At 42.4% G+C, this 60948-nt stretch overlaps 1 protein-coding gene across 2 annotated transcripts; it reads right to left on the reverse strand.

The window, feature by feature from the left end:
• Positions 1 to 21268: 21268 nt before the first annotated feature.
• On the reverse strand, positions 21269 to 60263 carry arhgef7a (Rho guanine nucleotide exchange factor (GEF) 7a). 2 transcript variants are annotated; one of them, XM_054786892.1, is made up of 22 exons: positions 59721 to 60263; positions 53638 to 53721; positions 41263 to 41347; positions 40972 to 41105; positions 38922 to 39123; positions 38722 to 38810; positions 37557 to 37651; positions 37378 to 37473; positions 37043 to 37165; positions 36791 to 36929; positions 36661 to 36720; positions 36431 to 36577; positions 36105 to 36191; positions 34010 to 34088; positions 33803 to 33942; positions 33506 to 33727; positions 31828 to 31921; positions 31525 to 31614; positions 29504 to 29689; positions 24236 to 24332; positions 23831 to 23885; positions 21269 to 22184 (listed from the first exon to the last, which is right to left on the reverse strand). In XM_054786892.1, the coding sequence occupies exons 1-22, from the start codon at positions 59883 to 59885 to the stop codon at positions 22062 to 22064; spliced, it is 2592 nt and encodes an 863-aa protein (XP_054642867.1). In that variant the 5' UTR covers positions 59886 to 60263; the 3' UTR covers positions 21269 to 22061. The 2 variants fall into 2 exon arrangements, with proteins under 2 accessions (XP_054642867.1, XP_054642866.1); XM_054786891.1 differs by lacking the exon at positions 29504 to 29689 and having other exon boundaries at positions 24236 to 24335; positions 59721 to 59974; positions 60045 to 60256.
• Between the last annotated feature and the right edge of the window lie 685 nt (positions 60264 to 60948).

Raw genomic sequence — 60948 nt, forward strand, 5'->3', positions numbered from 1 at the left:
AACATTTGACTAAGCATGCATGTACCCATACACCCCTTATAACAAGTGTACTTATTACTATATAGCTACCAGAGAGGTGGGGGGAAAATGAGATAAAACAACTAATGGTGCTACTCTTATAGATTAATGCCAAAGTACTAATGCAACACTTTTTCTGGAGGGGGGGCTAACATCGGCACCAGTTTGGCTCGTGCTACTGTAAACCTCCACAGGGGGGAAATAATACAAGAGCGTAAACGAGAGGAAGGAAGGAAGGGATAGAAATGGAGAAAAGACAAGTGTGGAAAACGCGAGAGGAAGATGGAAGTCGATTGGGGCGAGGAACCGGTGGTGGGGTGGGGAGACGTTTGAGAGTGTGTGGCGGGTTCCAGCTGACATTGGCAACCCCCAGTTTATGAGATGTGGTGATTAGTGAAAACGCTGCTAATCAATGACACATTCACACCGGTTCCTGCTCTGTTGCTCCACACTAATTGGTCTATTCTGCCACCAAATGGGGAGATGCTGTTAACCCCCCCACCACACCACAGCACACTTGAGGGCTAGAAAGGGGGCGGTGGCAAGGGCGGGGGAGGTCAAATATGCACGTACTGTACATCTGTTCGGCTCTGAAGCATGTATCAGATTCTGCTACATAAAAAAGGTCAAATTGAGACAGATTGAATTTGAGGAACGGAGGATCCGAATCAACAATGAGGAGAGAATGGAATCCTGCATTTGGGCGGAGGGAGCGGCCCTCGGAGAAGAGGCATAAATTCAATTTATGTTTGTTGAGTATTTAGATAATGTCTCCAAAGGTAATGGTGAAATGTATTAGCGGCCACACCGGCTTGTCTCAATGCAACGGCAGCCCCACCAATGGCTGAGCACTGGTACTGCAATACCACCATAAACAGTCCCCCACTGTTGGACCCATTAGCTGCACCCAGAGATGACACGAGATGGATGTGCCACCGTGGAGGCCAAATGATGGCGAGGGAACACCTTTCTGGTCAAGTAACAATACACATACTTACGTTTGTCATCATTTGATGTCATGTTTATGTTTGATCAAATGTCCTTGCTTGCGTGGCACCACTTTACGAGAGTAAGACTGGGAAAAACAATGATAGAATGACAATCGCCGTTTCAATACATATACATGTTATTTTGTATTATAATTTTTTGGAAATTAATACATATTGTAAATATCAAGATATATATTTGTATACTTTTTTTTAAATTGTATGTTAATTTATTGTTCTATCAATATCTTGATAGAATTTTATATATAAAAAACACACACACACACAAAATTCTATCAAGCTAAAATATCATCAAAATATTTTACTTATTCTATACTATAGCTGAAATAATGACCACATTTGTTTTACAAAAAATAAAAGCGCACATATCAATTATGTACCATCTTGTCATAGAAATTGCATGTATTAAAAAATGATCTATAATAGGTTTGTTCTTGCCACTGCGCAAATTTCGCATGTAAAATTTAACGCCTGACTATTTCTCCAGTGTGTAAAACAAAACAAAAAAATCAGGATATTGTTAGATATAACTGCAAATTGAAGAAATCTTTATGACATAGTTGCATTATTGAGAATAAGGAGGACCACATGTGCAGTAAATACTTGCAGCCTATGGAAGCTGTTCATGGTTGTTTGTATGTTTACATGCTGTATGGTCATGATAGCATTGCTATAACAATCAATCTAATGAACATTTTCACAGTTCTGTATGTTGTCCACTTGCTACACTGCCTTTTCCACACACACACACACACACACACACACACACACACACACACACACGCACACGCACACACACACACACGCATGGTGCACACACACAATTACAAAGAGTCGGGTCATTGTGGGCCGTGTTGCTCTCACAGTGAGTGGTGCTGGTTAACAGTGCTTTGCGTTGAAGAGCGCCACAAGAGGAGGGTTCACTCAAACACATGACTGCTACTACCTAAATATTAGTCTCTCTCAATTCTTTCAGATTGGGGATGGGGGTGGGGGATGCCGCGCCGCCTCAGTCATTTTGGTGCATGTCCGTGTGTGTACGTGGGGGAAATTACGTGCACAAGGAGAGGCTGTTTGGTGGGGTAAATAGAGTTGCAATTATTCTTTTAACCCAGCAGATTGTCACAAGCACCAACACTGGGCAACCGGACACACGTTGGAGTGGTAAACAGTGGCAGACATTTTACTGGGCGCTCGCTCACAAGTGACGACATTAGCAGCAATCTAATATGGTGCAATAGAACAATTCTGACTTTGCAGCTATAATGATGCTCAAACTGCTCAAGTGTGTTGCTTGGGTGAATTTAAACGTAAGTACAAGCATACAGTAGCTCTTCGGGAAGGAAGGAAGGAAGGCAAGCTTCTATTTATATAATGCAGCAGCAAAACAGATCAGTTGAGCGCAAACAGATTAGCATGGCTCGCTAACCCTTCTCACTTCCGCCTTCCTTACCCCGCCGTGGACGCAAATGAGGACACGGCCTGACTCAACAGCGCCTCTGCAGGTTGCACGAGTAGTGCACTCCATTTCAGTTGCTTCAGGACGCAAATCAACCATCAATTGCACAATAAATATAATTACTAAATATATTCTTCAGTTTCTAAAGTTAATCAATTGCATCTATTATGTATAGTAATATTACATTTAATTTATTGAATTTGTCAAATGAATAAAGACCGAGTTTGTCCATGGGCATGCATGCTGTGTATGGTGTATGCACAGTATTGCCGCATTTAAGGGAGACATACTGAAGAAACATGTTTTGCTGTTGTAAGCAGTAAAGTTAACAGAGCGCTAGGCAGACATGTCTTTTATCGGTCAGCAAAAAAATACATTTTTACAGAATATTTCCTCATCGTGTTCTGCCTCCCATTTTTGAGAGCTTGGACTACACATTTACACGAGGGCGTGACGCTCATGTATTCATTTCTATGCTATATACTCACTGCACGGTGACGGGAAAATGCTCATTCAACAGCACACAGTTGCGGGATTTTTTTATTTACCCTTCAACACTTCACACGCCAAATAGCTACAGCCGACGACTGCCTATTGAATCGACACTTTACCCTAACCACACACAAACACACACACGCACGCGCACTCAGCGTTATTTCATGGATGCGCCTGAGTGATTGCTGCCTTTAGCATTAATTATATCACCGTGCAGTAAATAAATAAATAGCGGGCATGAATCATATAGACGGAACACTCTGAAAAGGATAGCCGCTCTTGAATCCACATAAAAAGCGCATACTCATAACACATAAGTTGGACCAGAAATATTACAGCGCTCAGGCTACTGCATACACACACGCGCACGCGCGCACACACACACACACACACACACGCGCGCGCACACACACGCCAAGGCTAATAATGTTATCAGCTCAGATCACCAGCTCAGCAGATCTCGAACTGTATGTCACCCACGCTAACTCACCGCGCGCGCTCGCGAGCACGCACACACACACACACACACACACACACACACACACACACACACACACACACACACACAGGTGTTGTGTGGCTCTTGTCAATAGGACATTGAGGGGTTTGCCACTAATGACCAGTGTAGCGATAAGAGAGGAGAGGTTAATGTGTTGCTGTGGGTGATCAAGATAAAAACGATCCCTTCAAGCTTGCAGACAATGACACAGCCAGGGACGAAGCGAGGGAGAGAGAGAGCGTGGAAAAGCACAGGTGAGAATAAAAAAAAAGAAAAATACACAAAAAACAAGCCTTGCAGAAACACAAGGCGCTATCTATCAAAATGTTCATCACGCAGCATAAAGTGGGAATAATTGCATTCATGCGCGTAGAAAAAGAACTTAACGGTTACAAGTAAATTACGACCCTGCATGCTGCACGAAAGCACTGAGCCCCTTGTTGGGAGTAGACCAGCCACAATATTAGGTACACCCGCACGAGCAAGTTCAATACAACATTGCTGCCTTCACGAAGATATTAATGATTTTAATCAATTCATTTAACAATATGTTTGTTCTTGTGGTTTGTGTAGAATTGCACTGCAGCACACAGAGACATTTTCTAATAACCTGTGGGGACATGCATAACTCATTGTCAGTCAATGACAGGCTGTGTTGATTCATCAAGTCTTGGAGTAATTCAGGCACAATGGCATGCATCACTTCACTGCAACCAGCAGAGGCGCTGTTGATGTCGTTTCAAACAGTGTGCAACCTGAAGAAGATTCACGCGGATTCAACAAATCACTCTGTTCAATCCCTGCAGCTTTCCCCCATATTTGGGCCATTCATCATCATTTTCGCCAATCAAATTTGTCCTTGAGCAGTGCTTAAACACGAACGCCAACTGTCTAACCAATCAGACGTTTCGCTGCGTCGCTCACCCACGTCCTTACTTCGTTGTTTACAGATGTCGACGCGTGACGATCGCTCGTCCTCCCTCATTTACCAAGAAGCATCACTGCTATAGGTGGCTCCCAACAGCTGTACAATGTTCTCAACCAAATGTGTGTTCAAACATAATAAGTTTACAATCAGCACTTTTACAGGATGTGGGGGCATTGTCAGCATTTAGACCAAATAAACCACAATGCTATCTTAAACAAGCTACCTAGTGAATATCCATCCATCTTCTATGCCACTTATCCTCACTAGTGTGGTGGGGGTGTGCTGGAGCCTATCACAGCTGACTTTCGGGTGAGAGTCTGGGTATACCCTGGACTGGTCACCAGCCAATCGCAGCCCTAAATAAATATGTCTTTTCAATAAAATGTGCAGCAAAAGTGTTTTTGCTAACTTATGGGCTTGTCAAATGGGTCAAACGTTAACTACAAAGGCAACATTTGCTAACATGAATGCTAACATATCTTACCAAACTAACATTAAGTTAGCGTGACGTTATATGAAGTAAGATAGAGTTTTTGATATGATGACCAGACTGACAGCAGGGCACTACATCCCAGGTGTTGATTTGATCATAACAGTCATTGCTTCATTAATCATTTTATAACTTGCATTATTTTCTGAATCAAATTCATTAAGGTTATTTTTTTCCTGAACATTTCTAAAAGCCATGAAGTGTGGGCACTGTTAAGGGTCCCCTAATCGCATACACACGCACAATAATAATCATCAGCTTTATCCATCCATCCATCCATTTTCTATACCGCTTCTCCTCTTGAGGGTGGCGGGGGCATGCTGGAGCCTATCCCAGCTGACTTCGGGCGACAGGCGGGGTCCACCCTGGACTGGTGGCCAGCCAATGGCAGGGCACATATAGACAAACAACCATTCACACTCACATTCATACCGTTGGGCAATTTAAAGTCTCCAATGAAGCTAACATGCATGTTTTTGGAATGTGGGAGGAAACCGGAGTACCCGGAGAAAACACACACACGCACGGGGAGAACATGCAAACTCCACACTCCACTGTCATGTGTGATTTTTCCGTTCACATGATCCCTGTCGAACTTCTTTCAATTGCTCTGAAGTGAAATGCATTGGTGGAGAGTTGCTTCATCACCTCTTTTTGCCCCTCAGCAAAAAACTCAAGATAAATACATTGTTGGGATCGGGCGTTCGGCTTTATAAAACGTGTACCGGTAACTACGTCTTTGGTATTGAATGAGTTCATTGTTGAAAAACCACAGTAGAGTGAGGGACTGATGTAGCAAGGCATGACTGTACTATTGCACAGGTACGCTAGCTGGTAAGCATTACACAAAACCCCAGGCAACCGCAACCCTTCCGGTCCGCTAACACGTTCGGTAGCCAGTAAAGTCAGGCCTTGAAAATAAAAGCTCGCCAGTAAAATAACACAGTTGCACCACAGCCACATGTATAAAAATGCAAGCCGATGGAACATGTAACAAGCCCTGGAGACGAGGCCTGCAGATGAATTATGTGTGGTCTTGTGAAAAAACACAGAAACAATCAAATGGACAACAGGTTTTTGTCTGACTAAAACCGAGAACAGAATGCCTGCCTTTCCAACCGACTCACTCAGCGGGGAATGTTCCCTTGTGGTAAACCAAAATAAATGTTCACCGATTAAAATCAGGGCTCTCAAGAGATCAAACATTTTAATCTGATTAATAGGAGTTTTCAAACGAAGTAATCACGATTAGTCACCGTTTGCAACCATGTCTGAAATAGTTAGTTGTTAGCGCCTTATTTGTGACAGCCCTAATTAAAACACGAACATGAATAAATGACATCCCCAAGGTCGATAAAGAACATTATGTTAAATGACCGCCGATTCAAACACTATGGATGGAAATACCGTAGCAATCATTTACTCGAGTACTTGGTTGTTGATTAAGGGCGTCTTGAAGTAACAAGTGGAAATGGAGGGCAGTACTTCACTGCAACCAGCACCCGGAGACTCAACTAACTATCTGCCGTGTAAAGAAGACCAGACTTCACCAAGTAACCACTGAAATAAAGGCTCTACGTTTGTGCCAATGTTTTGCAAAACAGCAATTAACAAGCAATAATTGATCGTTATTTTTCCTCATAGTCAATCAAGGACGTTTTGTAGTTGTATGTGCACTACTTGGCTGCAACCAGTAGAGGCGCTGTTTACTACCAGCTACAAGTAGTTGGCTGTACACGGAGAGAAGCATTTTCTTTTGTTACACATAAACTACTTAGAAGACATTTTTAAAAAATGAATAAAGTTATCTGGATGGAAAAACTTCTGAAATTAAATTAAATTTTAAGTAAAAAAAAAACAAAAAACATGACACCATGCTATTGCTAAAAAGCATTTCATGTTTTTTAGCAATTGGTGTGAAGAAAAAAGATTCAGTGAAAAAAAACACTATTCTTACTATTTATTTTTAATGCTTTAATTTTTAATATTAATTTTAATTCATATTAATTGCCTAAAATTTCTATAAATCTACAAATACATACATAAAACTAATTTTTTTTAAAATATCAGGAAAAAGGAAATATATTTCCACTGTAGCCAACTCCAACCAAAATAATAAACACTGTTAAATTCATACGGAAACATAGCATCAATTGGTAAACCCCCACTCCCCACTACACCTCCCAAATGTGCCCTCCCTTCTCATCCTCCATCTGTGTGGCCGGCCTGGGTCGTCTGACATTTGGACACTTGTCAATCATCTCTTTCAATAGCCCAAACGGCAGGAAAAATGGAGTCGGGGGGTCAGAAACTCGCCGTATCACCATGGCAACAGCTGCATTGAAGTTCATAGCCTGCTGGGACTGTAGTGCTAAGCGTGTGCATGTGTGTGTGTGTGTGAGAGAGAAACTCCATTTTAGTTTGTGGTTCAAGAGAGAGTGCGTGTGCTTCCGTGTGTGTGTATGAGTGTGTGTGTGTGTGTGTGTGTGTGCATGCCTCCTTGTGTGTCCAATTGTTCACCATCAGCCAGAGGCAAATACTCACCTCCCCACCTTGCAACCTCACATGCCGCTTTTAGCCTCTCACATTTTTTTTTTTATTTTTTTATTTCTACCTCGCTCCTCCAAGCGGCAGGTCAGAGATCAAGGCCCCACAGGAAGTACAGCATCCCCCACCAGCACAAAATATGGGCACTTAACCTTTCAACTTTCCCTCTTCCTTTGCCAGTGCGCTTCACCTTGATGGTTGACTGACTCGCCCTTGCAGCAGGAACATGCAGTTTTCATCGCATCGAGTTATTACTTGCAACGACTGCGCCACTGTTGGAGCAACGACTGAAACCGGACTTTTCAAATAGTTTTGAACAGTGGTGAGATAAAAATTCATATTATCTCTTACTGCAATCAATAATCGAACATCAAATACTTTATAGACAGCATATATGGTAATACCCACAAACCCGATAAATATGGAATCATTCCATGAAAACAATAAAGCCAATTAAACAAATAATGAATAAATAAAATCTATTAACCAGAGGTGTGGACTAGAATCACATTTTTGATGACTTCAGACTCAACAATATCATGAAAGACTTTCAACTCGACATCACTGACTCTGGAATTGACTCGGACTTTCGTCTGATGACTTGAAAACACTTGAGATATTCAGTGAGTGTGTTGAGTGAAATGTGTCCCCATTCAAAGTATCAACTAACGTTACTCTTATGTCATGTCTAGCAAGACAACACACTTTCCCACAGAATCTGCCTCACTGAATGTATCTAACTTCCAGTCAGGTTTAAGAACAAACAATGAGGTGTGGATTACATTCCTGTGAGCACCAGGCTGCTGGAGAGTGGCAGTGATTAACACGGGGGTGTGTCGACATGCTACTGAGGATCATTTCGTTTGCATTCACAAATTACAAGGTCTTGAACCGAAAGCAAATTGACTGAAAAAGTCTTTGAACTTTGTTCGGCACCTAATGTTGCACCGTTACACGCCCTGCTTCACACTGCCCCGCACCGGGGCTTGAACACAGGACCTTCGTAATGGGAGACTAGAGCGCTGACCACACGGCCAAAAGCCCGGACTGACGACCGCGTGTTCAGCGCAGCTCTCAAGGCAGAGGGAGTGAGGTTTACCAACGTACACTCGCACAGCCTCACAGGCTGGCATCCATTACACCTGTTGTGAGCTAACGTTTTGAGTAGCCGTAGCTTAGCATCCATTTTATGCAACAGTACATGTTCCCTTGTAAAATAGCTGTGGCTACAAAACACTGAAATTAAGTTAACTGAAGGATAAGCGGAAGAAGATGGCTGGATGACAAATAACGCGGTGGGTTGTCAAAACAGCGCTAATGGTGCGGGGATAGCGGAAAAAAAACGCGGAAATAGCGGCAGGTGGATGCGGCACGAGACTCCTTGGCAGAAAATGCCCAGCAGCCAGATTCACCAAACTTGTGGATTTCCTCGAGCCACGCTTTGCCGTGCTCAATCTCAAGTATTTCTCAGAGGTTTGCTTACGCGAGTTGGACAAATGTTTATAGCCTCATCAAGACGCTGTGCGTGAATGAGGCGCCGACCAACTCCTCTGTGGCTGCAGCCTGCACAGTCTGTCTCGGGAGGGGCGGACGCTGCGTGTGACTGGCCAATCACAGAGCGGGAAGAGTGAATACAAAATGAGAATTTTCTTCCATCACGATTACGGATGATGACGAGATGTACTCACTTCATGCTTTTATTCGGCAAAATTGCATAATCCGTTACGGAGTATCCGGCTCATCCCTTCTGTCCGTCCAGGACAGGAGATATGTGATATCATATAGTTATACATATCTATATCAGTATTGCTTGATATCAGAATCGGAAATTGAGAGTTGGACAATAGACAAATTGGTCATTTTTAGACTTGAAAATGCTTAATTTAGACACAAAATATATAACATACATTACTTAAATATGCATATATTTTGACTAATAGGGCATATTCTACCACAAAACAGCATGATTCATTCATTAATATATTTTTGAAAAACCATAACCGAAACCACAAAATAAAAAATGGCATTTTATTTGATAAACACTAAATAGTGCTTATGACTCGTAAGGACCTGCCATTGGCTGGCGACTAGTGCAGCGTGTACCCCCCCTCGCGCCCTAAGTCAGCTGTGATAGGCTCCAGCATACCCGCAACCCCAATGAGGATAAACGGCATAGAAGATGGATGGGTTTCTTTATGGGACAGTACTCCTGAAGGTGGCACTCCACAAATGAATGATGATAAATGTTAAAGGTAGAAGAACCTTTGTACGGCGGGATTGGAGTGTTTTTACCAGGATGTAAATCACTAACAGCCTATGAACGGAAGGTCTAGTGAAATGATCGCAAAAGAAAGTCATCTGATAAAATGAAATAAATGAGGCTGCCAACATTGCAGGTTTTCAGTATTGCTGCTAATGCTATGTTGCCAGTTTATTGCCAGAGTATTTTCACCAAGAATGCTCAGAACATTGTTGGGGCAGCCCTCCCCTCACTGCAAGACATTTATAAATCTAGAGTCCTACGCAGAACACACAACCTCATCAAGGACAGCACACATCCACAAAACTCATTATTCACACTCCTACCGTCAGGCAGACGCTACAGGAGTTTGAAGTCCAGGACCACAAGGCTGGCAAACAGCTTTTACCCACAGGCCATCAGGCTTCTCAACGAAGCACTCACACACGCCGCACGCAACACACGCACACACTCACAGCACTTTATTTATTTATTTATTTAATTAATTATTTATTGGTATTCATGTCTCTTCTGTTGTTGCTTAATTTATTGGTATATATGTTTATGTTTCTTATGTTCTTATTCTTTCTTGTGTTTTCTTTCTTTTCTTGGGAGAATGAACAGAATAAGATTTTCATTGAATAGTATAACTGCTGTTTTACCATGCACATGACAATAAAACTCTCTTGAATCTTGAATCTGAGGTTGGACTTCTTAAGCAACAGGGATATTTCTTCCTTCCTAGCAGTCTAAAAAAATGGGGCATAGTGGCTACTTCGTGAGGTAGCGCCACTGATGGTAGTGGAGGTGTCCAATAATGTGATTGTGAATACAAAAAAAACACCACAATAACTAACATTTGCAGCTTGTGTGTTTTCAGCGTGCTGCTTTCAGCTAACAAACAAATATTTGAGTTCATGTTGGATGAAGAGAGCCACAACCAAGCCAGCAAACAGCCACTGTTGGTCCGCAATAAATATGGAGGATAATTTGTGTTTCCTGTCAGGAAAATGGCTCCCATTGAGTCTGGAGGGACAATCCAGTGACCTGTTTAGTGAACACTTATCGCAGAGAGGCTCACCACAGCTATTCACGTGGCCCGTGCGAATCGCCCGCTGAACAAACAGGCCCGGACGCTGACAGCATGGGAGAAATCACTTTAATGACGCGCTTGAAAATTGCTAAAAAAAAAAAATGGCATCTGGGTGAAAAATAATGGCACAATATTTACACAGTTTATTTCAGCCTGGAGAATGTTTGACAGCTTGGATTTGTTTTTTTTTAACCAAAATACGGGGTAAAACATGCTAAATGCTGCAACTTTTACAAGTGAAATCAGCTTCTAATAGCAGTTTGATGTGGATTAACATGCTCCATTACCCACAATGCACTAAGGCTTCCAGAATCATTAGACACACACACACACACACACACACACACACACACACACACACACACGTTCTTGCTCCCACAGATGGTCAAGGCCCGACTGGTGTAATTCTAGGGGATAATTCATGGGATAATCTCCAACCAGCAAAGCATTCGGAGCGCTGCCACCCAAGTTTGCCCACAGCCTGATTAGCGGGCGCTGCAGTGCCAGCCACTTGTAGTGACCAGCACAGCCAACAGCCACTTTGCAGCCTTGCAAAATAAACAAACAAACAGAAGGAGAAGGGTGGGCGGCATACACGCGTGCCCCCCACCACCACAACCACCACCTCTCCCCACCAATCACACTGAGGCTTCACTAAAGGTTAAATTCACATCCAACCCAAACACAGTCAAATAAACCTACATTAGATTTTACATGATGTGTCATTGCCATCTTATGGAGGGAATCAGTACCATCCCGAGCCTACAAATAACTTTTATGGCAATGTTGCATGAAAATTTTACATTTTTTCAGTAACCATTATATTAACATTGATATAACTACTGAATTATTAAGAATGTTCAGTTTTATAGCAGGTTTATCCTTGAAAATACTGACATACTGCATGAAAAGAACTGAGTGAAATGCTTGTGTCGTGCGTTGACAAATGCTGACATCTAGTGGTAAAAAGTAAACATGGCATTCATGTCCACGTTTGTCTATCAGAAAGCACCTTCCTCTAAAAACATTCCTCTAACCTTGCAAGATCAAACTACACCAATACATTAAAAAGGATACAAGTTATACAGACAAGTTATTTACGCTTCAATGTTGAAGTATCATAAATATTCTATGTGGCTTTATGCACTGGGTCAAAAAATGGTTTTGATTGTCTATTTTCTGTCATGCATCAAATGTTTTTGTGCCCACTTCCCCCGGATTTGAAATACTATTGATCTATTTATTTAATTGTACTTTACAGACTTAACTCGAAAATGGAAGTAGCGAAATGCAACAAAATGGAGAGTAGTGAAGCAGACAAGCGTATGTAAGTACGACAAATTCAGACATGTTGACAGTTCTGCACTCATAGTGAAAGTGTAAGTCCTCCCTGCCTCTCATGGTCCCCCGGACAGTTCACCGCCCATCCCCACCCTCAGGGAGCCCCGTCCCACTATCTGAGAAGCACTGTTAATAGTCACTAATACATTATAAACTAAATCAACAAAAATAAAACTATCCCGTGACCTCATGTGGAGAAAATATTTTCAAATGCTATCAGAATATTGTCAGTATATATACAAAAGTATATATATAGTAAATAAATATATAACGTAAAATACAAATACCATAAAAAAATGTGAAATTTACTTAGTCATTATAATAAATTATTAGTGTAAAGTATATATATATATATATATATATATATATATATATATATATATATATATATATATATGTGTATATGTATATGTATATATACACATACATACATACACACACGTACACTAACTGATGCATGAATAATAAATTAAACACAATATGAATACATGAAATATCTAAAAAAATATATGTATTCCATGTGACTTAGTGCTAGGTCAAATAAAAAAAATACTCTGTCAATATTTCAATTGAATTCACTTTGATATCTAATAAATTATATACTAAATGTAAATAAAAATGGATAAATGTACTATGAAAATACATAAAACTGTACAGATTTTTTTTAAGCGGTGAAGTTATTTAACAACACTAAAACCCAGAAAATTTAGCCCTTAAGTGAGATTTTAATCACGTGTTGCACACACAAAGTTTCTTAATGAAATGCTAATCGTTACTTGACGTCAAGCTTTCAAACCAAAGTTGTGTGTGAACTTAACACACACACACACACACACACACACAGAAAAGTGTCATTCCTAGATTACTCACCATGAGTTTGGCTTTCACTGAGTTTCAGTTCTTCAACACGTGCCCTGCAAGTGAAACGGTTTCACCAGAGAAGGTAGAAGAACATCATTCCAAGAGCATCCAGGGATGAACCTTCTGCACACTTGGTAAGAATTCCATGGAGTTTGTAGGGAAAGGAAGATGTGTGTGTTGCGTGGAGTGTGAAGCAGAGTGAGCAAACGGTGAGGAATGATGTGGATGGAGCCAAGCATCACCTGTCGCCCCCCTCCCCCACACTCCCACACCCCTACGTCCCTTCATCGCTCACCTCCTCCTCTTGCTACAATTCCCTCCTCACTTGACTCGTTCAGTCCAGATAGGTGCTCATGAGACACATTTGCTTAAGAAAAGAACACCACAAAAAATCCCCCCGGCCCCCCCTCGCCTGCTGTTTTTATCTCCCATCACTCCTCTGGCCTTGCCACTTTCCCTCTAATGAGTCGTGGCCTCGGCCCGACCATTACCAATTTTCTCCGATTCCGTGTCCATCGCCTGCTCCTCCATGCTGCTGCTCTCCATCCTTGGCTTCCTTATATATCCTCAGCCTCTCCTTGCCTGCTCCCCATCTCCGGCAGCATGAATATATTATTATCTACACAATGGGGCCCTGCGTATTGTTTATGAATTACCAGCCTCACGGCCAAACAAAGCCTATTTTCATAAGAAACCTCCATTTCATTTCAGCTCCAATTAGATTGGGGGGGCTGAAGAATAGGAGTCCTCAGGCCTCAGCCCCTAAGGATGGCAGGTCCATTCAGCTGCATTCAATGGGGCCTTATTGCTTCTCCGTACAAAAGAGCACGTGGACGAGCTTTCAGACTGAAACAGCCACCCAAAAAATGACTGGGAGACAGTACTGTACAATAACAAATCTTTAAAGAAAAGGACACTGAGTGCTTATCCTCCCGTCCCATCAATTCATCCCTCGCTCCTGGCTTTATTCTTCTCTTCCGCCGCTAGACTGTGGACATTAATGACAGACAGTTGAAAGAGAGAAAGGCAGAGAGGAAGAAAGAACAGCTCCGCTTTTCCACAATGCACGTCAAGTCTAAATGATCACTGGCTTTCTGAATGGTCTCCTGTATGTACGAGCGTGTGTGCAGTTGATTGATTCCACGCTTTCAAAAGAGAAAGAAAGAGCGAGCAGACTGCCACAAGAAGAAGAAGAAGAAGAAGACCTTGATGCTTTTTCTGAGCACCAACAATGGTGGCAGTTTCACACCGTGACAGGCTGTCACTCCGTCCAACTATACACGGCGTGGGGGGGGTCAGAAGGGTGCCAATACACCACTTTGCTTCTTCACTTCACAGGTTCCTCAAGCAGACACTTGACTCACTGGTAAAGTGAGCTTATGATGCAGCCTGCGGGGCGGGGGTGGGTCATCTAAGCAAGGGGGCGGGTCAGACGTTGTATCATGTCCACGAGGAACTTCTTCCCTTCATGATGTCACGAAAAACCAAAAGAGCAAAAGCGACCATTTCAACGCCTCTTCTCTCAAAAGTTGAGCACGTTTGGTGCTCATAAACCGGCTCGGGGGACACATCACTGTTAGATCAAAGTAATTCTACGAATTCTGCCGAGTAAGAAGTGAGCATGCAGTCATTACAAGGAAAAAGAATACAATTTCATGTCTATTTGGTGGAAAACATGGGTTTGTGGCATTGTACGAGAAACCACCGATTTTCATTTGACAAGAAGGTAAAGATGGGGAGTAGTAAGAAAAAAAAAAAACCCTAAACAAACAAAGGTCACATGACATGGCTTCCTTTTATCCGGCCAGATTAGCCTCACAGGTTGAATGTGAACTGGGCCTTTGGTGGCGGTGAGGCAAGTATTCAGTGAAACAAAAGGCAACAGATGTCATTACCAGAGAGTGGACAAGGTGAGAGTCACAGTCGAAAAGGTCAGCTTCTGCGTTCATTCATTCAGTACATGAACAATAGATTTTAATAAGCCGGTACTTTAAAAAGGGTTGAGAACGAACAAACACACACACACACACAAAGTAACATCCATGCATGCATGCATGTCTAGGTTGAAATACTGTATATTCATCATGCGAGCTAACTCAAATTTACCTGACTTCGTTAATAACATAACTAGTGCTGTTTAGATTAATTAATTGCATGTAATTAATCTATCTAACCTCTTTTTAATCTCAAGAAAAGCCCTTACATTTAGATATTTTCATTTAAATTCATGCGTTATTGTGGCCATTTAATGAAAAAGTGGCTTTAAAAAGTCATTTATAGTTTTAAACAGACTTGAACTGATGCAGTCCTTGGCATTTACATTCCACTGTATTGAGACAGTCCCAACTGCTGCCTGCAACCTTTAGTTTCAACCACCGGAGGGAAATATTGCCGTGTTCTTTTGTCAATCTCCCACTAATAAAATAACCCATCAGGGCCACATAAAGCACTGAAGTTCAAACAGTAAGAACACTTTTCTGAGCTATACAAGTACTGACACACACGCACGCACACACACACAATGGCAGCCAATCATTGTTTTCCATTCATTGGATCTCATTAGACTGTGCAAGTGTATTCAATTAAGTATCTACATAATTTAGTACACTTATAGAAATAAATTATTAGTTGTCAATAAAAAAAAAGTGTCCCAATCCGATATCAGACAAAAAAACCAATATCGGATTATATCGGCCTACATCTTAAATCTCCAAAATTGGCATTCCAATACAAGTAGTCCATTCCGTACTCCGTGCCAGCACTTCAGCATCAGCACATCTATTCAGCATGCAAAACCCACGTGATCACAGCAACAGTGCATGCTAGCATGTTTAGCAAGCAGTAGGAGACTTGTCATGCACAAGTTCGTCGTGGTGGCACAGAACCGGGGAAGTTTAATAAGACCGATCTCACTAAGCATTTGAAGATGGCTTCCTGAAATCCAATGCTGTTTGAAACTTCCACAAGATGGCAAAAAGTCATTGACTGTAGAGAAAAGAGCCAGCTCCTGTCGATGGTGACTAGTGTCGGGTTTAAACAAAGTTTACTGAAGTTTCCTTTAATGGTACTATTTTTTTTATGTGCGATTGACCCTCGGCCCAAACCGTAGTTTGAGGAAATGCAGTGGCGTGGCAGCTGATGTGGAGTCAGAAGCGGGGACAAACATTGAGCAGCACTGGGCAAAGAAAAGTGTATTTTGAATGGTAAGTTTAGCTTCAAAGGCCTGGCAGATGGCTCGCTCGACAAGACCAAAGTTATTCAAAGTTAGTCATCGCTGTGAGTTGAGTTGTCAGAAAGTACGTCGCTGCTCCGTTGCCAGGGAGAAGAGAGAAGTTACTGGTGCAATGCAGTATTTTTTACACAATGGAACCGTGGCACATGAGTGACCCAACTAACAAGTGGGTTTTTTGTTTGTTTGTTTGTTTTTTAGAGCCATCTCTCGGCTGATGTTTTGCTTTGAACTGCTGGCTAAAATTTGGGCTGGGAGCTGCTAGTTACGGGCAGGCAGAGCTGGGGACAGCTATTCGGGGGCTTGTTGTCAATGAGACTGAATCTAAATAGCAATAGCAGCACGCTAGCGAGTCATCAGGAAAGATTTTCAACACATCAGTAAAACATACGTACATTATAGTGTTACAGATAGAATTATATTATAGATATGATGTGCTGTTTTACACATTTGACAATACTGTAAGAATGCTACTTTCATACAACTGGCTTCTTTATTTGATAATGGTCGATCGTCTACATCGACAAATGTAATCGTTGAATCGTATCACATCAAATCCTATCATCTGTACACTATGGAATCGTTCAGATTTTAAAATATCGTTTTTGAATCGTATCTTAACCCAAGTATCTAGATGCGTATCAAATGTTTAGCACAAACAGATTTACAGCCCCACTTATTATTGTTAAAAACTATCTGCGATTGTATTTCATTAGGAGTTAACTATGGACAAAATGTGACTGATCACAACTAAATATTTTAAAATCGATTGACAGCCCTAGTTCAAACGCTTCATTGAGTACGTCAAACCTCGCTACATTGTCTATACTGTACGTACACCTGGTCAATAAAACTATTCCAGATGCATCCAGAAGTAAATGCGTCAGTTTTTCATTCCTACTGGTGCTATTATTGTCATCATTTGATCAAGCCTTTACTAACATTCCACGTTACTAAACAAGTAATAAAAGTACATATGATCTGTGCTGATTTCGGATCAATATCAGCCGATATTCAGGGCTGTGATATCAGAATTGGATATGTAGTAAGTGAAAAATTTGTATCGTGACGCCACTAGTTTTAAATGGTTTTGTAGTGTGTGGAAGTAGCCGTGTAGCCTATGGAGGTGTTCAGGCCCGATGAGGTCTTCTGCAGAGGAAGTCTACCTAAAGCAGAGCAGCAATGACAGTATTATTGTTTTGTTTATTTTATGCAGAAGTGTCATGGTCGGGATGTGGAGGCAAGGCATGATGGACCCAAGTGCAGGGAAGCAAAGAAGGCAACAACAGAACGCTGCTGAAAAAAAAGGTTTAGTGCCAGGTACTGGGCTACTCAGGATGCAAAAATACAAAGATGCAAAGTTCCAGTTTGTGAAGTCCGAGTTATGCAGTAAAAATAGGGCCGATATGAGACTCACCACCAACAATAAATGACGATCCGACAAAGACAGAAAATTGGGAACTAAATACACGAACTAATAACTAGGGATGTAAATTGGCTGGTGACCAGTCAAGGGCGTACCCCGCCTGCGCCCGTAAGTAAGCTGGGATAGGCTCCAGCATGCCCCCGCGATCCTAAAGAGGAGAAGCGGTATACAAAACGGATGGATGGATGGAAAATCTCTTTGTGATAGATGATTCGATTTGAATCTACATATACAGGTTACGATACGATTTTAAAAAATGATATATTTTACAAGCAGGAGAACAATTCTATACAATTCCATACCATTCTATGGCTAATGAAGTCTTAACCTTCAATAACATCAATAATACAAAATAAATAAACAGTGCAACGACCCTTAAATAATGACACATCTCTTTAAAAGTGGCAAAGTGTCCAAGCACAGATTACAAGGAAAATGCTGTTAGCTGTCCTAACAATAGAAAGCGTGCAACATTTCAGACTGAACATAGCGTTTTCAACACTCCAGGTAGGCAACAAAGGTGCAACATTTCAAAGTAAACAGGTTACAAAACAAAAAAGTTAACATACTTGCCTCTGTTGTCTGGCTGGTCAGGTTTTTCACACTTCTTGTAAAATCCCAAAACATGACAAACTTCAGTTTTTTTCCGCCGATGTGTTGAGAATGTTTCACCGTGACTGGCGCCTGCTATATGCTAGGACTGTCACGCATGCTCCAGCTATACTTCCACCAGGAGCCAAGCTCTAGCGTAGTTTAAAAGACACTCCTGCCATCCGATTGCTTCTCTCGCGATACCTGGTGCACGTCTCCACAATCAATTATCGATACAGACGGCTTCTACCGGCGCAGCTGAAGCGTTCGCTTGGCAAACCGGATATTCGGTCACGTCGGTTATTCTATCACAAACCTGCTAATTACACAACAAGACACACCTGCGCTTGGCACAAGAGGGAGGAGAGCTGTTTGGAGAAACCACAGCGGTCAGGGCAAGAAAAAAAAGGACAGTTACAGAACAAACCAGGCAACAACAACCACAGACAGCATAAACCAGAACACAAACAACAGAAAGTGACAAAAGTATTTTTTTTTTGTTGCAAAAGTGTCACGGAGAAGTAGTCAAAGCAAAATTACCTTTAAGATTGTAGTAGAGGGAAGTACACGTAGTTAACTGATCCTTGAGAAGGACAATAGTCTGGAAGAACCTGTTTTTCCCCATGATTGATGTGAAGGAAACATGCAGAAAAGCACAAAAAACTAACGTAGCCTAGACAATTAATCTTATTAAATAAACGACAGAATCCAGCATTCAGACTACATTAAGTGTGAGTCACACACTAGTTCAACCTGAAAGGAAAACTTTTTTGGAATTTCGCCCATCATCCACAATCTCGATGTGGGACAAGAACACAGGTCTTTCCCTTTCCGTGCGTTCTAAATTGGCACTTCACGCTGGCAGTTTTGGACAATGCACATTGGGATTCGCTTTGAAAAACCTCCAATAATGTTTGATATACATGCACATTCATGATAACATGTAATACTTCTGGTATTTTGGTGATTTTACAAAGGACACAGCAACTAATGCTACTCCCATCAACAACAGCATAGAGTGTGTTCTGTGTTTGCTACCTCTAATTATGGTAGACTCTTTAGTACAAATGAGGATCCAGAACCTTATTTTTTTTAGCCTGAATACACGGAGGGTGAACTAAACGTTTTAGAAGCCGAGCAGGCAAGGAGAGACGCATATGAGGGCCCAAAGAGTCAGGACCAGCATGACCTGGTGGTGTAAATGTGGAGCTGCCAAGCCTGCAGACAGAAATTGAGTATTTCTGCTTGTACTGAGTGGCACAGTGTTACCATTGATGGAAAGGCTTTGTGTATCTGGCAAGGAAGACACTGCATCACAATAAACAAAGAATTGTTAGCGCTAACAAACCCTGCAGTGGTAGAAACTTTTTTTCAACCTACCCAAAATCAACTAAAAAAGATGCCCCAGGCCAGCTGGACCAGATGGACAACTGTCTGACTATCTACAACTGTCTATCTATCTATCTATCTATCCATCCATCCTAAATCTTATTTTATCAACAGGCCTAACATATGAATATAAAAATACGTTTGCCCTGTCGGAATAGTATCATCATGGGTTCAAATGGCACCATTTTGGATTTTAAAAATGGCGGTCAGAAGCCAGGCCCATAAATGGCTTGACAAGCCAAAGTATTTCGAAAGAGTATTTATGCAGTAGTTCAAGGTGTGCTCCAAAGGTGTAAAATGGTGACAAATGATTTGTATTGGATTATTGTCTTAAAGGATTATTTGTTTTGAAGTTAGGGATATTTCAGCTACATTTCAGGATGAACCTAAAATGTGCTACACTTTACAGGTGAAATTAATTTGAGCTTCTCTAGTTTTGAATGCTCGTCCAACATGTTCAATACTTAACGCACACCGTGTTGTTCTCTAACATAACAGTTGAGCAGATCCCTAACTTTCCGTGAGCAGTATAGTTTCTATTATAGGCTACTTGAAATGGAATATAATATAATGGATTAGATTTGATATAGTGCATTTCAAGGCACCCAAAGCGCTTCACAGTGAAGTTAACCCATTATTCATTCAATCCTCACACACTGGTGATGTGTAACTACATCTGTTGCTTCCCTGGGGTAGGCTGACGGAAACATGGCTGCAACCACCCAACATGAATTCACATTCACGCACCGTGTGGGCAGCACTGGAGGCAAGGTGGTTACGTGTCTTACCCAGGCACACAACAAATCTTGGCAGTTTCCGGCCAACCTGCTCTACCTCCTGAGCCACTGCCGTCCTAAAAATGTATACCTACTTATTACTTGTTATTGAGTGTGTGAAACAAAAAGTGAAAATAAAGACTTTATTAATGTGTGGAGCTGAAACAAAGCAAATCAAATCCTTGTTTATATCTCCCAAAGTTACTTTTTTGTGCAATATTTACACTATACAAGTTTAATAATGGAGCACTTCCCTCGGGAAGTCCACACATAGCACATCAAACTGCAAAAATAAACATGAACAAAGCTTATGACAGTCAGAGACTTAATTAAATAACAGTTTATGAAAGGCAAGGTAGAGGCTCACGCGTGTACCATTAACATCATGTATTAGCACCAGTGACGTGCAGTCAGGGGATGCAGGTGAGGCTGAGCCTCACTTGTCATGATGCAAATTTGAAAAAAAAAAAAAAAGTATACAAACAATAACATGACATAAATATTAACATCTGTCCATTCAACTGTCATACAAATGTATTTTCTGTATTATTCCAATCATTTTTTACATTTTCTGAAGTTAAGTTTGCACATTTCTCGATAAAATACAGGACGGAAACCGAAGATGAGGCCACCGTGAGCATGGCTTCTGGCTTAGTGCGCAAGCCTCACCTATCGTGCACAGAGTGGCTTCATGGCGCCTGCCAGTTTGTCAGCACGTCGCCAGTAATATGTTGCAGAAACTTTTTTTAATACACCATGACTTTCTACAGCAGGGGTGTCAAACTCGTGCCATGGAGGGCTGAGACACTGCAGGTTTTCTTTCCAGCCAGTCACTAAAGCAGGTGATTTTAATGATCAACACCTTCAGTTTGAGGGAAGGAGCTCATCAATTAAATCACCTGCTGAAGAAACTGGTTGGAGAGAAAACCTGCAGCGTCTCGGCCCTGCAGGACACGAGTTTGACGCGTGTTCTACAGCCTCTTCTCGCTAATTGAACAATAAAACAAAAATGTCATACAGGAGGCACTTGCAGTACCGATGCATCCTGACGGGGTCAAGCGTGCATGAGCTGGAAGGTGCTTGTCAACTGCCGTCCTTGCAAAGAGGAAAAGCCAGAATATTTTTTTTCTTTACTGAAATACACAAACAGCATTGCTGGCTACAGCTAGATTTCTAAACAAGTCAAATGCAAAACAGTTGTATGCTCTGCTGAATGAATGAATGAATGAATTTGACCGCCAAGATGGAGCACTTTTACAACCAAGTATCAGAAGTTTTCCTGGTGAAGGAGGGTGCATGTGCTTCATATACAGATAAAAGGTAAGAACACAAATGCTTGTTAGTTAATAAAAAAATAAATAAATGGGACTAAGAAGTGAAAATATTTTTAGCCAAAGCGAATGTCTATTCTTTTTTGGTTGTCCTCTTAGTGAGCAATCAACATTAAAAAAACCCTCCAAAGGAGTCAGTACCTCACCAGCCATGAACCTCACCACACGTCACTGGTCAGTAGCATTCAAGGAGCATACTGGAGTACATTCAGTGGAATGATTGTAAACAGAAGGAGAGGCGAAGTCTCCATGTGTGTCTTGACTGGAGATGACGAGGTCCTTTGTGGCCCTCATATTTGATTGAGGAATGTTTTCATCTTCTCTCGATTGTCAAAGGGAGCCTCACAGGTTGGTCTCGTCCCACGTGGGGTCGTTCATGCTCTTCAAGACCCTCCTCACCACCTTCTCCAGGTCCTTGCGAGCTTTCTGCTCCTCCTCCAGCAACCTCTTCATCTTCTTGTTGTCCTGCAGACAGGAAAACACATTCTACCATGATGGCCAACAGGAAGAAAGGAATGGCATGGTTTATTTGTTTCAGACATGCTTAACAAGTTACATTAAGGATCATCACGTGGTCATTTGCACAATTCAACATGTCTGAAAAGGAGCACCAAGAAGCGTACGTTATTTAATCCTACCCCTTCCTTTGCTTACATGCTGTTTCAATTTACTTCACTTCTTCCTTCTGTGAAAAGAAGGAAGGTGTTTGTACAGCCTTAAGGAAAAGGAAGAAATAAAAACGTTAAAATAAGAAAAAAAGCTAATACAAGTATATACAAAATATGAATACATTTTGTTGTTTCAATAAACGTAAGAAAATAGGTAAGCTAGAATACGTGAAGACATTAAATAATAAGTAAAACAAGACATTGAAAATAAATATATTAGGTGAGTCTAACCATCAATTATGGTTATAACGCCACAAGTCTTTTGCTTTTTCATTGGCTTTTCTTCTAGGCTGGAGAAACCACCAGCAAAGTGAACTAATGGTGGCAAAGAGGGTCAAATGTGCTGACAGCCGTAGAATATAAGCATCTAAATGATTGTTTTCCTTTTTCTTTGGCTTTTTGTGGAGTTTTTTGGGGCAGGTGGGAAGAGCACCAGAGAAGTGTGCCATGATGATGAAGAGGAAAAATGTGCCGATAACCATAATCATATGCATTTAAAGCAGCGGGTCACCGGTCTTGCCAAAAATTGTGAAATGAGCCGGTGTCCCAATGTACACCTCACGTCTGCTATTTGCTTGCTACGCCACCACGAGGCGCATGCCATGTTTATGGCGGACTTGGCCAAGCTTGAGCAGGGGGTGAAGGACGGTGAAATTAATGTGCCGTCCGTCCAATACACAGATAGCTCGCCTTTATAACTGCTGGAGAAGAGCCACTGTAAGGAGACGAGTGTCTGACCGCTCCAGCTCATGTCGTGTTGCGTAAGGGAAATCCGCCCACAATGAAGACTGGCGGGTATAGTTTCATGCCCAGTTCAATCCATTCATACCCAGTTTGATGTATTAGTTAAACCCAGGCAGAGGGGGGGGGTCTCAAGAACAAATGGACCTCCTACTATTATTAAACTAACCTGCTGAGTTAATCAGAAAAAAGGACAAAAAGTGCTGGTAATCATACAGTAGCATATCATGAGCATTTCAGGGATTAACTCCACAAGTGTTTTGCTTTTTCTTTGCATTTTTCTACAAGGGTTAACCTGATATCCATCCATTTTCTATGCCGCTTATCCTCATCCTCATGGAATGCTGGAGCCTATCCCAGCTGACTTCGGGCGAGAGGCGGGGTACACCCTGGACTGGTGGCCAGCCAATGGCAGGGCACATATAGACAAACAACCATTCACACTCACATTCATACCTATGGACAATTTAGAGTCACCAATGAAGCTAACATGCATGTTTTTGGAATGTGGGAGGAAACCGAAGTACCCGGAGAAAACCCACACACGAGGAGAACATGCAAACTCCACACAGAGATGCCCAACGGAGATTCGAACTCAAGTCTTCCCGATCTCCTGTGTGGCCCACATGCTAATCACTAGACCACCGTGCGGCCCGGGTTAACATGATATGAATGATGAAATATTGAAATCAAAATATTCACCTGTTTTAGCTCCTGAACCTCATCCCTGAGTGCATACACCACATCCACGAGGCTCCTTCAAAATAAAAATAAACACTTATTAAACTCTACCATACAGTCCAAAAAAATCAACAACAATAATAATTCCATTATAAATATTTGGACCGATTTACATATATATGAATAAATTATAATTATGATTACATTATTCATCAAAATCATTTTCCCAAGTATGCATGTCTTCATGCTTTCAGTCTATTTTAAGCATCAGCCTTCTTTGAATTCGAACAAAATTGGAAATGACGACTTTGAAGATTTTGTGCAGGTGTACCTATACCACCCATATGCATATTATGTAATATCCTACTGTTTTTTTTTTTTTTTAAAGAACAGAGAAGAAACGCAGTAAAAAATAAAAACAAATACTTCTCTTCCACTGCACTTTGTCCATTGCGACTGGAATCTTCCAGCAGGACTTTCTCCTCGCCGGGAATGATCACATGCAGCTCTGTGTCCCTCCGTTCTCCTGTTCCCGGACAAAAACATCACTCAAAGACTTCAAACGGAACAAACACAGTCCATATTTTGATAGTCAAGTGTGTTAGTGCAGAATGTCGGGAAAAAGGGGGAAAGCATAGAGGAAATGTTCCTTCCAAAGTAAAAGCCAGGACCCCAAAACATATAGCAAATGAGATATTTATTCCAAACTCATATTACAGCCATTTACGGGACTGAGAACCAATCCCACAGTGGACCCTTGGAAGGCGTCGTTAGTTTTGTTCGTGAGTTAGAGAGAGACATGAGTCACGTGTGAACAGAGCGCACGTCAAAAAGTACAATGACAGCTGTCAACCCTGCATGACCCGAAATGTTGACTCCATGGAACAATACAACTGTCACAAAGTAGAGCACGATACAGGACAGTCATAGTCTTTACAACAGCAGGAACCTACAAAGTCCAACGGGTCGGGGTTCAACCCAACTTTTGCTCGCAAATTGTGCCTAAAATTTGCTATTTATTTGGCTTTTTGTGGTGCCACCACCATTGCTGGCAAAGAAGAAGTGTGATGAAAACCGCAAAAGATCAATTCCATGCACAAATGAACACTTATTCATCCCATGAGGTTCATTATAATATAATCTAAACAATTCTTTTTTCAGACCAGAGTTAATTTTTCATAGCTGACAGTTCAAGACAAGACACGTCACAGCAACATCACGTGACCACTTGAGAAAGACTGTGAGTGAGCAGTTGAAACGGTCAGGTATGAAAAAACAATCGTTTCTTATTAATCCCAAAATCCATAAACAACAATGGGTGACACCTTCCTGTTCCCTCACCATTTCATGTACTTTTACTGTATTTGGGTTTTATTTCATTTCATCATACAGTGGCTAACTTCTCATGTTAAAATGTTACTTAAATCATTGTCTGGACAGTTAGTGCGGTTTCATGAAAAATGGTATTCTCAATAAATAACCAATCATTTGGGTTTAGCTATTCTGTATGTGCGAAACATGCATAACGGTTTTTGTTTTTAAATTTAAAACAAAAGTGTTGAGGGTTCGGCACAGTTGAGCATCAACTTCCAGGCAACTTCGAAGCCTTGAGTAGTTACTTTCTTTGTTTATTTAATTTCAATGAATCATGGTTTCACTGGTTAGTTCGACTTTGGAGGTTCCACTGTAGCAGAAAAACTCACTGAATGAATATTTTCCCTCCCTCCTAAGCTAATTAACGACTAGTATTTACAGAAAGGGAATATGTGCTCTTTCCATTTCAAGCCCACTGGGACCAGCAGTCTGAGATTTAAAGTTCATACATAAATATTTTAAATCTTTTTTTGTGGCCCTTCAATGCTTGCACTTAACACTAAAGGATGAGCATTTCAACCACATGTACTTTACAGGAACATTAAATATTTAAGTCTCCCTTCAGACGGACTATATCATACACTCTCTAGGTAGACCCGAAAAAAGTAACCCAAAAGTACAGCATACATTGACACATTCTTGCTCCACCGCGTCCTGTTACATGTTTGTGCAAAATAATTTAAAAACACTGTCCAGAGAAATAAAAAAAAAAAGAAAACAATTCTTCAAGAGTTTCTTTTGTAAACATTGACATACAAACCAAAATAAATTAAACAGTTTACAAAACAATAAATACAACCAAAACAAACAGACCATTATATACGGCTCTACATATGGTAGATGCCAACCCGGACTTTTTAGTACCAACACTGGAAAAATACTTCTTCATGAAAATAGTGACACAAGCCAGACAACACTGAGGCATGCCAGACTTTTTTTTTAATTAGGTTAAAAACAACAGGCTAGCATGCTAGCTCGCTGTGAACATCCATTTCTTCTTCTTCTCCTTTTTTTTTTTAAAATAATTCAAGCTAACCTAGTCAAACTACCACACTTTAAAAGTTACTGGTATTGTTTGGACATTTTGGGAAATCTACTAGTTCCGTTGCAGAATTTGTATTCACAATTTTGCACTTTCAGCATGCAGTTGGAGGCGGTTATGTTAGCCTAGATTAACCTGACTAAGTTACGTCCTTTTTAAGTACAGCAGTGTCCAAAGTTATTTATACCGTTTTGACTTCAAGTAGTTAGGACTGTTTGACTGACATATTTAGGGAATTCCCATGCCATACAATTTTGAGGGGATGCAATGTTTTCCAGCATTCTAAAAGGATCCTAGTAACTTCCAGCATAATCTAGAAGATTATATTAAAATATAAATTGACAGTATTGAATATGCCTGTATTAAAACAAGTACAAATAATTCTGAATTTTTTTACCCATATATGAAAATAATAAAACATACAATAATAAATAAAAATGTAATAATAAAAAAAGGGCAGCTCTCTGAACACATCTTCATTTTTATTTTGTTTTGTTGTTTGTTTGTTTTTTTTTTACACTTTTTAATGTCATTACTAGCAAAAAAAAAATTGATTTACTATTGAAATTATTTTTTTTATTAGAGATATTATATAATAATTTAATTTGATATATAATAACTACATATTATACATGTGCCCTGCGATTGACTGGTGACCAGTCCAGGGTGTACCCCGCCTCTCGCCCCAAGTCAGCTGGAATAGGCTCCAGCACATCCCCCGCGACCCGAGTAGGATAAGCATCATAGAAAATGGATGGATGGATTATATAATATGTATAATATATATATATTAGGAATGTCCTGATCCGATCATCAGGATCGGGATCCCCTGTCGATCCACTGTATTTAATAATAATAAAAAATAATACCGTCACGAGATCGGGCCGATCCGGTTGCCGTATAACGTTCGTAACTCTGGGCCACACTCCAACATGATAGTGTAGGTGCGGTAATGCGCCTCAAAGCTGGTTGCCACTCGACTCCCGCCATCCGAAAGAAGAAGAAAGCACAACACCACCATGCAGACATGTCCGCGGTGCACCGTGAAGGTAGTTTCAAGTTGGATATTCGGCTCCATAGCTACAGCATAAGTTCCCCCTCACTGTGCCCACTGCTGTGTCATTGTGTGGGGAGCTCGTAGGGAAAGTACTGCTCTAACAGCTGTTTTTTTTTATACTAGGGACCATCAATAAATTACTGTTTGAAGAGAGTTTGTTACAAAAATGTCACAAATCACACCAAAAATCCATCTATAGCCATGCCAAATGATTAGGCCTACCCTAAAAGTGTTTTGCGCGCCCATTTTATTGGACTTTTATTGGATCTTTTATTGGTTGACGGACCTGACTCACAGATGTTTCTTACAAAAGCCAAACAATATTGTTGGTCATGCTGTTTAATAAATTTAATTCAGCAATACTTTCGTTGCATTATTCTTAATGCTTTGAAGAGCTAATTTTACAACCATATTGAATTCCACAAATTAATGTTTGCAACATTTGTAAAGCTTATTATTAAAAAAAAAAAAAAGGATCGGTACCAGACCAGCTCGGCACAGACTATTAAAAAATCGGATCGGCTAGGAAGCCAAAAAATTTAGACCGGGACATTCCTACTATATATATTATAAATTACTAGCTAGCTAGCCTAGTTCTGTTTGGAAAAGCTGAGGAAAAGCATGTGTTAATTTTGCATGTGATATTTGGTTCATTTAATTAATCAAACTACTTTTACACGCACTGATGTTGGATTTTATGACATTCAAAAGGGACTGCTTGCAACTGGCTCAAAACAAAAAAATTTTACAACAAAAAAAATAAGAACACCCCAAATCGGCTAACATACACTACCATTAGTGGTATAAAAGAACTGACAAAAACTGGGAAAAAAAAGTCTCTATTTTTCACAGTTACAAATTAAACACAATAAAAATGGTCATAGCTGTCACTCACGGCTGTGTCGTACGTGTCCGTAGCACATTCAGCACCAACAATTTGCAGTCATTCTGTTGTTAAGATAACTATGCATTCAATGATAGCTAACGTTAGTAGTTAAACTTTGTCAAATCTCTATCATTAGCTGGCAACAAACATAACTAGTGTGTTTGTAGGCCTGTCACAATAATCAATAAATCAATTAACCGCATGATAAATAAAAACAAACGACAATTCTGACACGTTCGAAAGTTACGTAGCACGCTCGGCAGCCGCGAAACTGTTGCAAACAATCCCTTTAACAGAAAGGTAAAGCTAACTTCCTGGTTCTGTCTGGAAAACACAATGTAAAAATCTTTCTTTTCATGTTATATTGCGTTCATTTATTTATCAAACAAGTTTTATATGGACTGATACTAGATTTCATTACATTTAAAGAGGGAAAGGGTAAACTTACTAGCTAAGCTCAGGTTTTATGAAAACAACTGCTATTACAGTGATATTTATCATCTTATTCAATGTTGGAAGCAAGTATGCCTATTTCCCAAAATGTCAAACTATATTTTCGATAAGAGACAAATTCTATCACACAAGGGCATTGAGTTTCTGCTGTCATTTTTATATTCTTTAGTTCTCTGTTTGTATTTTGTCCAAGCAGTCATCGTAACCGGATTAAAGACTGGGATTTTACATTGAAATGGATGACTAACAAACATTTTTTGGAGTGTATAGTAGCTGAATATTCTAAATTAAACCCACTATGTCTATAGAGTTCATCGACACCAATGCTAAGAGTGTAGTGGCATCAAAATGTCATGTTGCTGTATTGTGTGGCAGCAGGGACATACAGTATATGACAGAATTTGATTGGCATCTGTGCTATAATGGAGCATACGAGCTCTCAAACCACCACCTGCCTAGAAACCGTACACCATCATACAGAATACACTCGTTCCTGAATTGCATCTGAATATCAGACAGAAAAAGCTCAGTGGCCACCTCCTCTTATCCCACCGACATCGCTCTTTCTCTCGCATTATGGGCTAAAAGAGAGTTCCCCCATGTTTGTGGCCAAACATGGGGTCACATTCAAGATAAACGAACAGGAATTAGCAAACACTTACTGCATGACAGCTACAGAAAGAGAGAGGAGGCACATAGAAAAGGGAAAGTGGCAAAGGCAACAGGGAGATGCGTTAAACATCCTGTCAAACTAAAATAAATAAAATAAGTTAACAATTGAAAATAAATAAATTGTAAAACATCGACAATAAAAAGAGGTAAGCAAAGCGCGCTAGGTGGCAGCAACCGAGCATTCTTTTTAGTTCTGGTGCGAGATGCAGCTCTTGCGTGGCACCGAACCCATCCGGTAAGAGTGGCTGGTCCAAATGGAGTCGTAGTCAGAGTCCTCCGAAAGGTCGGAGGACAACTCTGGCCGCGACACGCTGCTACGGCGGCCCGGCGAGTCCGTGCAGGGCCGATCGGCGTCGGCCAGCACATGGTTGTGCATCAAGTCGGTGCCCTGCCATGCTAGGATTAGGAGGGGGAGGATGGAGGGACGGGAGAGGAGGTAGGCAGGGATTTCATGCGCAAAGAAATGGCAAAAAAAAATCGTAGGGTGGGGACAATGGATGGAATCGCAACGCAAACCAACAAGAATGGAGAGAAGGAAAAGTATGGAAATAAAAGATCAACCGGAGTCATGAGTGGAGGAGACAGAAAGGAAGAGAAGATACGGTTAGAAGGCTCAGTTCAGGACTTTAGTGTTAATAATAAAAGTTCAGCAAGACAAACGAGGGCACGCTCACATCAACACAAGGATTTTTTTTTTTTGTTCCTCTTTTACGCTGCCTGTCAAAAAGCTAAGATTTTCCACAGTTATATATATGTTGTTGTTATGTATAAATGGTATCAAAAGAAACAAGGGATGAAGGCAACCTTGCACGTTTGCACCTTCTGAGGTCGTATGAGAGCCGTAACTGGGCCTGGGCTATGCTCCTACATCGAGGCGCCAGCGTACACTACACCGGCTCGCACTCAAAAACCGTCCTGCGTAGCTTTACGTGCACCTCCAAAAAAATCTAACCTCATGTAGCAGTGACACAGACAGTAGGCTGTGATTGGTCATCTTTTTTTTTTTTTTTTTTTTTTTTTACATTATTTCCTATATTTACTCGTTCAGGAGGGGTACAGCTCAACTTTGCGAAACGCCTTCTCTCAATTTGGATCGACGAATGCAATAAAAGTGGCTGTTGATTAGTTGACATTGAATTGCTGACATTGTTTAGTTCTATTTCCAAAAGCACTCCCCATCTGTCTGTACTTACCATTGTTTGCTCATGACGAAGGAAGCTAACAAACTAAATAGTCGACAAAACATTGCCCAGAGCATTTTGGCAGAGAACTGTACGTCACGCACGATGGCGAAATGCTATAAAATGTTCAAAACAGCATCAGAGGGGATGGCTTAGTGACTACACAAAAGCATAATCCACGCTCCAGGGTGTTCTATGCCCGTACTGGTGTGTGAAGTTTAACACTTGACACTCACTCCCCCGTCCTGTTGTGTTGAAAGCAATTGTTGCTGTCTGACATTATTTTACACATCACTCTAGACGCTGGTGTCGTCATGCATCTAATTGACTCCAGGATATTTCTGTGTTAAAGTGCACGCTGTTGCTGCAATAACCCACTTCGTTGTGTTTTGTATAGAAGGCACATACCACAAGTAGATCCAGTATCTAATGTTACAACTCTGATGAGCCAATTTTGCAACATCTCTGTGTGAAAGGGGCCTGCGTTGACATTGACAATAAATGGGGGGAGGAAAGTGACACAGCAATTGTGCACCCTTTCAGGTAGTATCATTGTTGTGACAGAGGTGGGACGCCACCTGTGTGTATGGGTGTAATATGAAGTTTAACACCTGTCACGCACTCACTTCTCCTGCACTATTGTTTGAAGGCAATTGTCACTGTACATCAAATATTGTATACGTCACACCAGAAGCACCTGAATCTGCCGAGTCACTGCGTGAAAGAGCACAGTTAGGGAAATATCCCACTTCACTGGGTTCTGTGTAATACGGGGGTGCTCAAAGTGCAGCCCATGGCCCATTTGTTTTTTTAGTGGTCCTCGGCATATTCTAAACATAGAATTAATTCAGATATATTATTAAATATACTAATTTACCAAATGTACTCAGACTTGGCAAAATTTGCCAGAAAACACAGTATCATGTGAATAGAGATGTTTTTGACCCCGAAAAGGAAGAAAAGGAATTTTTTTTGTATGTGTACTGTATGTGTGTACTGTATGTGTATATGTGGACTCTGCATAAGACTTTTTTCTTTTTTTTTACTTACTGGAGTTGAGCGTCTGCCTGGTTTTGGCGCTGGTGCAGTAGGCCTCTATGACTTTTAGGATCTGAGCGTCTTCTTCCAGAGCAGCTGTGCCTAAAGAGCACAGGACAAACACGGGTTACTGCCTCGTCATCAAAAAATCTACCAAGATAATAATGTTCAGTTTATGGAGATCGTCAGAGAGGTATTCATTCAACAAGGTTTATTATTGTGCTTGTTGTTTTCTGCACTGCATCACACTATTGTTTAGTTACAGTGTGCAGCATAACAACCTATGGCTACGGAGAGTCAAGGTGTCAAACATACTCTTCCTCAAGGAAAACTCCTCCTCAGACTGTTTCCTCTCAGGCTTGCGTTTGGGAAGAAGTTTCTTCACACTCTTGGGACTTTTACTGAGATCCTGCACATGGAGAAGAGAGAAAACATTTAATTCAAGCCCAGATGAAATCAAAATAGGAAGAATGAGAGCAAAATGTGATACTCAACAAATTTGAACCAACAAATTGTACTGAACTCTATACAGTGTTATTCAAAAAGAATGAACCGATTTCATTACACAACTTCAATTCTACTGTTTGTTCCATTAAACTATATTAATTTCTTCCAAACAGTCAACAGGCTACTTCCGGTAGTGTATTTGCATGTTAGATTTTTCTATGTGTTGCCATACCAATGCAATCTGACCAGGGCCTTCAGAATCAGGAGAGCTGGTCCATGTCACATACACACCGCTCAGGACCAGCAAACCGGCCGACACTGACACTGCGTGCTCTCCAAGTAATTACATAATAAAAATAAAATCCATAGAAAGCGCTCAAGTCAACCAATCAAAAAACAGTAAGAAAACATTTCTGAGCAATACATGTATTGAACACTGAACCAGCTGAGGTCCAATGATCTCCGGTTATAGCAACACAGTAGGGCAAATCCTCCACCAAAATTTTTGTTTTTCTTTTTGTCGTACATCTCGCAGATTTTGGTCGTTACTGTATTCCTGCATTGTGGCTTGTATGATGGGTCATTGGACGCAGTTTTCATCACCTCAGTTAACCTCTCGTCTTCCACTATATTTACTTTATCACTTTATCACCACGCAAGAACATTTGTCAGCCTGTCAGTCGCAGACTTGCTCATACGTGGTGTGTTCGACTTTAGTGTGCCAAAAAGCTTTGTTTTGGCTCGCTAAATTGCTAATGTCTTCTCTGCTAACGCTTGCTGTGGCTGCATTCACGACTGGGTGCTTTGTGTTGATGTGCAAGCTAAACTCCTTCTTACAAAGAAGACATATCACTCTAATTTATCAATGGTTCCGTTGGAGTGTTTCTGAAATGTAAATTTCCCATTCACTGGACTGACAACTTTCACATGCTCCTTCATTTTCGTCTCCATTCCGCTACGCACTGCTCCTCACCTTGCCCTCCCAACTACAATGGGAGCCTATCAGCTGATACTAAACAAGCCCGAGGACAATGACTGCCAATCAATGTCCACTTCCAGGTTTGACTGACCATTGTTTTCCACCCTCGACAACTGAAGCACAAGAAGGCCAATGCATAAAAACTGACTTTAGAAAAGGGCAACTTGCATACTGAAACTGTAAAATTACATTAAAGAAAAATAATGCCTAAATATGACTAATTAATTATTTGCAATTAATGCTTTAATTTGACACCCCAAGTATTCTCTACCATCTAAAGTTGTTCATCAAAATGTAATCTTTGATAGACAAATAAAGAAAAGCATTTTTCAAACCTGTTAAGCTAACCTCCGTTACGTTTAAAAGGTTAAATTAATTGATTTAAGTTCCTATGATGAGTAAATTAGCATGAGCAGAAAACTTTACAAAATGTGCTAGAAAAAAGAAAAAAAAGCAATTTTTGAGGGATGGGGGAGGTTCCAACTATAGCACAGTATATTCTCTGAGGAGAGGTTGATTGTGCCACACCAACCCCTAACCGACATCAACTATAAAAAATAACCTAACCTCCTTGTAGCAAAGGGCGGCAGAGGGTCGCAGTGGGGGTGCGGGCCGCAGGCAGCTCAGGCTCCAAGGTTTGGGGGTGTTGGGGGGTTCCAGCGGGCCCCACATCATCATGCTGTGAGACGTTCCGTGGGAGGAGGGGTGAGGCAGGGTGTGGTAGGTAGGGGCCACGGTCATGGCCCTACCCTCAGCGTGTCGGGAAGGGGTGACGGGGTGGGAGGGAAGCTGTGGAACCAAAGCGTGTATTACAAAGTGCAGAACAAACAAATGTAGACAAGAGTGTGTGTGTGTGATGCTGACAGTGTGGCAGGGCACAGTGAGAGGTTTGTGGCTTGGCGCTGTGGCTGCAGTGTGCTTGATCTGTCGTGTTAGATGCTCCACCCAGTCTTGCAGATCCTGCTGATTAGTGCACGCCACTTGAAGATGTTCGAACATGGGGCCTGCAGAAAAAGCCCATGTTGATAAAAGGCATTTGAAGCATCACAACAAAGCACAGACATGGCTTACCGCTGAGCTCAAAGGCATTTTTGTGGGCTTCACAGTCTTCTAGTTTGGTCACCGACATGCTAGCCAGAGGCAATTTTCCCTGTGGATGGTAAGCGAAGTGAGAACCAAAGGAACCAAAATACAGTGGAACGCGCTTAAGTCAACAACCCATCTACAGTCATGGAAACAATTATTAGACTATTGACCCATTTTAATGTGTGGTACAACTAAAGGTACATTTGTTTGGACAAATATAATGGTGATAACAAGTATAGCTCATAAGAGTTTAATTTAAGACCTGATGTCTAGCAACGTCCATGGTTTATTTGATAATAACCAAAATCACTTAAGTTCTTACATGAACAGCTAGAGCATTGTACTGCCTAAAGCTATTTTTGTTGTCATTGTTATATTTGTCCAAACAAAGGTACCTTTCGTTGTATCAAGTGTTAAAATGAACTAGAAACTGAAGAAACAAGGGTGGTCTAGTCATTTTTTCCATGACTGTATGTCGACCAACTCATGTCCATTTATTATTACTAAAAAGTTCCCAGTTAGTTGATGTCAACATACAGTACGTGGTCAGCCTATTTATGTCGACTTAAAATTTGAGACCCAAAGCGATAATTTCTATGAAGAATGCGTCTCTTTATGTGGACGTGTTATATTGTGAACTTCCTTGTTGTCGCTAAAACCTTAGTCATCCTAGAGGCGTAATGCACCGGAATGCCGTCAAAATAAAAAATCCTGGTTTATTCCTGGATATTCAAAGTGCTTTCTAAAAATTCTGAGTGCATTCCAAATATTTGGGCCCATTCTTGTGGCCAGCACGAATGTTTTGCTCGGGCTAAAAACTTTCAAGGTGAATTCAAGATGGAAAAATATTGAGTGGTATTCAAACTGCTGTCGGGCTGCATTATAAATATTCTTACGGTATTCCAACAGCATTCCAACCATTCTGATGGTATTCAATGAAAAACTGAAACGCCAAGCCACTTCACATTCTGCCAGAATGTGTCCAAAGGTGCCTCAAATTAGCCGGACTGCAGCTCAAATGCATCTCCATTGCTGCAGAAATATATTTCGATATTAAAGGAATTCAGCTGGAATGCACTTCAATTGCCATCATAATCTTTCAATTGCTACTTGAAAACGCCTCAAATGCAGTCAAAATGTCCCAATTGTCTCTTGAATGAGTCCGGATGCAATTTGGAACACCGCATAATCACATAAAAACGGAGCCAGCTGCCGCTAAAACGTCACTCACCATTGAAGCCTCGCCTTATTCACATCACGTTATACCACTAAGGAAAAAGGGGGCCTACAGACTTCTCCAGTGTGGAAAGCATAGAGGTGCTGCAACCCAAGAAGTCCCTGAAGAGCCAGCTCCTATTCCTGATGATGCTGCACCTTCCGACCAGACTTCGGGCAGCAATCGAATGGCACCCATACGGCGTTCAAAGAGCTTTGTAAATATGGTGACTGCATTCTAACTGTATTGTGTTCCGACTACATTCGACTTGAATGTGCAAAAATAATTTGAGACGTGTTTGGAAAGGTAATCTGTGGCGCAGACTTTGAAATGTTTCATTACGACTAGTTCTGCTTGATTCGTGTTGATTCTGAATAAGTACGATGGGGGGTTAAGCAATGTGAAATAACAACGGCGACACAAATACTGTTTAGTTACACAGCATTTAAATGTCTTCCTGTTCAGTGCAAAGTAGGCTTCAAAATAAAAGCACGGTAGTAAGAAAGTGGACTCTCCCACGTCTCTCTTTTTTTTTAGATTGTTAGCCACCGGAAGAAAGATTTGCGCTTTGTGATTTTAGGCGAGACATACAACAAAATTACCACAGCAGCTCTGTTACGAAGTAACATATACGAGTATAAAATATCATATGAAAACAGAAAATAAAAATGTACACAAATGGTGTAAAAATGTCGTCAAATTGCCCTAGGTTAAAAAAATCGCTCATTTTCCTTATGTCAATGGCGAAAGTCACAAGTAAATGTGCAAGCAATGGCTAGTTTCAGTTTCAATTTCAGTTGTGGCGACAGTCTGAGGGGTGTCAACATGAATAATAATCTGGCGAGCACCTTCCTCATCACTAACCTGGAATATGAAGCCGCTCATCCTGGGGCTGGCCGACAACAAGAGAAGGACATGGGGGAAGAGCATGAGGTAACGCTCACTCTTCTCCTGGAGAGATGAAGGGAGTAAAAAGTGTGGAGGGGAAGGGAAATAATAAAAGACAATTGCCAAAATATTTTCTACTATTTAACTCTGTAACAGCAAACTTTTGCAGGCAGCGGCAAGATGCAAAATAACATAACTCAACCTTCTCATGATCGTTTGCTGCAGCCTTGGACTGTACAGTGATAGTGCATTGCATTGTGAGAGTCAAGTACAGGTGAAGAAGAAGCGATTACTGGTGCTACCTCTGCCCCAGGATTGAGCACCAGGACCTGGCTCATGTACAGCACAGAGCCAAGTGTCTTGATGTCGTCACCCTCCCACAGCCGGATGGATTCGGTCAGGATCTGCAGCTCCAGCTCCTTACGCTTCCGCACTTCCTGGCACTGTGCCTGGCACAAGGGAAGTAAGCAATCACTCAAAAGTTGTGCATGTTTACGTAAGCTACAACTGACATGATGCTCTGAGGCCTTACCGACAGATTTTTGAAAGAAGCCATGCACTTCTGGATGTCACCTCTGTCAGGGTGGCTCTCCTAGAAGACAACAAACATGATGCTCCAACATACATCAATAAGACACAACAAGGTGCAGATGTACACGCACCTCCATGTGCCTCTCCAGCTCTTTGAGCAGAGTGGGGTATTTATCCAACCTCATGAAGGATTTACTGAGGCCAGTGGTCAGGGTGAGGATCCCAGGGCTGACGGCACCCCTACCCTCCATGAACTCCCCCAAAACCTCACTGCAAGGACACATTGATCAAGTAATTCATTCACAAATACACTGATAATCTAAGAATAACTGTCGTTCTTGGCTAATAACATGCAACTGAATGCAGCTTGTGCGTTCACAGACCTGTGTTGTGTGAGTACATTCACTGCACAGGGGTGGTTGGAGCAGTAACCCACATAAAGAGCCTTCATTTGGGGCATGAGATTGATGAAGAACCCGCCCACTCTTTGTTGACTCTCTGGCAGCCTTAGAAAAACAAAGTAACAAAATAACAATATGAAATACGGTCCATTGGATATAACAATGTAACATTGTGACCAACGAGTACTGTACTGTAAATACAAATGCCTTAATCTCGTCTTGTAGTATAATAATTCAACACTAGAGGGCTCTCCATTTGTTATGAAACCGTGGGTGCTGGTGCAGTAGGGCCTTGCTAGAGGAGAGGGAGCACTTACTTGGTGCATTCCTCCAGTGATTGGACCAGCATCTGCTGAAAGGTGCTGATCTCCTCCAAGTTGCCCAAGATCAGCGATACATCCGCTCCACTCAACCTTGCAAGTCGGAGAGACATCATATTGTGAGACAGTAAAGGTGTTTTTTCCCCCTCATTATTTGTACTCCACTATGGTCATACTTCTCAAAGCTCTGGAGATGACGCAGGTAATTTGTGAGGAGGCTTTGAAGGTCCTTGGAATATTCTGTCTCTGTTTCTAAAATGTTTTGCAACACCTGCAATACAAAATAGGGTAAATTGAGTCAAAAAGATCATTCCTTTTTTTTTTTTTTTTCAAAAAGATCATTCCATTCCATTCCATTCAATTTCCATTGTCTCCCGCTTATCTGGGTGCGGGTCACAAGGGAAGCAGTCTCAGTAAGGAAGTCCACACTTCCCGGTATCCAGCCACCTCTTCCAGTTCCACCGGGAGGAACCCAAGGTGTTCCCAGACCAGCTGTGAGACATAATCCCTCCAGAGTGTCCTAGGTTTGCCCCGAGGCCTTCTCCCGACTGGGCATGCCAGAAACACCTCACCAGGGAGGCGTCCGGGAGGCATCCGAACTAAATGCCCAAGCCACGTCAACTGCCTCCTTTCGATGTCAAGGAGCAGCGGCTCTACTCTGAGCTCCTCTCGAATGACTGAGCTCCTCAACCTATCTCTTAGGGTGAGGAGTCCAGCCACCCTATGGAGCAAAGTCATTTCAGCCGCTTGTATCCGCGATCTCGTTCTTTTGTTCATGACCTAAAGCTCATGACCATAGGTAAGGGTGGGAACATAGATCGACCGGTAAATTGAGAGCTTTGCCTTCTGGCTCAGCTCTCTCTTCACGATGATGGCCCTGGAAAGCGACCGCATTAATGCAGACGCTGCGCCGATCCGTCTATCATCTACCAACCTCACGCTCCATCCTTCCCTTACTCCTGAACAAGACCCCGAGATTCTTGAACTCCTCCACCTGGGGCAAGACCTCACTCCCAACCCGGAGGGTGCAATCCACCCTTTTCCGACTGAGAACCGTGGTGTGTGACCCCCCTATAGTTGGAGCACACCCTCCGGTCACCCTTCTTAAAAAGGGGGACCACCACCCCGGTCTGCCAACCCAGAGGTAATGTTCCCAACTTCCATGCAATATTGAAGAGACGTGTCAGCCAAGACAGTCCCTCAACATCCAGTGCCTTGAGTAACTCAGGGCGAAACTCGTCCACCCCCGAGCTTTGCCACTGATGAGTTTTTGACTACCCCTGATACCTCAAAAAGATCAATGAAATCACAGGTCCTGAAATTAATATTGAAGCTGCTTACCAAGTTGTAGTATGTCTTGCTAATTGCAGATGTGTCAAAGCCTTTAGGTGGACTTTTAAGTGTACCAGACCTTGGGGACACTTGTTTGTCTATGGACAGGGAAAAAAAATGAACACAAGTGTGAATCTTGTGTGGACGGGAACCCAGATAAAGTCACATGACCACAGTGGTATGGTTATTTGGTCCAAGTTCAAAATTACCAGAGCCTTTGAGTTCACGGACATAGTTGCTAGGAAACCATCCCGTCCTGCCGTTGAGAGTCCCCTCCCACCAGCCCCCATCCTCCTGACGAGTCACGCTAATGATATCACCCTTGCTGAAGGTGAGCTCATCCTCATTGGTTTGCTGAAAGTTAAAGCGCGCCTTCACCAGCAGATGCTGTCCGCTGTTCTCTGACATGTCCTGAAAGAAGGAAAAGAGTGTGTGACCCAGAGAGGAGACACACTGAAGCATCCAGTGGCGCTTTTTAAGGATTAAATGAGAAGTCAAAATTCACAAAAGTGAGTAAACTTGGATATACTTTAGAGTAGTCAGTGTACCCCTGAAAATAACTAAAGTGTCACGATACACTCAGCTCACAAGACAAGACAATAAGAAAATACAAGACAATACATGATACTGGGTTCACGAAAATGAAAAGAGATGATACTTTAACATTACTTAAAAAAAAACTACAATGACAAAATATAGGACTGGACTAACAGACTTTTTTATTTAACTGCTTGAGAAGTTTTTTTCAACAAATTGAAAAAACAAAAAAACAAACAAACAAACAAATTGAAACAACAAAAAATTATAAACCTTAAAATGACGGCAGTTGCAGCGGCTACTACTAATGATTGATGTTGCCGTGTATTTATTAGGGCTGTCAACCGATTAAAATATTTAATCAAGACTAATCGCACTGTCCATAGTTAACTCATAATTAATCGTAATTATTCACAGATAGAAGTATGTTTTTATCTATAATAAGTGTACCTTTGAATGTTTGCTTTATGCAATTTTTGTTTACCAAACAATCAGGTTTTTTTTTTAAACAGCTCAACACAAAATGGACCTCAATGTATAATAAACAATGTACAGCAAGCAGATATTGTCAAGGTTAACTGTCCCATCTATAAACCAAATCTCACAAAATATAATTGTGGCTAACATTACAAATAAACGTTTGAAAAAACACCCACCGACTGCGTGAAAGGAAAACTGGATGTTAAAAATAAATGTTGACAACTTCCAAAAAATAGAGTGCTTAGCCATTAAAACTTAGCCATAAATTAGTTGCACCGCTGTATAAGCTGTATGGTTCAAAGTTTAAGAAAAAAGTAGCGGCGTATACACCGGAATTTACGGTACCTGTATTATATTTCACAGTAGCGATGCCATAGTTCATTCTGATTGGCTTCTAGCTGGCCTGTTCTCGCAACACAGATTTTCTCTAAATGAGAAATATCGTCATGTTTTCATCTTGCGAGATCTTGTGACACCCTTACTCATCATACATCCGTTATTGTCTAAATAGCTGGCACACCTCACAGTGAACTCATTGTGCCCAAAGTGTTACTATTTAGTGTAAGCGACGTTGTTATCAAGCACTGCCTTAAATTCTTGGGCATGGAATTTACCAGACCTGCGCAAGTTGTTATTGGAATCTTCTTCCACGCCTCCATAACAATGTCACTGGTAGAGCAGGTGGATGTTCAACACCTTACGCTCCTTTATCTTCCTTCCACTTGAAGATGTCCCCCATAGGTGCCCTTCAGCAAGGCACTAGTCATCTTGGAGGTGTGTCTGGGCTCCTTGTCATGCTGGAAAACTACAATGCGCTCCAGACACCCATGGGTGCATGTTGGAATTCATGTTTCCCTCAATGAACTACTGCTTCCCAGTGACAGCAGCAGTTATATACCCACAGACCTTGACACTCCCACCACCATACTATACACAATTATCTTGCACTTGTGTTGCCATCTATTTTGACATAATGGCTGTGTTGAGTCAGTTTCAGTGCATAATAGAGCTATACTGAGATACAACCTAGACACTGACTACTCTAAAGTTCTGTACATCCTAGTTTAGTCTCTATAGTACTGACCTTTGAGAAATCATACCAGAGCTCATTTTAAACATCCCACGAAAAACTGATACTCACACTTGCCATTGAATACACGGTTATTACTATGAATTGTTACATATGATAATCCTTTCATGTAAAGTTCAATTGTTCGGTACTGTAAGAGGTGCTGGCCTTACCAGACTGCGAAACTGGCTTTGCAGCAGCTTGGAGGATCGACCCAGTGAAGCCTGAGAGGCCAATGACTCGAACGACTTGATGCGGTGGGCTGAAGTGTGTCGGGCGCACACCGAATCACTACCCACGCCAATATCTAGAGAGGAGAAGGCAAAATAAAAATATATCAAACCTGGTTTGAGCCATCAATGCCCACACATGTTCATTGACTATTTACTCACTGACTGTCTTCCAATATGAGCACCCACACACGTCACAAAACAAACACACACACATTCATACTTTGAACTGACCTGCTGTCACTTTATTCAGAGCAACCAGACTACTCAGCACCTTTGAGAAGTTCTGCCCAAGCAGCAGGTCAGTGGCCTCAAACGGCTGCGGATGAGAGAGAAAGCTTGAGTCAACACAGGATAGGAGAAATCCAAAACACTTGTTGTCATCTTTAGCAGATGTGGTGGTGGTGGTGGTGGAGGGAAAAAAATAAGCTCAGCGGACACAAACATCTGCAGCAGCCACCAGCCCATTCCTCATTACCATGTTCTACATGCACATTGAATTATGTGACGAGAGCTGACCATGGGTTAAAAGCCATCATCTATGCTGTGAGCGAGCACATGAGAAAATCTGATGTCACTCTTCACACTTGTTATTGTCAACAAATCCCAAACTCAACAATGAATGCAACCTTCAAAAATGTCTACTTTATTTACTCAACTGTAGAGAGCACCAGGCACTTTCTCTTTCAACTACAGCGTAAACTTCAGCTTTCTGAAGCACCTATCATGAGTGTGCCAGTTATAATAGTTAACCTATTGACCTGAATATAAGGTAGTATTTTTCCTTTGGAAAAAAGGTGTTGTGAGGTCAAGAGCTTTATGTTAGTTGCAAACCAGTGACGTGCAGTCAGTGGACGCTGAGCCGTTAATCTATGTTCAGGGCTCCAGACTGCAACTAAATGGTCACATTTTGCGACTAAAATTTGAGCCATTGCAAGTACAGTCTTCATCTACTCGCACATGTGCAACCAGTTAATTTGTTTGGCTTTTACAAATGTTGCTAATTAACATACATAAATTATATGATTGGAAACTAGTTCTTTCTGCATGTGTGCTACTGGAGTGGAGCCGGCGTCCTGCGCAAGCGCCAGTCTCCACCGCAGGATGTAACCCGGAATTAGTCGTGGCCAATTGGTGTAATGATTGTGTAGAAATCATTACACAATTGTGTAGAAATCATTACAAACTCACACTTTACCAACAAGAACACAATAAAATAATATGTGCCCATGTTTGGTGGGTGTAATTTTAGCTACAATGTAAATTGTTGCCGGGTAGCTCATGAATGCGGTGAAAAACAAACAAGTGTGTCTACTGTTAGTGGCCATTAAAGACATAAAATACAGTACCTTTGAATGGAGGAAGTCTAACGGTCGTACTTTGTGAGTACTTTGCCGATCTGGCTGTTTTCTGAAGATCGGATAAAAACAGATTTACATTTAGTTATTCTGATAAGACTTTTTGGAACCAAGGTACGAACTGAACTCCCTTCTCGGCACTATATTTCAGACACTGCACTACCTGAGCTGTACAACAAGATCTGTGAGTGTGTTCAAGCTGTTTTATCGCTATTTCATTTACAATCAAAATATGGAGCTCTGATGTTTGTTTGATGTCACTGCTGAGCCTTACTGCCCATTGGATTAATTGTTTAATTTACAATTTTAGAGTTTTTCCATGACTTTCAAAGATGAAACAGAGCAAAACACAGGATTCAAAGGTATATTTTGTTTTTATTTGGTTCTTTATTACTCACAGAGGTTTGTTACAAAGGCCAAACAATATTTTGTCATGTTGTGTAATAAAAAGGTTCAGTAATACTTTGTTTGCATTATTTCTAATGCTTTGAAGAGCTATTTTCATTTTTATAACAAATAGCATTTTATAACAAACAGCATTTGGATCGGAAGCCAAATAATTTTGATTGGGACATCCCTACGTGAGACATCATTATTCCTGCTGATTGGGCGATAAACTGCAGAGAAAGGGTATAAAGTGATGCCGACAGTACTCTGCTGTGCCTTGAGGGAGCGTATATGTAAATATGACTCCTCACCAGCCATTAATCCCACCGCACATCCCTGATCCAAACCAACTAGTGGCACTAACAACTTCTCCTGGAGCAAGTCAAAGCTTTTCCTCTTGTCGCTCGCTCACACACACACACGCACACAAATGACCTGGAGAGATGCAGTTGTGACACAGACACCTGCTGGGAAAAATAAGTGTCTCAAATGTTGTTAGCAATTTAGCAAACAACAAAGGAGGAGTTATGATGCAAATTCAAGATTCAAGATTCAAGAGTTTTATTGTCATATGCACAGTAGAACAGGTAGTTCTGATGTGCAATGAAATTCTTGTTCTGTTCATTCTCCCAGCAGAAAGAAAGAAAGAAAAACACAAGAAAATGAATAAGAACAGAAGAAACATTAATAACAATAAATTAAGCAACAACAACAGAAGAGACATTAGCTTTTTCAAAATGGGGACTTGGAAGAGCCTTCAAAGCACCTTTCAAATTTGAAGTTATGTTGATCAACTGAAACTGGTGATAGTCCCTATACTTAAGCACATTCTGGCTTGATAACATTACCTGCAGCTGCACTCAGAGCAGCATAGTGTCACAAAGTCACAATCAGAACTTGTGTTGGGACGTGTTGGTAATAAGTACACTGATCATTAAACATGTTCAACTCAGCGTGGCTCATGCTTAGGACGGATGGCATTGCTTGTATCTCTGCTGATGAACGCCTCTTTCTGCAGAGCACTGATTATTCACGCTTCAGTACTACTGAAGACGAGCAGTGACTGAGATTTGAGTCTTTATTCGCCTTCCGCTCTGATTGCTGATACGCCTCAAGGTGGCATGTGAATGTGGCTTTGTGTTTTCAGAAGTATGACATTACAAGAGTATATATATGTCTGTGCGTGTGCGTGCTTTGCCGACTGCAAGTGCAAAACCCATAAGAAAGCGCCCCATTGATGTCATGTATGTCAACATCTGTCATTTCAAAAGGGCCTCCATGGAGACTAGGAGGAGACATGTTGGGATAACAATACAAAGCTACAACTGTCATGGTACAACAACAAACTACTCTGTCCACACTACTATGGAGGAAAAACCGTCAAATAATAATGGGAATCATTTTTTATTGAAGAATTTGGCTTGAGTTAAGTCCTCTACCTAATAGTCATGGTTTTATTTGTTTTTGAATCTGCTTAACAGATTCCACTTGCTGCACACAACACAAGACTGCACAATTCAACACGTCCAAAAAGTTGAGATGTCCCTAAAAAAAAAAAAAAAAAAATCAGCCCCATGTTGTTTTTTTTTAATTGATCAAAGATCAGAGGATGAGCCCGCCCAATCTTTACGTGAGCTTCAGTAAAGTGCTTTGTTTTTGCAGCAGGCCAGAAAGTGCGGTGGCCTACCCAGGTCATTGTGAGGTCAAGAAGTAAAGTTCCCTCCTTTAATCAAATAGTACAGCTAGCTAATTCTGCAGAGCAAACACTTTTGATGAAGAAGATGGTGAAAAGAAAGATGAGGAGACTACAAAGCAGTCAGCAAAACCATGCAGCACCAGAAGTTGCATTAATGTTCTGAACTATTTTATTTATTATTGTTTAGCTGCAGTATAATGCTATTAAAAAGACATATTATATTTTACAATTGTTCATCTTGCTTAAAACTGTACGCATTTAGTTGTATTCAGTGTTAAAAAATATTATATGGCTCTCATGGATGTACATTTTTAAATATGTGGCTTTCGTGGCTCTCTTAGCCAAAAAGGTTCCCACCTCCTTTTTTTTTAAAGTCAATGAATGACAATGCTCTCTTGTTATCAGTATAGCAATTACCGTAATTTCCGGTGTATAAATATGCCACTACTTCTTTCTCATGCTTGGACCCCTACAGTGATGTGGCTAATTTATGGCTAAAAAGCTAATACCTGTATAATGTTTTGAAGTCTTATGCAGCGATCTCTGACACATCTCAAGTAAGTTTGATCAAGTGTAGAATTACTACAGCTTCTGTTTGGACTGCTCGGACGGCCAACCGTCCACTATCACCAACAGGTTTCAAAAGGCTGGACCTCAATGTGATGAAGAGCTTTAGCTCAAGCTAAATGGCCATTGGCTCGAGGCAAGAGTGACACAAAGAGCGACAAGGAAAGGGACTTTTGTGTCCCTGGGAAAGACACTTCACCCACATTGCCACCAACGCTGCCCACACTGGTGTGTGAATGTGAATGTGCTCAATAGTCCAGAAATTACGGTATGTCTTGTCTTCAAAACACCAGTTGTGTGTCTAAGTTGTTAACATAAACACGTAGTGCAGCCAGCTTTAAGATAGTGACGCTATAACAGGGGTCTTCAACCGATGTTGAGTAGCTCACCAAAGAACATTTTTGCTTAAACTCTTAATATTTTTCTAACTGTTCAATTCAATGCCTGTATTTAATGACAGCGACACTGTTTGAGTGGAGATTTGCTGTGTAAATAAAGTACAATGTAAATGTTGCCAGTCACATGAAACAGATATAGCTCACCTCTCCATTCTTTTTGTCAAAGTAGCTTTAATAGTGCTGGAAGTTGGATACACCTGCGGCATCATAAACCTGGACACTGAATATATACTGCTTTTATGCTGTCCTGTTTAATCAGGGCAGATTTCTGTAAGAAAAATACTTAACCGTTATTTTCTTCTGTTAATTGTGTTATTTTGTACTAAAAATATGGTATTGAACAATGAATTTCCCATGTATTAGTATTACTGTAAAACAGGCATCAAATTAAGTTCAGGTTTGTGTCAAATAGTACAAAATTTGTTTCACACAATTGAAGGCAAAAAAACATCGGGTTGGTTGGCCTTGCCAACAAGGTGTCCCTTTATTTTTGCGGAAGTTGGCAAACCTACCAGTTAATTTCCAGATTTAATTTCATTATTAATGAATATTTTTTGTTGCTGACAAAAATTGGTCTCGAAGGCGCTAGGACTGGGACGATAATAAATTAATTAATCCATCTCGCAATAAGCAATGCAAGGTAACGTAGTAGAAAGGAAATTAGTAAATTGCAATATATTCTCATTTTTATTTATTTATTTTTTTCATTGTACTTTTCTTAAAGGTAATGTTCAAAGCTTGTCTCGTCTCGTTCTCGTAGACCCAATCCTGTGTATCTTCTCTCGTGACACCCCAAATGGCTGCTACACCAAAGCAACAAACTCTGGACTTCAGGAGGAAAGCCAAATATCCAAAAGAGCAAAAAAGCAAAGCGAATCACTGAAAAGGTAGTGAAATGTATTGCTTTGGACAACTAGCCCATCTCTCGTGGATTGTGGGGATTCGCCATCTTTTAGAATGTATGGATCCACGCTATGTTCTGCCATCACGACACTACACTGCCTTACTGCAGTTGTAAAAAAAAGTACACGACAACATACGTGATTTAATACAAAACACAATCATTGCAAGTTTCACCACAGACATATGGAGCTCTGACGTTTTCCCCATGTCTTACATTTTACATTACTGCACAGAATTGGCGTGTGATTTGACTAAATTTCTAAAATATTCAAGTGAAGCTGACTTTTAATTCCCCGTCAGAGTTGTATTTCATGGAATTTGTGGTCTGAAGAGTGGTTGAGTGATAGGGTGGTTATAATTGGATGTTTTCCCCGTCACAACTACTAGGAGAGCACAGGGAAGGCTGAGGAACACTCGTGTGTCCCCAGGGAATAGATTATATCTCGGTTACACTACTCCAGCCTGCTGGCATTGTGACCTGATTCCCTATAAAAGGCAATAAATTGATGTTTTTAATCGTAAATAGCTCAAACAGCCCGCAAAAGTCTAGACGGATAGATACAAGAATTTTATGGCAGACGTGACACCTTTCTACTGTTAAATATGACTGGGGTTATAGGTCCATAGCACAACAGTGCCTGTTCAGCAACACGGGACAGAAAGTCTCAAACAAGGCAAGTCAAAACTCCTGAAGCTGAGCGTCTCAGTCTGTCACAGTTTCTGGTCTAAGCAGCTCTAGTCAGCTACCTGGGGTCAGAGCCAGCAGCCCCACTGCGCTCTGGAGAAGATCCAGCTTGGCTCTACAGATGTCCCAAACTGCATGTAATCCTGTTCAGTTTACTTAAAAAAAAAAGAAAACCTCAACAATATTGTATTTGAACATGCTGACACTTGCACGTACAAACAAATCACTTGCAGGGTAGATATGATTCTACAAAAGGTCAGGTATATATACACATTTGTGCATGGCTCAGATCAAGGGTACCCTTTGCTGTCTTCAACTTCACTTGAGTAGTATTTGAAATTGTTGTTCTAACAATGTGTACTATCCTTATCACTCTGACGTTTATAGAGTGAGGAAGCTTACCAAACCATAAATTAAGCCTGTTCATGTTTTTAATTTGCGCTAGCACGACTATGTTGTAAAAAAGTGTCTATATTTGGACATTGAAATGTTACATGTAAAGCATGTCTACTTTTGTTGTGAAATAAACAATACTTTTTCTGATAATTTTGTCAGGATTTCTACTTAGAATTAAAGAATGATGTCTGAAATTGGTTTCTAATGTGTTTTATTCAAATATTCTCAGTGTAAAAAAAAATAACTTGTGTAATCATTAGTGAAAAGTACATAACCTTCGTGTCCGCCTGCCGATGAAAATTTTGAAGAACATAATTCCATGGAAAAACAAACCCCATGATGATTACAATGGTATATATTCATGGAATAATTACTTAACTCTGCAACTAAAGTGATTTTATTGTGTATAAAAGAGTAAAATAAGATTATTTGAACAAAAGTCTAACACAGAGTTATGTACTTTACATTTAAGAAAGAGTGAACTTCGGAGGGTTGCTATGGGAAATGGAAGATGTCTCGAGCTCTGGTATGTTTGGTGTGTGTTTTGCAATGTTTGAAGTTTGTGTTGATAACATTACCAAGGTCTATCCACGAGTTTAAAATTTTATTTTATATATATATTTTTTTTTTTTTTTTTTTTTACCCCTGTCCTGTCCAGCCTTTAAAGCAGATAGAATTGTATACCTAAATGCCGTCAAGTGCTCAACAGATTTACTCTGCCAGAGAAAAGTGTGATATACACTTCCCCTGTCATACAAAATTTATTCGACCTTGATGCTTGTTATAAAGCAAATTTGGAGCGCCCGGACCGGAGCAGGAGGGGACAGAGAAGAAGAGAAAAGGAAACGGGGGGGGGGACAAAAACAAAAAAAAGAGAGACAAGAGACAAGGACAACAGCAGCAACAACAACAATTGTGACAGAACAACAGAAACATACAGAACGACATCAGCAAATAAATGTCCGTGACAACTATAAAGACGAACAAGGATAAAGGACAAATCAATATCAACAACCACAATGACAAAGCTGTCAATGACAATCAGACATAATAGCAGTCATGAAATGATGAACTATGACAGTGATCACAATGACAATACTGCATTGAAACAGTCGCACACAATAGCAGTCATGAAATGATGAATTATGATAGTGATCACCATGATAATACCGCATTGAAACAGTCACACATAACTGTAGTAATGAAATGATTATCCATGATAGTGAATAGAATCAAAGTTACTGTAATGCACATCATTGTAAAAAAAAAAAATATACATATACACACATATATACATACATACACATACATACATATATATATACATATATATATATATATATATATATATATATGTACATACACATATATACCGCACATACACACATATATATATATATAGTCATACTGCTGAAATCACCGTCGCTGTAATAAAACCAACAACATAATAACACCCTGGATAACTCAGTGAGTAATGTGGGGAAGTACGTATGTACTGTGAGTGTGCATATGTACAGGTATCTCTGTATGTAAGGAAGACTTCATATATATATAAAGGTGCAGGAATGTGTGGGCGTGTGATTGTCACTGAGAGTGCATGAAAGGAAAGGGGCCGCCTTCCACCTCCCAGAGAGCCCCGCCACAAATAGCAAGGCCGGGCCCCGGCCGCCAGAAGGCCACCAGGCCCATAGGGGCAGGCAGCACAAAGATCAGTGCCCCAAGAGTCAGCCCAGAGAGCCCCCCCCCCCCCCGGGAAGACCAGTAAGGGGCCGAAGAGAGGTAATCCCAGCCAAGGACAGGGCGCCAGCGGGCCGGAGGACTGCCAACCCCTGAGACCAGCGAGAGATCACACCCCACAAAGGCAGACGGGTACCGGGGGCCACAAACCGGCAGGCCCAGAGACGCCTCCACAGCCGGAAAGAAGCCCGCCCGCGCCGGAAGCGCCAATTCCCCCCCACCGCCACCCCCACCCCCAGGGAGCGGAGCCCGGCCCGCCCCGGGCCAACCCCCGCCCGACCCCCGACACAGGGCCGCCCCGCCAAGGGATGCAGTAGGCACACCCTCCACCCACCCGGCGGAGGCACGGGCGGCAGAGATGTATCGCCCAGCACCTGACCCCACGGAGCAAACCCCTGTATGCCCCCCCCCCCCCCCCCCCAAAATAAATAACTAAAATAAATAAATAAATAAAAATACACACACGCACGCACATACACACTCCTACGCACCCACACACACGCACATAAACACTCCTACGCACAAACACACCCCTATGCGCACGCTCATACACACTCTTACTTACTCAAGCGCGCACACACACACACACACACACACACACACACACACACACACACACACACACACACACAGTGGTCGACTGCCCGACACCCGGAAGCCCCACCCTATCCCCCGTTGGTAACCCAAGGAGCAGCGGAGCCGGGGACCCCGGGGTCCCAGACATACGATTCAGAACCCAGGGGCGGAGAGCGCAGACCGCCGGGGAGCAGGAAGACACCCGGCCACACCCCCCCAGCGGTAGGACGCCGCCAGCGAGGCAGACAGGGGAGTCAGCGAGGAGGAGAGCGGGAAACCGAGCAGGCAGGCGGGAAAACGGGCGAGCAGCCAGGCGAACCACCACACAGCGCCAACCGAGACCCGCGGGCCAGCAAACCCCGAAGAGAGAGCGGGAGCACCACACCCCAAGCCGCAGGGAGGCCAAGCACCAGAGCCGAGAAGGCGAGACCAGCAGCCGACCAGCCGACGGCCCCCACAAACCACCAGAAGCCAGACCAGCCACATGCCACCAGAGCCGACAGCGCACCACCCGCGCACCGGAGCCCCACCCCCGACAAGCCCACAGACAGACCGGGGGAGGCGAGGACACAGACAGCGGTCCGGCAGCGCACAAAGCGCAACGGCGACAGACGCCCAAGCGCCCGGCAGAGCACGACCCCCCCCAGCGAGCCCGGCCCCAGGGCACCCGCCCCCCCACCCCCACCCCGCCACCCAGGCCCACAGTACCCGCAAGCATGACCAAGCCCCAACCCACCAGCTGTCCCGGCGCCCCAGCAGCCGCCACAGCGCAGCAACCACCGGCCGCCGCGACAGCACACGGGCCACCCGAAGCACCAGCACCGCCCCCCGGAGACCGCCGAACCCGCCCCAAGAGCGCAGAGGCGCCCGCGGCACGTGTCAGTCCAGGGGGGGCACCGCAAGCCGCCCCCCCCGGCGCAAGCCCCGGCATCAACAGGCCCCAGAGGGCCACCCCAGGGAAGGGCAGGCGAACCAGACAAGGGCACCCCACAGGCCAGGCCGCCCCGGGCGAGCCACCGCGACGGCCAGGCCCCCGGCCACACCGCCGACCCTGGCGGGCAGACGCCGAGGTGCACGAGGCACCCCAATCCAGCCCGCCCCACCCGTGTATGTGATAAGGTGTGATAGTGTCTATGATGCAATTAAAATAAATAAATAAATAAATAAAATAAAATAAAAGAGGATGGTGTATCTGTGTGCATGTATATGGAGTGTATGTGGATGATAGCTAATGATGCAATTAAAATCGGGGGACAGCTGCCGCTCGGAGGGCCCCTCACCTGGCCAGCCCCCCCAAACCCTAAGTGTCTACTCTGCGATTAAAATTGGGGGGCAACAGGTCAGTGGCACAGCAGGAGCAAAGGAGCCCCGCAAGGCAGCTCCCCTCCCCAATCACGCCCGACCGTAGGCCACCCCCCAATGTCCTATATATATGTGAGGTGGTGCAGTGGCACAGGAAGGACGGGGGCCCCACACCCCAACGCCGCCCAAACCGAGCAGGGGGGGGACCAAGGACACATGACCGACCGGCCGCCCACCACAGCCCAGGCTCGGGCGTGCCGCAGGACACACCACAGGCCCTACCCGGCCCGCCAGGATGCCCAGTCCGGCCCACCCAACCCCCCAGAGGCGATACCCCCAGCGCCCCCCAACACCGGAGCCCCACCGGAGGTAGCGTTCACAGCGCCACCCCCAAACCGCCAAACACCACGGACAAGCCACACGCCCCCAAGGCAGATCCGACCGCCACCAGGACAGCGGGAGCCGCGCCCACGCGCCCCCCGCATACCACCACGGCCGGCAAGGGAGCAACACCACGACGACCACAAGAGCACCGGACCCCACATAGAGCGGAGCACGGCCGCACCCACGAAGCACGCAGGCCAGAGGCGCCAGGGAGGGACAGAGAAGCAAGCACCGCACGACCGGGCCCGCGAGAGGAGCGGCCCCCCACCCGGCGCCCAAGCAGATGCCCCCGCCCGCCCCGCCCCCCGCCACGCCACAGACCGGCCACCGCCCCACCCCCCGCCCATCCACCAACACGCCAAGGGGGAAACCCCGGAGGGAGGGAGACAACCGCCGGCCCGGAAGCAAGGACCAGCCTGACACCAGCAGGCAGCAGGGACCGCCCGCCAGCCCCCCGCCAGCCCGACCCCCAAGCCCCCGGCCAAAGCCACCCCCCGACCGCCCCACCCCGGAGCAAGCATCCTCCCGCCGATCCCGGGAAGCACCACGCAGATGGACACCACGGCCCCCACACGCCCCACCCACCGAGCCACAGCGGCCCCGTCCCTGAGGGGAGAAAGCAAGGGATCCCCCCCACCCCAGCACCACGCACCCCCCACCCCGAGCCCAAACCGCACATCCGCGACCCCCACCTCCGCGCCCCCCGTCACCCGGGGGACAGCCACAGGCGCCGGAGGATAACAGGCAGCTCCCACCTATCACACATACACCACACACATAAATCAGTGAAATAAAATAAAATAAAATAAAATAATTTTAAAAAAAAATAAAATAAAAATAAATAAATAGTTTAAAATTTAAAATTTTAAATGTAACACTTGGGTACCCTTGATCTGAGCCATGCACATATATAAAACAACTTCAGTTTTGCATGCATGAGACAGTGGAAAGGAAAACAGCTGTCTTTGACCACATTTCAAAGACAATTCATTTATTAACAAGTATATTCTGCAATACAGCCAGCAGCAACAGAACCAATGTTGTAATAGTGATAAGTAGCAGCTCAACCAGCATGAACACCTTTGATGACTTCATTGTAAACAATACGCAAGTGCAACACACGAGTTTCACACCAGCAACTGAGTAACACCACCGACATTTTGAAGCTAATGCATAGGTTGATAAAGCTGCTGAATGCTGACCACTCATGATGCTTCAACTGCCATCTTGTGGAGTTAAACAACTACATCAGGAGGTTACCTACAGCCACGGGTGTTAACGCCATTGGTTTCTTGACTAATTTGTAATCCCGGCAACTACAGGAGACTCAGCTATTAATTGAATGAGCGTTAATTGGAGCAGTTAGTGTATTTTCAAGAGATCAAACCACAGACCTACTGCCCGCAGTGAGCCTTAGCAGTCTTCCTATTTCCAACACAGTTTCAGCTGCCTGCAATTGCTAAAGGACATGTTTCATTCGTTCAATTTCTCCCGTCCCATCTCTCGTTGGCAGCCGAGAGGAGCAGCACTTGGAACACTGACTTGCATTGTCAAGAGAGGAGGTTGGTTCAATGACCCCTGTGTGCTACCCTACAGTGCACACTGCCCATTAAAGTAGCAACGTGTGGGTGAGTGACAGGAAGAAAAGGTCTGACTTTTGTATTCAGGTCAATAATGTTTTAATCTTGACATGCCTGCAACGTGAAGGACTATAACACTGTGTATCATACCCATAGCAAATATGACTACAATTGACGACATTTGCTCGGTAAGTGCTATGATCTTTTATAGACAAAAGGCCATCATTTATTACAATATTGTTTTTTCAAAATCGGCAGTACTGCCAAGACAACTGCACATGTCCTGTATGTTACGGTGAAGTGGGTAGGTGGCAAGCATGAGCACCAAGATTTTAATTGATTGGGAACACTAACCACTTCTGCATATATAAAACCAAGTGTGGGGGTGTGTAGGCAAGCAAAAAGAGGTGATAAGTCCAACAAGAGCTATCAAATGAAGTTTGTCCAAATGTTGTTAACCTATCACCCGGCGACGGGGGAGTGCTCCCCGGCTGCAGCCTCACTCCTCCTCCCCCTGCCAGTGGGCTCCTCTCCATGAAACCTTTGTTTCACCCTCTTCACTTAAAGCGTTGTAGTTTTGGTCTACAAGTAAAGCTGGAGCATGCAGAATGGGGATGTGATAAATATCATCGACACTTACCTCGACACGGAAAGATGTACAGCCCTTGACAAACTCCTTTATGTTGCTCAGGCACTCGCCGTCGTTCTTCGGCTCCTGGTAGATCTAAAATGATGACGAGGAGGAGAACCAAAGATTAGCGGCGCATTCCCACTTCTCCGTCTTAGGTTTTTCCTTCCGTTGCCTTCCTGTGATCTTAATAACCTCCCGGAAATGATGAATAAACATAAATATCATCCACAACAACGCGGACCGAGTTGGAGTGTGTGACACACCGGAAGGCTACGATCAAATCCCGCTATGGGCTCATGGAAGAGAGGCTGGCGTCTTGGGTTCCACACCGGACGTGACGTTGTCAAGATGGCTACGCCCTGCGCTACAATATTGACGAGCTCTTCGCGTTTTAGGACAAGCGGATAAAAGGATTCAAAGAAGGATTGCTACATACGAGGTGAAGAAAGTACGACACTTCGAAACACCACAGCACCATGAAGCACACCCCCAGAAAATAATGAAGACTCCAAGGCTTAACATTACTCGCTAAAAAGACTTCTCTGCTAGCTTAGCGGTTAATTTATTACTAGAAGAGAAATCTAGCAGCCATTAACATAAAACACCCCGCTGTCAATGAAAGTTTGAAATACATTTGGGGGAAAAACGCATACCTTAAACGCATAAATGTAAACAGTTGTAAGTTACTGTTAATGTTCCACTCCAGCCCTGTTGGGTGGTGCAAACGAGAAATAAAGGGCCAAAATAATGAAGAAGCTGTACCGAACAATACATTCCAAACAGAATTTAATAGTTTGTTCACTGGCTTATTAGACTATCCAAATGTTGTTGGACTTGGAAAAGGTGCCACTAGTTATCTTGGGGTCAATAACTAATAAGCTATATTAGTGTAAATTGTAGATGTAGTTGTACTGTAACCCTATTACTTTAAAGTGGTCGGGAATTAACATCTCTTTGAATAACAGTACTTTTATGATGGTAAAAGTAACCGCAGAGCACGTTTACTTGGGTTTAAGTTTGTTTAAAATGTCTATTGACTTATTATGAATAGTATTTTCGTTATTACTTTTATCATTAATAAGTATAACTGCCAATCCGATCCAGTGCCGATCCTTTTTTTATATATATAATAAGCTTTTGTTACAAACATGAATTTGTGGAATTGAATATGGTTATGAAAATAGCTCTTCAAAGCATTAAAAAAATGTATTGCTGAATTTACTTTTTTATTACACAGCATGGCCAACAATATTGTTAGCTTTTGTAACAAACCTCTGTGAGTCAAGTCCCTTATCCAATGACAGATCCAATGAAAGTTCATCCAATGAAAGATAAAAATGGGTGTGCAAAATACTTTCAGGGTAACACTAATCATTTGACATGGTTATATATCAATTTGTGATCTGGTTTAGAATATGACTTTTTTTAAACAAACTCTTTTAGGGCCTTATGTTTTATTTTTTCCCAAGTTCCATTTTTTTTCCATTTTATTTTTTTAGAAATCAGTATTTGTATCTTTTCCACTTATTTACCAGCATGGAGAGTGTGCTGTTTGGGTTACTAAATAAAATGTCCATGAATGAAATGCAAAAGTCCTTACATTTATTGATGCAATACATCATTGGCCCATTTTGTCCAGTAATTGAGAAATGGATGTAGCTTGGCTAACTTTTCTAATGGGATGTCTGACTCGGCACATATTGTTACAAAATCTTCAACAAACTGTAATACCATGCTTGTGATTAAGGAAGATGTAGCCACTGATGTAATTCCGATTGCGTTATTAATGTAAGGTATTTTTACGACGCCCTTATTTTGTTTACACAATTAGACCAATGTGACAAAGAGCGCTCTTACTTTGAAGGCCGGAAGAGTATTGCGTGTGTTGAGAATTGCAATTGACGGTTGATAATAGCTGGGTGCAAGAATAAACGTGCCTCTCGTCTTTTTTCACTCAGAACCCGCACATCGTCAGTGGGCATTGAAAAATGGTCTTTACGTTATTAAATGGTCCTCACATTACAGCAGTCAAACACAACACGATGAAAATATACTCATCCAGCCTGAGTCACACACAGCTGCACTAGCACGCTCTGCTAAACCCCGCTAGCTTCCATTCACGCTTCGTAAGAGTGGAGTATCCAAGGGTTTTCCCTGCCGTTTCGACATGTTTGCATGTTGCAATTCCGCAATTCCGTTCATAGAGCCCTAGACTCTCTTCAACGCAATAGTAATTTATTGACAGTCCGTAGTATAAACAACCAGTGGTTAGAGCGGCAGCTCCCTGCACCATGACACAGCAATCCAGGCACAGTGAGGGGGAACTACCGCTGTAGCTAAGGAGCCGAATATCCAACGTTCAACGTGAAGCTAACTTTACCATGGTACACCGCGGACACCGCGTTGCATTTTCTTCTTCTTGTGGGGGGCAGGAGTCGAGTGGCAACCAGTTTTGAGGTGCATTACTCCACCTACCGTGTTGGAGTGCGACCCAGAGTTACAAATGTTACACGGTAACCTGATTGCCCCGATCTCGTGGCGGAAGCTGATATTATCCAATCTTTAAAATACAGAGGATCGGCAGCCTATATCCTGAAGATCGGATAGGGACATCCCTAGTCTCAATACAGTATTATCACTGTGGCTGTTGATATTATTATGTTATTACTATCTTGGACTTCATGGGCGTCACATGAGACATTTGCTGATGTAGTCCTGTTGTTGTTGTCTCTCTCTGTGTTGTTCCCCCTCTTCCAGTCCCCCCTCTGTCTCCTTTTCTCTTCTTCTTTATCTCCTTCCAGTTCGACCGCTCCAAATATGTATCACAATAAAACATCAAACAAAGACAAATGCGAACTATGTAACAGGAGAAGAGTATCTTACACTTTTGCCTGGAAGAGCAAATCTGTTGAGCATGTAAGGACAATAATATTTGCCCCATTGGCTGGACAGGACAGGATTAAAAAAAAGTCTCTTACCCATCCTTCCATGTTTACTTTTGGATGAAAAAATATACTTTCCTGAAATTTGTGGGGGGTTTCAGGTTGTTTTTTTTTTTTTGCTATGGTCATGAAGTTTTTTTATCATAAATTGCTTACTCAAAAATTTTTGGTCTCACTCCCATTTCTTGATTTTGCATTTTGAAGCTCTACTTATAACCTGAAGAACAGTGAAAACGCAAATTCTTGCAATTTCTCAACTGGTCTCAAAATTTTGATAGTATTATATCTTCCCTCTTCCTGCTTCGTGTGTGATAGCAGTTTGGCAAAATGTAACGACTAACGTTAGCTACCTTTGAATGAATAGCATACCATAACAACAACATGTTTGCAAATTGTTGATCGCCTCTCTGACACAATGTTTGTGGTTGTACGCCAAAGACATGTACGTGAACACCGACAGCCATGAACGGGAATTGTTTTATTCATGTTGAACAAAAATTTACAAAGTTTTATGCAGTTTTATTCGTACTCGTGAAAAATATAGCCATTTTTTGTACATCGATGGGAGCTCTTGCTGGACAGCGTCGTAAACATCCATCCATCCTTTTTATATGCCACTTATCCTCATTAGGGTCATGGGGGTACACTGAGGCCTATCCCAGCTGACTTTGGATGAGAGGTGAGGTGGGGTACACCCTGCACTGGTGGCCAGCCAATGGCAGGGCACATATAGACAAACAAGCATTCACTCTCACATTCATACCTATGGACAATTTAGAGTCTCCAATGAAGCTAACATGCATGTTTTTGGAATGTGGGAGGAAACTGAAGCATGCACGGGGAGAACATGCAAACTCCAAACAGAGATGCCCATGCGGAGATTCAAAGGTCTTGACTATGTGGCCAACATGCTAACCCCTCATCCACTGCGCGGTCGTAAATATTACATGCTTAATGTGATGTAAGTTGTTGTTTGTCATTCCATGTCGTATTTGTAGTTGCTCTATGTGTGTCTCTTGGTGCTAAGTTGGCTGTATAGTGCTTATCGCTTTAATCTTTTTGTCTACATGGTTTGTTGGCCATGGTTAGTGTTCTCTGTAGTTATCCCCCTTTCATTCCCATTGTGTATTAAGCTCATTGCTAGTTCCATCCTGACTTGTGCCTGCTCAAATAAAGAGCAACTTCCTTTCACGCAGCTGAAGCGCCTCTGAATGTCTCTTCAATGATGTGAGATCATCACAAAATGCTTGCCGGCGGCAGTGTTCTTATATTTTTTTGTTTCAAAAAATGTTTTTGCAACCAGCGAATTACATACAGTCGCTTTTAGGAGATCACAGAAATTTTGTGACGCGAACGTATTTGATCCATTTACTACAGATGTTATTATTGCTATTGTGACCTAGCGTAGGTACATTTAGGCTTAATCCCAATTCCACGCTATACCAGTTATCTTAGCCCTAACCCTGAGAATCAAGTGGTGTCCCAATTCTCCTTAAATCAAGGGGTAAGGGCTAAGGAGTGCACAGCCCTAGAAAGCAAGTGCGACACTCGAAACAGGTGCAGGAGGAATTTCCTCTGATTCAGCACTGCCGAAAGACCGAAAGAAGCATATCGTATTTACGCATAGTTTTTGCTTTTCACAGCAACGTCACTCATGTTTTATTATATATTCAATCCTTCGCTATTCCACATAAATATTTGCCATGTTTTGAATTGTTAGTTGTCTGAAGTTATAACTAGCCGGTTAACATCGATATCGAACTTCACTACATTTCATAAATGATTAGACAACGATTAGATAGCGACCACATTAGCCTGTTAATTGTAAGTTGTGTTTCAAAATCGCTCACTAGCCAGCTCACGCGGCTCCTGTAGAAGCTACATTCCTGAATTGTACTGTGCCGTCCACATTTAAAACCAGCTATCTGATCACTTATAAAATGCAGCACATCGTAGTGAAGTCTATTTGCTGTGAATTCTAGCCACCCTGGTCCACCAACAGTTCATGTTTATTGTATTCAGCATATAGTATGGATGGCCAGGAAGTGAGCTAAATAAAAGATGTAAACAACATGGCAATGTAACCATAGAGAGAACATCAATGACAGGAGGAGACCATGGCCGAAACAGGGAGGTTTTTAAACCTTGAACTAATGCTTGATAAGGTTTATCACATTTGTTGATGTTCATAACGTTTGTTATATTGTTATTTCTATTTCATATGTGTATTTGATACGTTTTCTATTTTTGTAAATGTTGTTACAGTGCTGGTTGCAAGCTGTTACCTATTAAAGTTGTTTGTTGTTTTTGCAATAAATGTCACTGTTTGTAAAAATATGTTCCTTTTATTTTTTTTTAAAGGTGTTCTGAGGTAGGCTACATAACATTGAAATAATGTAGAAATGTATTAACCTAACTTTATGGTAGAAACATTTATAATGAACAGTTTAATTGTCTCATCTGCCTATGTCACAGCCAGCAAGCTCTGAAGGGTGAAGGCGTAAAGAGAATCAAGTGGTGTCCCGTTTCTTAGTAGCTTCTTCCCCTTGGTCCTCGGTTTTAAGGGGTATATCAGTCGGGGTATGACTAAGGGGAAGAGCTAAGGGGTGGAATTGGGATGTAGCCTTAGTGTACTAAGGGCGCAGCATCATTCGTAAGGGGTGGTCAGTTGCCTCCATGGGAGCCCCTGTCCAAACTAGCCTAGGCGGTTTGCTGACGGACACAAACACTGCACTGTGTCTTTAAAAAAAACGGGGGTGGAAGGGTCCATCTGTGCTTGCCTTTGCTAGTCAATGGCGGCCCACTCTTATAGCTATATGGTCGGTATAGTAGTGACCCAGCACGTCATGTTGCTGTCTGGGTTTTTATTATTACGTTACTAATAAAGAGGCATTACTTAAATATTCTAATAACATATGTTGTATTTGTTAGTGGTAATGTTGCCCGTTTAAATGAATGGGTTTTCACGCACACCAATCATAATAATATTAATATAAGCTTGACCTACTAAAGAGATTTTCTCATGGACCAGTGGGCAGAAAGAGAGACTGAAGCCAGACAACAAGCTCACAGACAGACCTTATGCGGAGGGGCGGGGGTGGCGGCGATGGGATGGCGGCGTGTGTGTGTATATGTGTATAATGCCCTTACTTTCTCCGTGAATCCGGGGCTGAGGCGCTCCAGCAGCCTGCACAGGACCACGCCATCCTTGAGGGAGCTCTGCAGGAAAGCCTCGGGATCCGAGATGGTCTTCTTTGGCGACTCGAGCACCCCGAGCGTAATCAGCCATGTCACCGTTTGTTCCGCCGAATTCATGTCCGGCTCACGGCAGATCCGAGTCGACAAAGCGGTGGTGAGGGTGGCGCGGTGGTGGTGGTGGTGGTGTGTCGCTGCCGCTGCTGCTGCTGTAGGGGCGGCAGAGGAGGAGGAGGGAGGGAGGGAAGCAAGAAAGGAGGAGGAGGAGGGTGTATATACCTCGACAGCTCCTGGCTGGTCACGCTGTCATCCTGCACAGGGATGATAGGGGGAGGATAACAGATAGAGCAGGAGTGGGGTGGTGTTTGGATGGAGCAGGTCCGGTTTCCTGTCTCCCTCCGAGCTGGCAATCTGTCAGAGGTTGCTGATGCTCACCAGCCACGCCACCACTTGACGTCACGCATGTGTGTGTGTGGGAGGGACCAGTTTGAATGTTTTCATGTGCACCTGCACAATCTAATGAAATCCAGTAGCATGCATCCATCTTCTATTATGCTTGTCCTCATTAGGATCCCAGGTGAGCCTATCCCAGGTGGCTTTACACCCGGACTGCCAGGAAATCAGGGCTCCATTAAAAAGATATATACTATATAAGTGAGTAAACCCCTCAAATCGGTTGACGGTGCGTCTCTTAAACAAGGCGAGAGCCTGGGCTGCTGGCGAAATGAATGTTCGTGCATGCTTTGTAGCTTACCATAACTGACAAGGAGAATTGATGTAAGTAGTAGCAGCACGCTAGCTCGTCACAGCACAAGATTTTCAACACATCAGAAAAAAAAATCTAAATCTAAACTCGACAAAAGCCACGCCATTTGTATGCAGAGCACAGTCACCCCTCATCTGTTGTGGTTAATTGGTTCCAGACCAGGCCACGATAAGTGAATTTACACCAAGTACGATTCAGTTTTGATGAATGGAATATTTTTGTAGTTATGACTTTCTAAACAGTTTTTACCATTATTAGTGCCCTGTAGCCATGAAATAACACCCCTATAGTCAAATTTACGCTCCTATTTTTCTTGTTTTTTTACAACGCATTAATCAACTGTAATGCACAGGCTATGAAATCACTGCAGGGACATGAGACAGCAGCCGCTAGTAAAGCAAGATACTGAGCTTACTA

This window comes from Dunckerocampus dactyliophorus, chromosome 9, assembly GCF_027744805.1.
Source record: "Dunckerocampus dactyliophorus isolate RoL2022-P2 chromosome 9, RoL_Ddac_1.1, whole genome shotgun sequence".
Taxonomy (NCBI): Eukaryota; Metazoa; Chordata; class Actinopteri; order Syngnathiformes; family Syngnathidae; genus Dunckerocampus; species Dunckerocampus dactyliophorus.

Coding starts and splice junctions, on each gene's coding strand:
- arhgef7a (XM_054786892.1), bottom strand. CDS start 59,885: ATGAATTCGGCGGAACAAACGGTGACATGGCTGATTACGCTCGGGGTG. Junction 37,166..37,377: donor TCACTGGAGGAATGCACCAA/GTAAGTGCTCCC, acceptor TGTTTTTCTAAG/GCTGCCAGAGAGTCAACAAA. Junction 36,578..36,660: donor CTTCTTTCAAAAATCTGTCG/GTAAGGCCTCAG, acceptor CCCTTGTGCCAG/GCACAGTGCCAGGAAGTGCG.